General features: G+C 42.5%; 3 protein-coding genes across 3 annotated transcripts in view; 2 read left to right on the top strand and 1 right to left on the bottom strand.

Annotated features, from left to right (window-relative positions):
• The first annotated feature begins 6,073 nt into the window (after positions 1–6,073).
• Positions 6,074–36,753, top strand: lsp1a (lymphocyte specific protein 1 a). The gene is made up of 13 exons (XM_079223579.1): positions 6,074–6,294; positions 15,987–16,133; positions 19,508–19,898; positions 22,520–22,662; positions 22,890–23,088; positions 24,062–24,196; positions 25,274–25,317; positions 25,888–25,969; positions 26,915–27,052; positions 29,218–29,313; positions 29,662–29,748; positions 30,008–30,116; positions 35,998–36,753. Exons 1-13 carry the CDS (start codon positions 6,236–6,238, stop codon positions 36,012–36,014), a joined length of 1,647 nt encoding a protein of 548 aa, XP_079079705.1. The 5' UTR covers positions 6,074–6,235; the 3' UTR covers positions 36,015–36,753.
• prr33 (proline rich 33) lies at positions 32,269–39,072 on the bottom strand (the record flags this gene model as incomplete). The annotated part of the gene is made up of 2 exons (XM_079223575.1): positions 38,962–39,072; positions 32,269–35,447 (listed from the first exon to the last, which is right to left on the bottom strand). The coding sequence occupies exons 1-2, from the start codon at positions 39,032–39,034 to the stop codon at positions 32,269–32,271; spliced, it is 3,252 nt and encodes a 1,083-aa protein (XP_079079701.1). The 5' UTR covers positions 39,035–39,072.
• A 7,680-nt stretch (positions 39,073–46,752) lies between these two features.
• LOC306741313 (troponin T, fast skeletal muscle isoforms-like) overlaps positions 46,753–52,500 on the top strand; it is a gene marked incomplete at its 5' end in the record, with an annotated part of 15,320 nt that continues 9,572 nt past the window's right edge. Inside the window, 5 exons of the mRNA XM_079223591.1 lie at positions 46,753–46,918; positions 48,791–48,808; positions 49,624–49,642; positions 49,768–49,813; positions 49,894–50,010. Coding sequence (XP_079079717.1) covers positions 46,753–46,918; positions 48,791–48,808; positions 49,624–49,642; positions 49,768–49,813; positions 49,894–50,010 — 366 coding nt within the window. The remainder of the gene's footprint in view (positions 46,919–48,790; positions 48,809–49,623; positions 49,643–49,767; positions 49,814–49,893; positions 50,011–52,500) is intronic.

The following is a 52,500-nucleotide window of genomic DNA, read 5'->3' as shown; positions in this document are numbered from 1 at the left end:
CGTCTTCTGGGAAAAGTTTCCATTTGTATCAAAGAAGTGAAGCGATAATCACAGCAGGACTTTTGGTTTCAAAATTCAGTCCAATTTTGACAAACAAAACTATTACAACTCTACAGTAACCTGGAGGAAACAGGTTCCCTTGCCTCTGCAGTTTCATTGGATGGGGACGTCACCTTTGGATATCCACGTCCAGGCTGTATAAACACAAAGTCACAGTTTAATGGTCATAAACCAAAGTGTTGGACGACTTGAAATATGACCTGCTGGTCGTCAGCTGGGTTCATCCTCTGGGAACAAGGACCGGTCCAAACTTCATGTCCATGCGATCAAGTTGTGAAGCTGCAAAACCACGGAGAGTTTGAGTGATTCCGTTAATACGTTAGTCAAGTCTGTTTTCACAACTTCTGATCTCAAGGCATCCAGAAGCATCTGATCAGGGAAAAGATCAGCGGCCGTCTGTAAATGATCCAGAAGAAGGATGGAGAAGCTGCTGAGGTCTTCAGAGAAACACGGACAGCTGTGAAGCGTCTTAGCGATGACGCTTCGACGACATTTTAATTGAATCTGTCTTTGTGTGTTTTATTGTAATGTTGTACTGGAACCAGTGGGACCAGTGGGACCAGTGGGACCAGTGGAACCAGTGGGACCAGTGGGACCAGTGGAACCAGTGGGACCAGTGGGACCAGTGGCACCAGTGGCACCAGTGGCCTCCTGCAGTGTGGCTGAACCCCAGTGGAGGTGTGTAGTGTTTTATCTGCTTCCTGCTTCACCTCACGCTGCAGGAATGCATCGTGCTGCTTTAACTCCTTCAGCCCCATAAAGCTCAGCTCACCCAATGGTTTGCATACCAATACTTAATACTGAATATATTGCCTCGACCACAAGGGCTATTTGAATTATTTCATAAGGTATAATATACAGAAAATACCAGTGAGACCAGTTAAGAGGTTCATATAACATTATATGTGTTACTGGTTTATTGGTTGATGATAGAACACAGAAAAGAAAGAAACTTCAGATTTTTTTTTTTATTTCCTCTAAATGATGCATATGATCACTTATATCACTATATGTTAACAGTATCTCTGCAAAGTTTGACTTTGATTAAGTGAAGTTAAATCTTTTTAGTAATTAATTTAGTGCAGATTTCGTGAACCGTAGGTTTAGGTCCGCTGTGAGGCAAAATGCCCTAACTTTCTTCCTGGACATTGAACGCCTCTGGTTCCACAACAGAGGGGCTCTGCTCAAGCAGATGCTCCAAAACATACCGAGAGAGTATTGTTTATCCATAAGTAAGTACAATTCATACCAAGCAAGTATTGTTTATCCATAAGTAAGTCATGTTTCAGTGTTTTGGCTGCAATGTGGTTGATATCTTGCTGAGGTTTTGTCTCAATTGGTGGATTCTGTAGGTCGTAATCTTTCCAGAAAGGTGCACCAATCATGTGTCAAGCTAGGGATATGGAAATTATATTTTCATAACTTAGGGAGCTACTTCGAGTCGCATTTATGGTTTTTGTTCATATTTAAGGTTGAATTGTGTTATAAACATATCAAATGGACTTATATGTTCTTGTAAGGCTGTGGGTTTTTTTTTTTTTGCTATGCCACATCAGAGGCTCTGGTATGGATTCATGGAGAACGAGGACTTGGAGAGTGAGGAAGACCTCCTGATGAAGAACCTGCCCACATCCCCCCGAACGGAGCTCATGAACACCTGGAGGAGCGCGAAGGAACAACGACAGAGGACGACGTGCAAACCCATAACACGTGCACTGAAACTGCAGATATATAACAATAATACATATTATATTGCTGTGAGTGCTTTTACTTTTGGTGATGATTGATGCTTTTGTACTTTTACTTGAGTAATATTGTGACTGGAGTTCTTCTACTTGTAAGAGAGTATTCCTACTCTCTAGTATTACTACTTTAAGTGAAGTAAAGGACGGGAGTACTTGTTCCACTCCTGATTCTCTCCAGTAGTTCACGAGTTTCCGACTACAAACAAATACAAAACATACTGAACATGCAGATGTAGAAACCCAACCGTTGTGTCCTGAACGGTTTCCTCACGGGTCCGGTGTCAGCGGATCTTTGCTGCCATGGCAACCACTCTTTATTTACCGCCTCAGGCAGGAAACAACAAAGTGATCGTGTTGTTGAAGAAAAAGCCCCGGAGGAAATAAGTGACTTAATGTCGATGTGTTTACAGAACACAGATCTCTCTTTTCTGCACAATGAGACTCTGTTGTTCCTTCAACATGAATATGATGAAGTCTATGCTTCATGTGTTAACGCTGCATTCTCTCTCTTGACCACCAGAGGGCGACTCCTCTGGTTGTATAGAAGTCTATGCTTCATGTGTTAACGCTGCATTCTCTCTCTTGACCACCAGAGGGCGACTCCTCTGGTTGTATAGAAGTCTATGCTTCATGTGTTGACGCTGCATTCTCTCTCCTGACCACCAGAGGGCGACTCCTATGGTTGTATAGAAGTCTATGCTTCATGTGTTAACGCTGCATTCTCTCTCTTGACCACCAGAGGGCGACTCCTCTGGTTGTATAGAAGTCTATGCTTCATGTGTTGACGCTGCATTCTCTCTCCTGACCACCAGAGGGCGACTCCTCTGGTTGTATAGAAGTCTATGCTTCATGTGTTGACGCTGCATTCTCTCTCCTGACCACCAGGGGTGCTGCATGTTTGACTAAAGGTCTGAATGCTTCTTCTTAATCTCTTCCTGGTCTTCGGCCTCCAGCAGCTTGTGACTGACTCCCCCGTGGGGGAGGTGGGGGTTGTGGGGCGCTCGGCGTCACAAGAGCAGACCTGAGAGGTGATGAAGCCGCCCGGCATCCAACCCTCTGGGCTGCAGGTCAACCCTCCGGAGCAGCAATGAGCTGCAGCTTTAATCCGCTTTGAGCCAACAAGCAAAACACACTTTGTCTTTCTTTCTTTCTGAAACTGAAGAAACTGAATCTCGAGAATTGAACCTCAAGAAAAAGGTTGTTTTTTTACATAATGTATAGTAGTTTATGTCAATGTATTTATTTATCATTAACCGACATATAAACATCACCAAGAAAATACATGTGAAAATTGAACACACAATAGAATATATATATATACTATATATATGTACTTCGTTACTTTCCAACAACACGTCGTACAAACGTTTCTTTGAAGCACGATGAGAGATTTTTATTGTGATCACAGGAATAAAAAGAGCGTCTCTCCTCTCAGATTTCTGTGCTCACATTTGGCCGAGTAGTAAAATCAAAGCGTTTCTGCTCAACCTCTCGGCTCTGCTGCGCTCTGATTGGACGCCTGAGCGCCGCTGATAACAGAAACACAAACGCTCCGTTTGCTTTGAGCTGAAAGAGAACGAGAGATGTTTGTTCTGGAGGAGATAACGCAGAACAAAGGTTCTGCAGAGGAACAAAGCTTCTGCAGAACAGCAGCAATAGTTATGGTGTCAACAGATCCATAAGGATGATTCATCATTCATTCTGTATAATGTTCATCTTTAGCTGCTCGGCCAAGAGCTCAACAGAAAGAACTTACTGGTGTTTTTCCATGAAATTAGGACCTCATTATTATAATATACAGCTTTATTCTAATAAATGCTCTTAATTTAATTTAATTTCTCGTCAAATTACAATTTTATTCTCATAAAATTACCACTGTGTTCTCAGTTACGACTTTATTCTGATATTGTTGCGTTATTCTAATAACATTACGACTCTATTCTCATGAATCTACTGAAGATAAATGCGTGGACAAGTTCCTCTAAGTCCTCTAACCCTTGATATATTCTTCAGGTGATAGTATTCTGGTTTTGTATTGTCTTGATATGGCTGTTCAGGTTGAGGTCTGAATCCATAACTACTAGACTTCTGGCTTGGTTTGAGGTTGCTTCTGTTTTATCTTTATTTAATTAAAGAACATTCTGGCACATCCAGTTATTGATTTATTCAGTGCATTTAGCCAGCCTTTGTATGGGACTATAGTCCCCTGGTGATATAGTTATGTAGAGTTGTGTGTCATCTGCATAATTATGATAACACACGTTGTTGTTTTTCATAATCTGAGCCAGTGGAAGCATGTAGATGTTGAACAGAAGAGGCCCCAGTATGGAACCTTGGGGAACACCACATGTCATCCGAGTCAGCTCTGATGTGTAATTAGCTACCGACACAAAGTATTGTCCTTCAAGTAAGATTCAAACTAGTGAAGTGCTCCAGAGAGTCCTACCCATAATGCAGTCTGTCTAGTAGTTTGTCATGATCCACCGTGTCGAATGCAGCACTGAGATCAGTAACACTGAGACTGAAGTTCTGCCACTGTCTGTTTTAAGTGATGTCGTAGAAAACCTTAACAAGAGCAGTTTGTTGAAAAAACACTTATATATTGTGTGCAGTGTGTGGGGATAGGGGGGAGTCACAGCCATGAATCCCCTTCCCAGAATGACCTTTTGTCTGACGTGCCACTGAGCAAGACTTACCGACACTCCAGGGGTGAATGAGTGGGTTTGTTATGCCAGTGCTTCAGGCTGCAGGCTGCAGGCTCCAGGCTTCAGGCTCCAGGCTCCAGGCTCCAGGCTCCAGGCTTCAGGCTCCAGGCTTCAGGCTCCAGGCTCCAGGCTCCAGGCTGCAGGCTCCAGGCTGTAGGCTGCAGGCTGTAGGCTGCAGGCTTCAGGCTGTAGGCTGCAGGCTGCAGGCTTCAGGCTGTAGGCTGCAGGCTTCAGGCTCCAGGCTCCAGGCTTCAGGCTGCAGGCTCCAGGCTGCAGGCTCCAGGCTGTAGGCTGCAGGCTTCAGGCTGTAGGCTGCAGGCTGCAGGCTTCAGGCTGTAGGCTGCAGGCTGCAGGCTTCAGGCTCCAGGCTGCAGGCTTCAGGCTGTAGGCTGCAGGCTTCAGGCTCCAGGCTTCAGGCTTCTGGCTCCAGGCTCCAGGCTTCAGGCTGCAGGCTTCAGGCTCCAGGCTGCAGGCTTCAGGCTCCAGGCTCCAGGCTTCAGGCTTCAGGCTTCTGGCTCCAGGCTCCAGGCTTCAGGCTGCAGGCTTCAGGCTCCAGGCTGCAGGCTTCAGGCTCCAGGCTCCAGGCTTCAGGCTTCAGGCTCCAGGCTTCAGGCTTCTGGCTCCAGGCTCCAGGCTCCAGGCTGCAGGCTTCAGGCTCCAGGCTGCAGGCTTCAGGCTCCAGGCTCCAGGCTTCAGGCTGCAGGCTTCAGGCTTCAGGCTCCAGGCTCCAGGCTGCAGACTGCAGGCTTCATTTGGTTTGTTGGGTTTTAGAGAACAAAACTCTCTCGTTGCAATAAAAGAAGAAATAAAACTTCAAACTGAACAGTATTATATTTGTTGACTGAGATGAAAGCAACGTTCTTTTCTAAACGACTCGTATGACATCACACAAACAAACTGCTTCTAGTCCACAACATGAAATACTGAGTTAGGTTTAAGAAAAGATTAAGTATATTATTTAGTTCGGCTAGGGGGGTTTATTACGGAAGTGTCATTATTAAAGATCACATTAAAAACCACAAAATTAACAATTACCAAAAGAAAACATTTTGACAAAAGTTTTTTTCTTCTAAACAAAATGAATATAAATAACAATCAGCCGTCTTCTGATAATCTGCTCTGGCAAAGAGCGGGAGATTGAAATGTTGACCATAGGAGACGTTATTGTTCAGTGTTTTGTTTGGAGGGGGTGTGAAGGGGCGGGGGGGGGGGGGGGGGGGGTCATCTTCTTTATTCCTCCTCAGGGAAGAAGACCACATGACCCGCAGAACAGAGGGGCAGCGAAGAAAGAAGCAGAGAGATGTCGGGCCTCTGAGCTCCTCAATGAAAGCCACATGTAGGACAGAGGGTGTGTGTGTGTGTGTGTGTGTGTGTGTTTGAGGAGGGGGGGTCGGTGTAATGACTAAAAACCCGGCCTCCAAAAGAGGAGGGATCTCTCTGAGCACCGCTGACATTCCCAACCAGCATGTGTGTGTGTGTGTGTGTGTGTGTGTGTGTGTGTGTGTGTGTGTGTGTATGTGTGTGTGTGAAACCAGCAGAAGAGTCTTAACAGTGAAACACACACACTCACTCGTCAGTGTGAGCTCTGGGCTTCGGTGAGGCTGCAGGACAGAAAGCTGCTCCGTGTCGACTAGACGGAACAGAAGAAGAAGAAGAAGAAGAAGAAGAAGAAGAAGAAGAAGAAGAAGAAGAAGAAGAAGAAGAAGAAGAAGAAGAGCGGCCAACATGTCCAACGCTCTGCTGAGGAGGAACTCCAGCAAACAGGGTTTACAGAACCTGATGAGGTTCGTGATCGATCTGTTTCTGCTGTTCACACAAAGAGAAGTTAATGTTTAAACTCTTCACTTTATTATTCATTAATATTCAGCCGAGAGGAGAAACAAATCCTCTCCGGTCATCTGGACGAGAAACCAAGGAAGTATTTCATGGTTTCAGGATAAAGAGTGTTTTCATGTGTTTGTGAGGGGTCTTAATGGGAACAGTGGGATTACTGGGACTGTTTTGGGTCACCAGGGTTTTGGGGGTGTGGTGGGGGATTTAAATCCACTTATTATCTCACGTGAAATAATTATAACAAAAGAGCTACATTAATAATCCATTTCCAGCTCGTAATCTTGATTGCTTCTCTAAATGTATTAGCGGTTAAAATAAATGACGGCGAGCTGGACGCCTCAGGGCGGCTCCACTGGGAGGGGAAGTGGAGGCGGGACCCGGGTCACAGGTGGGAGGTCACCTGAGACCCGGGTCACAGGTGGGAGGTCACCTGAGTCAGGCTTTTGTTTTCCCATCCTGTGTCGGGTTCCAGTGGTCTGTGATGAGATAAGAGCAAAGGTAAGAGGCTCACGGGGGTTTCTCTGAGGATTCCCCGTGTCCACGGTGGGAGAGCAGTCTGCGCTGTGATTGGTCGACGTCATCGAAGTCGTCCAACAACAAGAACACGTTGGTCTTTATGCAACAGATCCTCATATTAGGGTTCCTGATGTCTCCTCACTAAGGACCAGCAACACGCGTCAATTCTGCTCTTTACATGAATGATGTCTTTTCAAATAAATCCACCGGTGGCGTTACTGGAGGAAACGTTAGGCGACGAATAAATCCAATCGGTCTTCTGGAACGAAGCTGTTTGGATCCGTCCGTTCGGGATTTCGTAGACAACAAACAAAACAATTTCGGATGAGACCAGCCTGTTTTTATCTTTTACGTTGTAACGTTACATCGATGCGTTGTTACGTTAAATTAGTATGTTGTTACATTGTTACGTTACATTGTTTACGTTACGTTGTAACATGTTTACGTTATTATGTTGTTACGTTATTATGTTGTTACGTTACATTGTTTTGTTACATTGTTACGTTACATATTCAAGTTGTTACGTTGTTACGTTACATTGTTCCGTTGTTTACGTTCCGTTGTTTACGTTACATTGTTTACGTTGTTACGTTTTTTAACGTTACATTGTTACGTTGTTTACCTTATTACATTGTTACGTTACATTTTCACGTTGTTACGTTGTTTACGTTTTGCTGAGTTTATATATTTATTTTAAGCCCAACCGCGATGTTCTTCCTCAACATAACTAAGTGGTTTTGTTGCCTAAACGTAACTGTGGCAGATTATCGATGAGTATAAAAGTATCATAAAGGTTGGTTTCCAACGGAAACGGAAGATTTGTCTTTTTGTGGCGGGAGCCAGTGATCTGTTGGTCCACCTCTCTGGTTTTAAGTGAAATATCTCAATGTTCCCCAGAGGATGAACCCCAATGACTTTAACAACCCTCTACTTCCTTTATTACTCGCAGTAAGTCCACATTTCCACTTGTTAAAACCTTCAGGTCTTACAGGATTCCTCTCAAACTGGTGGTGAGTCTCCATCAGCTGTTTCAGACCAGTTTCATCAGTGAGGACTTCTTAGTTCTGGCTCCATTGTTTTTTGGATCACGAACGTTTGGTTAGTTGAAGGTTTTTCTCCTTGAGGTGAACTAGACTCAGAGAGACTTCAGAGCTCAGGGTTTCTGGAGTCTTGTAATCAGTGAGTCACAGTTTCCGGAGCAGAGACCAGCTGGAGGAGGCGGCGTCTCGCTGTGAGTCATAAACCAGCAGATGGCGTCGGTCTGGACGTCGGCGGTGACATCACTCCTAAAACATGACGCTCAGCGTCCATCATCGTCCGCGTCAGACGGCGTGATTCATTCTCATCGGTGTCCTTTTGAAGAAGTTCACTTTGATCCTGTTGCTGTTCAGATGCATAGGAACTTTAATTACAGCCGATTGGTTTGGAAAAATAACATTTTATAGTTTGGACTTGACAGATTTCTGCTTAATTATATACATTATCTGGTGAGATCATCTGGTGGAAAGGTTGGCCTATTGATAAAAAAGAATCTGTGTGTTCAGTATGTATTTTTTTATTAATAATACTAATAATAATAATAATAATATAGCGCTTTAAAAGGTCCTCAAGGCACTTTACATGGTAAAGACAAACAATAGAAGCAACACACTATAAACAAGAGAGATGACATCATCACAGTAAGAAACACAATAAAAACATACTGAACTAGCATCACGGGTTAAACACAGATTTAAATAAATGAGTTTTTTGGTATAGTCATATTAAGAATATCTCTTTTGTGTCACTTTATCCTTTCTGCACCACTTCAGATAAACTTTCTTTTCAGATCCAGAAGAATCTTTTGTTTGACTTCTCTGTGTTCCTGCATTTTAACGACTGCTTCCCTTCTTCCTGCAGCAGCTTTCCTCGCGTTGCACCGCCTGCCTTTTGTTTTGAACATATTTTGAGGTCGTGGCCAAGTCACATGACCGGTTGTGTTGTTGGTTTATGCTCAACATTGGAAACAGAAACAGCATTGTTGTTGTGTTCAGTGGTTGAAGGATAACAAGAACATTTACTAACATACTGGAGCAGGAATATTACATATATGTTACCAGAAACATCAGATATAATGAAACACTTTCCTGATCAATCAATACTTTTACTTTCACTACATTTACTGACACAACCTACGTACCTTTACTGATGTTTTTAAGTCACGTATTAGTACTTTAACTGCAGTAAAGGAGTACTTCCAGCACCCTGATACTGCAGTATCTCCAGTGAGTATCGTCTTCTCTACATGTTGTTGTCAGATGGCGGCGGTCAAGGCTGTTTTTAATCAGCTCTGTGTGGGTGATGTCATCCAGGAGGCATAACTTCTGCGACCTCTGACCTCTGACTCCCCCACACATGGCCGGGTGTTCTCGGTGTTTACGATACGGGGAGATAAGAGGCTGAGGAATGTTTTTGGGGTGGCTGGGAGGGGTGCTAGTTAGCTGAGTGATGGGAGGCACTGGACTACCTCGTCTGCATTAGGACAGAGGGAAAGTAAACAGTGGGGCTTCCTGTTTCCAGGAGTCCTATCTGTGAGAGCCTGATGTCAACAGAACGTGTCGGTTCCCCGGAGAACGTTGAAGCAGAAAAAAACATTCTAAAACGTTACGTTGCTACATTAAAAACCTGCAAAGAGAGAGCGTTAGCATCTCTATGCTACGCTAGCTACTGAAGGTATATTGAACACATTTGAATAATTGTAACAAAGAACAAAGACTAACCTTCAACCTCCTCAAAGTCTTCTCACTAAAAGTTGCTAATCTTTCGTGGGTTGGTAACTTTTCTGCGCTCGGCAGGAACATGAATTGTTTCCCAGCTTCGAGCTTTTTCACCTTCGCTCTCTGCTTTTTGCTGCTTTTCATTTTTTGACATCTTAAAAGGAAATAAAGCTCCGGGTCAAATCGGATACGCAGTTTGTTTTCTTTTGGACTTCAAAGAGAAAGATGCCCTCGCTGCATTGGAGTTTTTGAGGGGTTTGAAGTTTCGATCTCAAGGCAGCGAGCTGCAGCCCCTTTGGCTCCGCATGGGGGTCTAGACCCCAGACCTGCAGCCATAGCAGACTGGAGTCTCCGGGGGTTTGATGGACTTTGGTCATTACAGCTGGAGTCTGACCCGCTGTAATGTAGCAGATATACAGACTTATATCCCTTAAACCAAGATGAGTTTCCTCTTGATGTCTGACGAACATCTGAAAGCTTGGAGAAGAGGGAAGACCTCTTCACTTGGCTGAGACTCTGCTTCAGAGTTCAGAGTTCTGGTTCAGGCCGACAGCCGCTCACCAACTGCTCTGACACAAATCTGTCATGCCTGGAATCAAATCAATCAAATTACTACCAATAAACTGACCAGCATATCTTCTGGAAAGATTATTTTATTCTGAACAAAAGCAGCTTTTTCTAGATGTGTTTTTGAGTCAGTATTTCTAGATTGTGACATTTGGCACAATTTCCCCTTCGCTAAGCCCCGCCCCTTGAACAGAGTGGCCAATCACAGCGTAGAAAAAAGGGTATTTCCTGGAATTACTGATTAGCACTAAACAACTACAGCTTCAGGTATTAAGTCCTACGTAAAAGAAATGGACAAATAGTACAAATGAACCTGATGAGGAGAAAAAGAAAAAACACTAAGAGACCAAAGTTATTACAATTTATGCCAAAAAGAAACATGAATGTCTGAACCAAATTTCCATCAATATGTTGAGATGTTTTGTTTAAACACAAAATCCCTTCAAGCTCCTGGTGACGCTGGAGGAGTAAGTCAGAGGATACACAACATCAGAGGGGTTCGTCTTCTGGGAACCACGAATGTCTGTTTGACATTTATTGGCAATCAGTCAAATAGTTGAGACATTTCTCTTACAAAAACAAAACAGTCAACCTCCGGGTGACGTTGGAGGAATAAGTCAGAAGATAAACAAAATCAGGGGGTTCGTCATCTGGGAACCACGAATGTCAGCATGTCAAGTTAATGCAATAAATCAAATAGTCATACTAAAGCTACACCCGCAGGCTCAACAACGAGTCATGCATCTGTGGACGTGAAGCAACAGAAGCTGGGAGGCGTTTTATTAATGAAGGACGAGCAGCAGCTTGACTTATTTGTTGTGTCTTTGTTGTGAGAGTGTTGTTACGTTGTTACATTGTTACGTTGTGACATTGTTACATTGTGACGTTACATTATTCCATTGTTGCATTGTTTTGTTGTTACAATGTTACGTTGTTCACATTGTGGCGTTGTTACATTGTGGCGTTGTTACATTGTGGCGTTGTTACATTGTGGCGTTGTTACATTGTGGCATTGTTGCGTTACATTATTCCATTGTTACGTTGTTTACGTTGTTGCATTGTTACATTGATGGTAAAGTAACAGAAGCTGGGAGGCGTATTTATGAACGAAGAGCAGCAGTTTGACTAATTTGTCGTGTCTTTGTTGTGAGAGTGTTATTACCTTGTTTACGTTGTTATGTCGTTACATTATGACATTGTTGCGTTGTTACATTGTTACATTATTACGTTGTTCACATTGAAACATTGTTGCATTGTGACGTTGTTACATTGTAGCGTTACATTATTACGTTGTTCACATTGTCACATCGTTACGTTGTTACATCTGACGTTGTTACGTTGTGGCGTTACATTATTACATTGTTACGTTGTTCACATTGACACATTGTTACATTGCTGGTGAAGCAACAGAAGCTGCGCGGCGTATTAATGAACGACGAGCAGCAGTTTGACTTATTCGTCGTCTCTTTGTCGTGATTCAGCTCGCCGACGTGCCTCGACACGACGGTGACTTCACCTCACAAGCGTCTTCCCACCGTCCTCGTCTGTCCGCCGGCTGAAAGCGAGCCGTGTTATTATTGTGTCATTCAACCGAGTCATCCCTCCGCTGACAGCATGTGTGCTCACAAAAGAGCGGCTAATACTTTTAACCTTTTCTGCGCCGGACAGCCAATCCCTCCTTCAGTCTCGCTCCGCCGAGACGTCGCCGTACAATAAAGCCTGAAGCCCGAACAAGTGCAGACAGACGGAGGCCCACAGTGTGAGGTGGAGGTGGTGTGTTGGTGCGTTGGTGTGTTGGTGTGCTGGCAGGTGGCGCAGCTCTTTCATCTGCTTTGTGTGTCGGGTTTCTGATGTCGGTCACAGAACTGAATTATTGAAAAATCTGCTGGCAACCAGCCACGTCTTCAAAACACTGGAAGACTGTTTGTTACTTAAAGACACAGGGACGCCTTTTGGGATTCCGCTCAGGATTCTCTTAAAGACAGATGAGAAGAGAGCTAGCCTAGCTTAGCATAAAGACTGGATACAGGGGGGAACTGCTAGCATAGTTTAGCATAAAGACTGGAAGCAGGGGGAACTGCTAGCATAGCTTAGCATAAAGACTGTAAGCTAGCCATGACTGCTAGCCTAGCTCAGCACAAAGACTGGAAGCAGGGGGGACGGCTAGCATAGCTTCGCATAACGACTGTAATCAGGGGTTGACTACTAGCATAGCTTAGCATAAAGACTGAACGCAAGGTGTGACTGCTAGCATATCTTAGCACAAAGACTGGAAGCAGGGGGGACTGCTAGCCTAGCTTAGCAAAAATACTTGAAGCAGGTAGGAACTGCTAGCCTATCTTAGCACAAAGGCTGGAAGCAGGGGGAAATTGCTAGTCTAGCATAAATAAAAATACACCTTTCAACTCTTTTTTACGGTAGTATATATTATACACATGTAATATATAAAAGTAATTTCTAGAGTAATCAATCGACAGTGAACTGATTGGAACTATTTAGTTGTGAATAATAGTTTCCTTTTTTTTAAGCAGAAATTATAAATATTCTCTGGTTTCAGCGTCTTTAATATCAGTACTTTTCTTTTCTTTAATAGTAAAATATATTTGTGTTTAGAACTCTTAGTTTCCACCAAATCTATAAAAACTTTCTTTATCATAGTTGTATCACATCTTGCCGCTTCCAAACATCTTTTCTCAGGCGATACTTCAAAAAAAGACGTCAAAAATAGAATGCCTATTTCCTCCAAATCCCATTGAAACAAGCACAACAATGTGGCTTTGTTTCATCCGATGTAACCGTGAACCTGCGGGGCTGGAGGGCACTTCAGCCGCTCACTGGACGCGTTGGTGGCGTTGGTGGCGGGGGCGTGTTCAGGCCGGCCTCCGGTCTCAGGTTACGAACAGACGACCACATGAAACCAGCTCTCTGAGGAGCGAGAGTTCTCAGCCCATCGTCGTCGTGTCGGGTTTTTATACGACGACGAGATGTTGGGGAAGCTGCCGGTTCTCCTGATGCTTTAAAGATCAGAAGGTTGAGGGGTCGATTATTTAGTCTGAGTCAGGTGTTTGAGTCACGAACTACACTGAGGTCTACAGTGGACCAGGACTACACTGAGGTCTCTAGAGGACCAGGACTACACTGAGGTCTATAGAGGACCAGGACTACACTGAGGTCTATAGAGGACCAGGACTACACTGAGGTCTATAGAGGACCAGGACTACACTGAGGTCTATAAAGGACCAGGACTACACTGAGGTCTATAGAGGACCAGGACTACACTGAGGTCTACAGTGGACCAGGACTACACTGAGGTCTATAGAGGACCAGGACTACACTGAGGTCTAGAGGACCAGGACTACACTGAGGTCTAGAGAGGACCAGGACTACACTGAGGTCTATAGAGGACCAGGACTAGACTGAGGTCTATAGAGGACCAGGACTACACTGAGGTCTAGAGGACCAGGACTACACTGAGGTCTATAGAGGACCAGGACTACACTGAGGTCTACAGAGGACCAGGACTACACTGAGGTCTAGAGGACCAGGACTACACTGAGGTCTAGAGGACCAGGACTACACTGAGGTCTATAGAGGACCAGGACTAGACTGAGGTCTATAGAGGACCAGGACTACACTGAGGTCTATAGAGGACCAGGACTAGACTGAGGTCTATAGAGGACCAGGACTACACTGAGGTCTACAGAGGACCAGGACTAGACTGAGGTCTACAGAGGACCAGGACTAACCTAAGACTGGTTCAGGACCAGATAAAGGTTCCTCACGGTCTCTTTAAGTCAAAGATCAGAGTACTTCTTCTGCCATTAAACACATCTGAAATGTATGTTACCTGAGAAGAAGCTCTTATTTTGAAAAGTCAGCTGCACATCCTCCATCAGAGTTCCTGACCCTCATCCAGCTGCACTCCGGCCTCTCCACCTCCGTCTCGTCAGTCACTTCCTCTCTGCTCGTCAGGAAGGACGGAGACAGCCGGAGGAGGAAGAGGAGGAGGAGGAAGAGGAGGAGGAGGAGGAAGAGGAGGAAGTGATGATGACAGAGAGTTGGAGCTTATCAGCAGCAGACCTCTGGTCCAACGCCTAGCCGCACCGGTTTCACTTCTGTAACCCGAAGAGACATTTGAAATGTGAATCTGGCGATGAGGAAGGTACCCAGAGGGTCAGAGATCACATCCCCCCCCCCCCCCCCCCCCCCCCCCACACACACACACACGTTAAAGAGAGTGGAGGAACAGATGGATCTGTTGGTGACCCAGTAACCGGACACCTGAGCCTCCAGATGGATCTATGGAGCTGATGGTGCTGAAGCAGCATCATCATGAACAGTAAACGTCACTTCCACCGTTATTTGAACCCAAACTAAGATCTTTTCCTCAACTGAACTAAGGAGTTTAGTTGCCTAAACCTTTAAAAGTTGTTTCCTCTGAAGTTTATTTTAAAAAGAATGCACACATCTAACGAGTAGAAATTGATACTTTTTGCTGGAATTTTGTCGGTAAAAGCGCACATTATTATTGTTATTTTTGTAACATATTACATGATATACGTTTTTAAACCCAAACGTCGACGGAACTTTATTTTGAAAATACTGCATTGTAACGAGATGATATGTCCACGTGTTGCTGGACTTTTGTAGGAAAACGCAGAAAAAATAAGGATCAGATGTTTGTGGAAAAACAAGACGTTTCACGTTCTGATGGATTATAAAACTATTTGTGTTTCTGCTTCTGCTTCATGTGATTCAGCCGCTGTCAGGACATTTAAACACATAATTAATACGCTGTGATTTGTTTATATTACAGGAAATCAATTTGTTTATAATTCACGTCACAAAAAAACTTACCCAAACCGTAATCTTTTACTATATCTAACTCAGCCGTTTCCTGTGGAGTTTATTTTGAAAAGCCTGAAGTATTAATTAAAAGCAGAATGTGGAGTTTCTCTTTCTGTGTGCAAAGCAGATGAAAGTCACATAATGAAGTTCAGACATTTATGTTTGTTGGTAAATTCACTTCCTCTGCAAAAACATTGTGGTTGAAACTATTTTCATTACTTTGTCTCAAAAAATGTTTCTAACAAAAGTCACAGATCAATAAATCCTCGTCGTCCTGAACTCACAACGGAGAGTTTAATGATGAGTCATCGTGTGAAGACGGATCCTCAGTGTTTAATGAACAGATGGCCTTCTGCGCTCCACTTGATTCCTTTCAAGCTTTTATACTTTTATAGTTTTCCACGAGCCGCAACGGAAAAGTACTGAAATGAACTGATGGGATTTTGGGGGATTGTGTCATTGAGGATGAGCGTTTAAGGAAGAACTGGATGGAAACATCCTTTAGTGTGAAGATTCATGTATTCTCTATGCGATGGTTTTTTATTTGCCATTTGTGCAGAGACCAACAGTCCAGGCACATTGGACTTCTCAGAGTCAACAGTTTACGAAATAAAAACACACTATAATAAGAAAGAAAAAAATATAAAACATAAAAACACTATAAGGTGGTAATATGACACTTTCAGATAGAGTGCTCAACAAAGGAGAGGGGAATGTCAAATAACAGTTATAAAAAGTCCTGGGTGGTCCTGGATTGTGAACATAGGGAAAAGTGAGAGTTATATGGGAATATTGCACATTTTGAGAGGTGGAAGAAAGTTATGAATGAGTTAGAATATTGCAGCTTTATCAGAAGGTATAGTGAAGTATAGTAAAGTAACAAACATTCTCTTCAGTAAAATGTCAAATCTGCAATCACAATACTTTTTTAAACACCCGTCCTCCTTGGTCCGCAGGCTGACGGCTCAGAGGAGCGTGGAGGACGCCGAGGAGCTGGAGAGGGAACATCGCCGCAGAACCCGGGAGGCGTCAAGGTGGTCCAACGGCGGCTCGCTGACCGGAGAGTCGTCACCGGAGGACGGGACGCTGGCAGAGGACGGCATGTACGTACAGAGCAGAAACCTGTAGAGAGCTCCTCTGGTTGTATAGAAGTCTGTGCTTCATGTGTTGAAGCTGCATTCTCTCTCCTGACCACCAGGGGGTGACTCCTCTGATTGTATAGAAGTCTATGCTTCATGTGTTGAAGCTGCATTCTCTCTCCTGACCACCAGGGGGCGACTCCTCTGGTTGTATAGAAGTCTGTGCTTCATGTGTTGAAGCTGCATTCTCTCTCCTGACCACCAGGGGGTGACTCCTCTGGTTGTATAGAAGTATATGCTTCATGTGTTAAAGCTGCATTCTCTCTCCTGACCACCAGGGGGTGACTCCTCTGGTTGTATAGAAGTATATGCTTCATGTGTTGAAGCTGCATTCTCTCTCCTGACCACCAGGGGGTGACTCCTCTGGTTGTATAGAAGTATATGCTTCATGTGTTAAAGCTGCATTCTCTCTCCTGACCACCAGGGGGTGACTCCTCTGGTTGTATAGAAGTATATGCTTCATGTGTTGAAGCTGCATTCTCTCTCCTGACCACCAGGGGGTGACTCCTCTGGTTGTATAGAAGACGTCAGATTGTATGTACACATGAGCTTGTGGTCTCAGGGGACGCTTTAGGGCGGGGCTACAAGGTGATTGACAGGTCTCTACCAGAGACAAATACGGCGTCTCTTCATCACTCCTCCTCAGTCCATATATGGTCACTTCCTGTTTATTGGTTGCTGATAAAAACAACAACATTGCAACGGTCGTATTCCAAGATGGTTGGACAGTTTACACAGCCTACACATAATGAGTAAGAATAAACTTTATTCATCACTTCTGAAGACAAAGTGCTTCACGAGGTTGGACCAGGAGGATCTCAAAACATTCCAACGTTAAACGTAACTCCACGTCGACGTGATCGTGTGAACTCAGGAAGTCATTAAGCGCACGACATCATTCACTCACGTCCAGCGGCTTCCTGTGGGAGCGGGCGCTCCTCGCTGCCCGGCTGCACAGGTTCCCCCCAAAGAGACGGTGTTTCCACAGAGAGAACCACCTCCGCCCCCCGCTGACGAGAAGACGGACGCGCAGCTGCTTCCTCATGACTCAACTCAGAGGAATGTTTACTGCGGAGCGTCTCCTGCCGTGTCAAAGCTTGCAGCCGACTTTCAGTTTAATGACAGTTTTGTCCTCCATCATCACATCACAGGGATCAGCTGCTTTCGGGCCGCGGCTGCAGCCTGTAATTAAAAGCTTTTCCGTATGAGACGCTGCGCCAAAATCCTCTTTTAATGTTTTAATGGATGGTTTCTGAATCCAAGGAGGTCAGAGGTCAAGTTCTGGCAGAGTTTGAACCAGGGGAAGTCTATGCTTCATGTGTTAAAGCTGCATTCTCTCTCCTGACCACCAGGGGGTTTATCCTCCAGTTGTATAGAAGAAGTCAGATTGTATGGTACACGGTGTCTCTATGTCCCTCCTCCTCGGTCCAAACACACACACACACACACACACACACACACACACACACACACACACACACACACACACACACACACACACACACACACACACATAAACACACACACACACCAACACACGCACACACACACACACACACACACACACACACACATAAACACACACACACACCAACACACGCACACACACACACACACACACACACACACACACACACACACACACACACACACACACACACACACACACACACACACACTGTTTCCTGACGGATGTCCCAGACCTCAGGAATCCGTCCAGGTGTCACAGACGGAGGCCTCGCTGCTCGTTAAGGCTGATGAGCTGCCGAGAAACTCCCATGATGCAGCGGGGCGGCCGCGTCTTAATCATCTGGGGAATGCCGAGTGAATTCCTTTCTGCTAGCTCTCGGAAACACAAAACACACTTTCATTACTTCCCCCAGCTGGAGACGTTGTGCTAATTGTTGAGAATGTGTCCAATAACAAGTTCACTCCATCAACACTACAGTTGTTTCTGATCGCTTAGGCACTATCTTTGAAACTATCGGCTATTTTTGCAAAACTCTACACACTAACCACAAAACCTTACACCAAACCAGCAAAACATTATATATCTCTTGCAAAAGCAAACAATTCTTGAAAAACTCTTCAAACTCTTTGAAAAACATTGTTTTTGTGTCAATACAGTCAACACAAACCATCATTTGAATAAGCACACGAAGCAGCAACTACGCACTGATAGTATGAATGAAGAACACCTGTGGCTTTTGCTTTTTCTGTGTAGTAAACACACACACACATACACACACACAGGTATCCAAATGCAAACAAATAAGAAAAGTTTAATTTTTGAAGAAAACAATAACATTTGTGTTAGAAAAAAAAGAGCAGTTATTGTGTTCCTGACTCCCCTTTCTCTTCCTCTTCCTCTTCCTCTTCCTCTTCCCCTTCCTCTTCCTCTTCCTCTTCCCCTTCCTCTTCCCCTTCCTCTTCCTCTTCCCCTTCCTCTTCCTCTTCCCCTTCCCCTTCCTCTTCCTCTTCCTCTTCCTCTTCCTCTTCCCCTTCCTCTTCCTCTTCATCTTCCTCTTCCTCTTCCCCGTCCTACTTCTTCACGTCCTCGTCCTCCTCTAATTCTCACTCCTCTTCCTCTCTGTCCAATATTGGCCTCCATTGTTGTCCAAACCAAATGTTTACCTGTGGCCTATTTATAGAGCTATATTTATATATTATATATTATATATATTTTTATATTTACCTATTCATAGAGCTCAAGCTTTGATTTGTAAGTGAACTCATGATCTAAAAGTGTTTTCACACGTGTCAATGTGGAAAAGCAATTGGCAAAATAGTGTAGCAATGTAGAGACCAATGTTTACAGTGTTGCTAGAAGTGTGTTAATGAATTGCAAACTGAGTGTAAAGCAGAGAAGGTGCATTCAGTTTGGCTCACTTGGTAGACACATTGGCTAAAAGTGTTCCTGGTTTCAGAAATCGTGCTTCAAGAATCACTGTTAGTGTTGAAGCATTCAGAAAAAACTGTAAAGTAAAGGTCAACCGTGTGGAAAGAGGTCTGGGTTGTATAGCAGAGCTGCACTCATCCTTTGAGACCAGATCCAGACCAAGAAGACTTGACACTAGAGATTGAGACATAAACATAAATGTTTACAATGTTTACTGAGGGAATACATCAAGAGAAGTAGAGTCATTTACAGGACTGCCTCAGAAAATTAGAATATTGTGATAAAGTTCTTTATTTTCTGTAATGCAATTAAAAAAACAAAAATGTCATGCATTCTGGATTCATTACAAATTAACTGAAATATTGCAAGCCTTTTATTGTTTTAATATTGCCGATTATGGCTTACAGCTTAAGAAAACTCAGAAATCCTATCTCCTCAGGTACGACGGCGACCTGAAGCCGAGCAGCTCTCTGGCTCTGGAGGAGGACGAGGGCTTCAGCGACTGGACTCAGCGTCGAGAGCGGCGGCGGCAGCAGCGCCTGCAGGAGCTCAGCCAGGGAGGCGAGGAGGACGAGGACGAAGAGGAGGACACGATAAAAAAAGCCGTCCCCGTGAAGACCGTCCAGGCCTCGGTCTCGTCCTCCGGCCGACTCCAGAGACAGGAGCGCCTCAAAGAAGACAAGGCCGGGGTGGAGATGGAGAGGAGGAAGGAGCGCGAGGAGAAGGCCACTCGAGCTGAGCGGGCGAGGAGGGAGGAAGAGGAGGAGAAGAGGATAAAAGAGGAGGCGATGAACGGGAGGAAGGAGAAGATTCAAAGGCTGAATACGGAGGTAAGAGATTGTCTCCGAACAAATGTGAGTTTTTAAAAGTTGTAGGTAATTCTAGACACGTCTGAAGCCTCTCATCATTCAAAAGAAGACACGGCCAAGTTATTAAATATAAGTCCAAGTCATTTGAGTCAATTTTCATTTCAGAGTAAGTCTTTGTCAGACAAGTCTTTAGTCCTTTGAGACCAGTCAAAGACGAGTCAGAGTCACGTCTGAAAGCATTCATGATACGTCTCAAATCAAGTCCCAAGACCCTCAAGGGGAGTCAGTCAAGTCTGAAGTAATTCAAAACATGTCCAAGTCAAGTGTCAAAGTATTAGAGATGAGTCAGAGTCAAGTTTTAGTCCTTTTAGAGCACATATGTCAAACTCAAGGCCCGCGGGCCGAATCCGGCCCACTGCGTCATTTTATGTGGCCCGCGACGGCTTCACGGACCCCTTTTCAGTGAATCGCGGACCTTTGCATGGGCTTTTATTTTGAAGGGGATTTTGTATGTGCTTTTATTTTGAAAGAGCACCATCTATTCACACTCCTCAATGCTGCGTTCACAACACGCTTTACTTGCATGAGTTTACACGTTGGCCTATTTGTGATAGTTAAGCTTCATTACCGACTTTTTTATTCCATGTTTGTGCATGAAAACACTGAGTCTGTTAAAAAAGGCTGAAGTTATAATAATATTATGTGTGTTGTGTTACCTCATGTCCTTAAGATGCACTTTTTAGTTTTTAATTGAGTGTAAAAGGGAATATTTCAAACATTTTTTTTGTGTTGGCATACTGTGATATTGTGGACTTTCTCAGGTTCAAACTGCACCATATCATTACATCAATTTGAGAAGTTGAAAATGTTCCTCGCATTGGATCTCAGCTTGTCATGAAGGGGTCAAGGTGGGTCCTGCAGCCAGACCAGTAGAACCACTGCCCCAGACCAGTTGAACCACTGCCCCAGACCAGTTCAACCACTGCCCCGGACCAGTTGAACCACTGCCCCAGACCAGTTGAACCACTGCCCCAGACCAGTTGAACCACTGCCCCGGACCAGTTGAACCACTGCCCCAGACCACATGCATGTCTTTATTTGTTCACAATTATTTGTTGGACCAGTTATGTCCTTCTCAACTGTGACAAAAAAGCTTTGAAGAAAGTTAATATAATAACGTGCGTTTGATCTTTGTCTTTGTTATTTTCTTCTGTTTTAAGTTTGATCTTTAGCAATGTGGGTTTCTTAACCATAAATTAAATGGACTTCTGTCATAGTAACAGAGAAATTTGCTTCCATATATATTTATATAAATGCATGTACAATATTTTTACACTTGAATAAACAATAATCGAACACAAAGACAGTTAACATTATGTTCGGGAGGAGTTAAATGTATATGGTGTTACAGTTACAACCGGCCCTTTGAGGACGACCATGATGCTGATGTGGCCCGGGGTGAAAATGAGTTTGACTCCCCTGTTTTAGAGAGTCAGAGTCAAGCCTCGAGGCACTTTCAAATCAACTCCAAGGCATTCAGGACAAGCCTGAGTGAAGTTTGATAGAATATCTGAGACAAATAAAGTCTAATGTAACTCAAGACAAGTCATCGTCAAGTCTCAAGTCATTGAACTTAAGACTCGATCATATTTCAAGTTATTATAGACAAGTCAAAGTGAAAGTCTTTTTTTGTTTTCTTGTCTTTTACAATCAAATTATCAACATTCAGGTTGTTAACGTCTGTGTCACTTTAACAAAATTCAAATGTCACAGATGTGCCCTAATGCAAATGTTGGAGTCCTCACCTGAATGTTCTCTGTTCTAAACCCTCTCTAACTTTGTTCTGCTTCACTTTATCAAAGTCAACCTTTGCAGAGAGAATGTTCACATATTGTGTTATGATTTGGGTTAGAGAATGTTCACATATTGAGCTCTGATTTGGGTTAGAGAATGTTCACATATTGTGTTATGATTTGGGTTAGAGAATGTTCACATATTGAGTTATGATTTGGGTTAGAGAATGTTCACATATTGAGTTATGATTTGGGTTAGAGAATGTTCACATATTGAGTTATGATTTGGGTTAGAGAATGTTCACATATTGAGTTATGATTTGGGTTAGAGAATGTTCACATATTGAGCTATGATTTGGGTTAGAGAATGTTCACATATTGAGTTATGATTTGGGTTAGAGAATGTTCACATAGTGAGCTATGATTTGGGTTAGAGAATGTTCACATATTGAGTTATGATTTGGGTTAGAGAATGTTCACATATTGAGTTATGATTTGGGTTAGAGAATGTTCACATAGTGAGCTATGATTTGGGTTAGAGTTGGACCTTACAGCTGCATCATTTCAAATAAATAATCATCCTGTAAGTGATTTTTTTATAGGCGGACCTGAAACCTTTTCATGTTTTTGGTGTGTCATCTTCATTTACTCTTAACCAGTAACATATAGACTGATATTTACACATCTGAACAACATCTCACATGTGTACCTTTTATTATAACACCAACATTATTCAAGTAGCCCTAGTGGTTGCAGAGATACACCCTTTTTAGATTGGGGATGACATTTTTTATGAAAGGGTGTTAAGTACACCACATGTTTGAAAAGAACATCTGTTGAACTCTTCAGGTGGAGAAAAGAAAAGAGGTTAAGATCTCCTACACGTCCAAAGTGTTTCTTCACCAAGAGCCGAAACCAAGCAACGCCAACAGAGACGCGACCAAAGAGGAAGTGACGTCGCACAAGAACAACAAGACAAAACGGTCCACCAGGTGTGTAGTGGGTTCTATGGATATGGATTACCACTTATTTGTGAATGTTCACAGAAAATCAGAGTATCTAGAAAGACAGAACCTCTTTGACTATCAGGGGTGTCCAGATACTTTTGGCCATATTGTTTCCGATGGATTCAAAGTTCAGTTCACCGGCTAACAGACTCAGCTCCGGTCAATAATAACAGCAGATTTTATTATCTAAAAACCCTCCCCGGCCTTTGCAGCAGATCTGTGGAGCCGGAGCAGGCGGAGGCCGTCCAGGAGACGCAGCAGCGCCTGGAGAAGATCCGGCTGAGCCTCCAGCAGAAGGAGAGCCAGGAGCTGGAGGAGCTGAAGAGGAAGAGAGAGGAGAGGCGTCAAGCCCGGGTGGGAGAGGAGCGCCGGAGGGAGGAAGAGGAGCAGCACCGGCTGGCCAAAGAGGAGGTGAGCGGGCCTCCGCAAGGGCTTCAATATCGGATTTTTAGATGGAACTACATTTCCATGAACAACAGTTTAACAAACTACATTTCCCACAAGCACTTGACTACTATGGCACAGATTATTTGGAGGGAAATTTAAAAGGATGAAAGCATCCGATGGAGTCATATTGTCTTTATATAAATGTCATAGGTTGCTAATCTAGTTTATGAGCCACAGAGGCTCTTTAAAGATAAACTCTTTTATTCAAACAAATCTTTGACCAACACAACAACATAACGCAACAACGTAACGCAACAACGTAACGCAACAACGTAATGCAACAACGTAATGCAACAACGTAATGCAACAACGTAATGCAACAACGTAATGCAACAACGTAATGCAACAACGTAACGCAACAACGTAATGCAACAACGTAATGCAACAACGTAACGCAACAACGTAGCGCAACAATGTAGCGCAACAACGTAACGCAACAACGTAACGCAACAACGTAACGCAACAACGTAACGCAACAACGTAACGCAACAACGTAACGCAAAACGTAGCGCAACAACATAACGCAACAACGTAACGCAAAACGTAACGCAAAACGTAACACAACAACGTAACGCAACAACGTAACGCAACAACGTAACGCAACAACGTAACGCAACAACGTAACGCAAAACGTAACACAACAACGTAACGCAACAACGTAACGCAACAACGTAACACAACAACGTAACACAACAACGTAGCGCAACAACGTAACGCAAAAACGTAACGCAAAAACGTAGCACAACAACGTAGCGCAACAACGTAGCGCAAAAACGTAGCGCAACAACGTAGCGCAACAACGTAGCGCAACAACGTAGCGCAACAACGTAGCGCAACAACGTAGCGCAACAACGTAACTCTGTAACAACGTAGCGACAGCTAATCGGACTCAGTTGATGTAGAGCTTTATCAATGTTTGTGCTGTGACTCCCAGCAGGAGAGGAGGCGCATGAAGGAGGACATGGAGAGGAGGAGGATGGAGGCAGCAGAGAGGATGAAGAGCCTGAGTACGTCCAGCGTGGACGGAGACGAGGTCTTCAGTCCCTTCAGTCCCAAAACTCCCACTCACAAGGTAAAGACCACTTTTATTTTACGACAGATATAAATATGGAAAGTGAACTTCTTCTTCAGATCGATGTCATGAATGTCGAATGAGCGCTTGCTTTGAGCTCCAGAAGCTCGTGGAAAGAGGCGGCCAGACAGGAAGTGACATCATGTCTTTGGCTCTCTGATGACGTCAGACGGTCAGAGGTTAAGCCATGACGTCTGGTGGACGTGTGCAGAATGACGTCTCTTTTGTAAACAACATAACTGTGTTATCTTCACAGCTGACGGGTTCAGGCTCAGCTCGTAAGTTGCATGTGTGTGTGTGTGTGTGTGTGTGTGTGTGTGTGTGTGTGTGTGTGTGTGTGTGTGTGTGTGTTTGTGAAGCATGTTGTGAACTCACTGATCTTGTGTTGTTATATGTTCTAATCTTGCACAAAGCCCCGTTTTCCCAAAATCCGAATGGTTAATATATTCGTACTAAATTCAGAATATCTCCTCAACCAGAAGGCCTATTGGAATACTTTAACAAGGTTTAATATACAGAAAAGCCTTGGGAACATATACACTAAGTCCACATATGTGTTACTGGTATATCGGTTTATGACAGAAAAGGAAAAAAAAAAATATATATATTTAGCAAAATAATTATAATTAAAAGTTGTATTTTCTCATCATAACTATATTTGCTATATTTTAATTGAATATATAACATAGCTCTATATGTTAAGAATATCTGTGCGAAGTTTGGCTGATTGAGTGATTATGGACGATATTGTATCTTCATAGTCCTGAAAGGTTGTTATGCACATTCAGGATTTAAAGTAAACACCACGGTTCTCTGCATTTGCATATTTAATAAATGTGTAAATCTGTGACATTTGATGTAAATGTTCACGTGCACGACGCTGCATGTGTGTGCCACACCTTTTGCTTTTTGGTTTCCCACATTGAAGTGAACATTGAAGTGAACGTTTCCAGACAGAACCATCAACTTCTTCTTCTTCTTCTTCTTCTTCTTCTTCTTCTTCTTCTTCTTCTTCTTCTTCTTCTTCTTCTTCTTCTTCTTCTTCTTCTTCTTCTTCTTCTTCTTCTTCTTCATCAGATCTCAGAGAGGACGGAGTCGCTGAACCGCTCGCTGAAGAAGAGGTGAATATCTTCATCAACACCTTCAATGCTATCCTCCTCCTTGCTCTCTTATTCATGGATCTGCTGAACTTTAATTTGTTTAATTTGTTTATTATTTGTAATTTTCATATTTTTTCTAAATATAGAATTTTTGTGATTTTTTTATTTCATTATTTTTAATTTGTATTGTTTTTTGTTTGTTTAATTTTTAATACATTTCAAAAAATGTTTTAACTATTACTTATCTGTAACATTGAACCATTTTTTTTTAAAGATTTTTATTTTTTTTATTTTATTGAAAACGTACTCTCAGTCTCCATCTAAATACATGAGACCAGCGTCTCTGTTTCATCCCAAAAAGTTGATTTTATCCACAGCCACTGATCTGATCCTGAATCAGTTCTAACTGTGAGTGTTGTCATGATACGGTGGCTGATCTGATCCTGAATCAGTTCTAACTGTGAGTGTTGTCATGATACGGTGGCTGATCTGATCCTGAATCAGTTCTAACTGTGAGTGTTGTCATGATACGGTGGCTGATCTGATCCTGAACCAGTTGCTTTAACGGTTGGTACTTCCTGTTGTCTTCAGTAACAGCTTTAAGAAGACGAAGACGCTCGTCCTGCTGCCGAAGATCGACGACAAGCTAGAGCAGTACGCACACGCTGTGGAGGTCAGACACACACACACACACACACACACACACACACACACACACACACACACACACACACACACACATGGACTGCAATACAACCAGAGGAGTCGCCCCCTGCTGGTCAGGACAGAGTCATGTTCACACTTTGAATAAACGAGATGTAACTCATTGACGGTGAGCTTTAGAGACTTCCTGTCTTCATGCTAAGCTAACAGGCTAACGGGCTGCAGGTTTTAATCTTATATTTAATGGACATGAGAGAGAAGAACACATCGGACGTATTTCCTCTCAACCCTCAGAATAGTGTCTGCACACTCAGAGTGATCTTCTGGACTCTCATTGTTTGAAAAGCAGCTAGAGGTTAAAGAGCGCCTCCACCTGGTCGATGACATCACAGCTCTGTTGTCTCAGGATGATTTATGCGGCGGGAACTCCCAGCGCTCACAGCTCTCTTTATGTTTGACCTTTTAAACGCCAAGACACTTTTATTTTAGGAGAGCTTTAAAAAACTCAGGTTTGTGCAATAAAATACACAAATTACAGGTTTTGAGAAGGAAGAATATTCTCACCGTAAACTAGTGTTGAGAAGCTCTTTATATCTCATTCTTACATTACTCACATTTGGCACTTTAACTACGGAAGTCCAAGGGTGGCATCTTTTTAATTTATGTGCAGAATATAAATTGGTGAAGTTCAGTTTTCATTTTCTTATTTGAAAGTGCATAATTGGTCCCAAAATTTAAATTAAATAACGATATAATATTTATTTATTTATTTATTTCTTTATTTTTATTTATTTTTATTTCATATTTATTTCATTTTATTAATTTGAATTAATAATCTAACCGTCTGTATTAGCTTAAAACTTGAAATCAAGGTTTTCATGTTACAACTTCACGTTACAGTGACACACGGTTGTTTACGCTTGTTGTTGTTGTTGTTGTTGTTGTTGTTGTGCAGAACTCCCAGGAGCTGCGGGCAGTGAAGGCATCACTGACCGACCTGCCCGGCTCACCTGAGGTCGTCACCTCCAAGAAGAACCTGTTTGAGGCCGGGGACGCCTGGAGCCAGGGTCCCAGCAGGGGGGCCAGCTGCAAGGTAAGCCCCGCCCCTAAGTATAAGCCCCACCCCCATGTGTTGATATTTAGGAGAAAACAGAAATCAACTTTATTTGGATCTAATTAAAGAATGTGTTTTTCCGTTAACTTGACTTTTGAGCAGAGGTGTCAAAAGTATTCACATTCATTACTCAAGTAGAAGTATAGATACTAGGGTTTAAAAATACTTCTGTAAAAGTTGAAGTATCAACTCAAGCTTTTTACTTAAGTAAAAGTGTAAAAGTACTGGTTTAAAAACTACTTAAAAGTATAAAAGTAAAAGTAATGTAAGGGGAATGTTTTTTTTCCATTAAGGACAAACTCTTAAGCCGCGTCTCAGGGGCCTATAGTGCACTACCCCACCTCCCCCAAAACAATCCTTTTTATAAAGGCCATAATGACTATAATGTTTTAAAATGTTATGTTGAATGTGGGATGCACTAGGCTACCCGTTTCAGCTGCATATATGCCCATTTAAAATTATCACATTTTATTACAATGCAAATACATTAAAGTACCATATGTGTACTACTGAGCATTAACATGCGTTTCATGGAGCGGAAGACATGATAACTAGTTGCCTATAAGTATTGTAATAGTGCAAAATAGGCGGCGACTTCGACACAAACACTTAAAGCTGTGGTTCTCAAACTTTTTCTGTAAATAACATAATTGTGTGACTCATCTGTGCTTTTATAAATAACAGAATAAAGAAAGTTGCAATCACTTTCAAGTAAATCAGATTGCCCCATCAGACAATGTTTTGTGTAAGTTCTATCTGCAAAAAAATAACTCATATTTAGTTACTACTAAATAGCTCATTGTGGAAAACAATAAGCTTTTAATTTTTGTTGCCAAACAAAACAGAATGAGTGCAGATATGTGAGCCATCAGGTTGTATCAGTATTAGTGGAGTAGTGAGCTGCTTTCCTCGACACATATGTTATAAACGGGGTTGTAGATTTGATACGGCTCTCAATTCATGCTCAATATTGAGCTTAGATCTGTTTTTTTATTTTGAGAAACGCAACAGCAGGAAAAGACGAGCTCACGGAGCTCACGGCGTCGCGTCAAATCGCGCATGCGCAAGCTAACCTGTTAACGGCGTACCGCAACCATTTACCCGAAAGTACAGGCATCTGTCCATGTATTTATTAATGACTTAGTTTTTTATCCGTGTACTTTGTACTTTTATAATATGTGAAGCCAGCAGCTCATTGTTGGTAGAAGACACGAGCACTTTGGCTCTTTCACCTGGAGCAGGAGAGCTGCTCTGGGTTCAGAGAGCCGCTCCGGGTTCAGAGAGCTGCTCTGGGTTCAGAGAGCTGCTCCGGTTCAGAGAGCCGCTCTGGGTTCAGAGAGCTGCTCCGGGTTCAGAGAGCTGCTCCGGGTTCAGAGAGCTGCTCTGGGTTCAGAGAGCTGCTCCTCACAGGAGAGCTGCTGTTGCATCTTCACCCTGGGAGCGTTTAAAACACAGATATAGCGGTCTACTTTTCACGCGACATATTGTTCGACGCTCTCTGTCCGCTGGTGTGTGTGTGTGTGTGTGTGTGTGTGTGTGTGTGTGTGTGTGTGCTCAGCGCTCACCTGTGTGCGCGCCCACGTATCTGTGCGCCACGGGGCGGAGAGGTTTTTTGTGTGTGTGTTTTTGAACGATGACAAGCCGGAGTGAAAACAAACCAAAATGAAATAGTAGCTATTTTTAAAATGTAGGGAGTAGAAAGTACAGATATTTGCGTGAAAATGTAAGGAGTAGAAGTAAAAAGTCGTCTGAAAAATAAATACTCCAGTAAAGTATAGATACCCAACATTTCTACTTAAGTAAGGTAACGAAGTATTTGTACTTCGTTACTTGACACCTCTGCTTTTGAGACACGTTTACTGATGTGTATGATTCATTAGACGCTCACAGACAGTAGGCTATAGGTGACGGTTCTAGTGAAACGTTATAATCACTTAGTCAATTTAAGAAGCTTACACATTTATCAAATCTTAACAATCTTTTTTTTAAAAATGTAAATCCACACGTCTCTTCTCACGAGGGTTTCGGTGCTTTAACAATTTAAATGAGTTGGAACTGTGGATGAGGAGAGAGAACACTTTGAGTTTAGAAAAAACACAATTCTCATCGTCGGGTTTATGTATTCTAACTCTTTTCTGAACCAGGACGCCGAGGGGCTGAAGGTGGGCGTGGCCAACCGGATCACCCAATGGGTGAAGGGTCCGTCTGACGGCAGCAGACCGCCGCCCTGCAGACCGACCGTGAGTCACCAACACCACGGGACAGGAGACACACCAGAATAAATGAGTTAAAATATAGATAATAATCATGATGCACAGGAGACATTTCACTGCGTAATGAGTTCTGTGAAGCGATGTGTTCAGGTGCAGATTAAAAGTCTGTTATGTGAGGTTTCCCTCTTGTGGAGAAACAAGATATAACCATTTCAAAACAAAAGTCTCCCTCTGCTTTAACTTTGAAGGATTTCTCTTTTATTTGAGAAATAGTTAATTTAATAAATAAAGTAGACCAAAAACAGACTGAAGTTTAAATAATTAATATTTATGTATATTTATGTATATTTATGTATATATTTATTCACGTGTCAGGAGGTGAGACCTGGCGACGTGATGCAGAAGAAGAACATGTGGGAGGAGAAAGGAGAGCCGGGAGGTCGGAGAGACCACAGAGCCAAGGTACACACACACACACACACACACACACACACACACACACACACACACACACACACACACACACACACACAATAATCAGAATATCGTTTTTAATTCCAAACTTTTGAAAAGAGTTTATTTATATTTTCACCATTTTTCTTTTAATTTTGTGAAGCTCTTTTATTATTGATTATAGCTAGATAGATAGATAGATGGATGGATGGATGGATGATGTTACAGGATGATAAATGAACATAATAATGTATATTTTCTACTTCAGGTTTCAGCAGACGGTAAAAAGTACAAATTTGTGGTCACTGGTCACGGAAAATATGAGAAGATCTCGAAGGACGGAGAGAACGGAGGAGAGTTCGCTGACGGGGATTCTGGTGAGATTCATAAATATATATATCTTTATATACATGTCAACAGACATAATACAATATGTTTTCTCCATGTTTTTATTAATACATGTGTATAACTGAGGTTATGAATGTGTTGTGAAATTGGGTGAACACATGAACTCGTAGGTATCACCATGAAACTTCACCACTTCATCACTGACACTAAGAGGATTTAATGTGTTACAAGTCTTATGAAATGTTATGTTTAAAAAAAAAAGTTCTATTTCCTCTAGAATGAAAGAAGACGAGTTATGGAAGAAAAACAGACATTCATTTATAAATGTAATTGATTGATTGGTTGTGTGATATATTTGACATACATTAAATTACAGATTTCATTTCCTTAATGTTTAGTCAGCAGCTGATCTTCAAAGTGAGGGGAAGTTTGAACTGAAGGAGAAACTGAAGTGAATTCTCAGTTCTTCACTTTACTTTGTTCGACAGATGAATGTAAATATCATAGACAAGTAGAGACCAGTTTTTAATGTTCTACTGGACCTGGAGATGATTTTCCTTCTCGTGTTTTAGTCCAACAGTTTGAGCTAGAAAACAATGAGGGAAAAAGAAAACACAGAAAATAAATAAATAATCTGAATTTCTTCATTGATCTCAGAGAAAATGAAATTAAACTCCAAAGCGTGAAATAAAAGATGTTTCCTCTTCAGGGTCAAACATCAGAACCAGATGAAATCAAGACGAAGGAAACTCTGCTTCTGTTTTTTATTTGTAGATGAACTCCATCACACACTTCAGGACTCAGTAGAAACATTAAAGGAACAGAAAACATAAAAAAAACTAGAAGAATAAACTGTGTATGTTTTTTCCCTCACTGCTTCACAGCCATCTAAAATAATCCTTGACCTTTGACCCCTCAGCTCCTCTGAGCTCCATCCCGTCTCCGTCTCTTTCAAACTTACGTCCGCTTTACGTCTTCCAGGCGCCGTGAAATCAATCCAATTTTCATTATATTTCTAAAGTTTTAGTCCCCGTATTTTATATGTTTATGGATGTGTGTATTATTTTATTTGGGCGCATATAGCACTACTTTCTGCTAATACTCCCACAATGCAATGTACTGCTTTTTATGGACGTCAACATGCAAAATGACAAACATCTCAATGTATTGCTCGTTATTAAGAAGCTACTAGGAGTTGATTAGATTCAGTCCCATTGTTTATCTCTAAAAGGAGTGAGAGTGTGTGAGTTTCATCTGTTCCTGTAGAAACCACTCTCACGCTGTTTGTGTCCACTGACTCTGATTGGTGCATCGTGTTGCTTCTTTAATGGCACTTTATGTCCGAGGCACATTGTAGGAACGGGAAGAAGGTCAAATTCAGACGCTGCCAATATGTTGCTTCATTGTGACTTTCATTGTGAAAGTTAATTACAAAACAAAAAAAATCCACAGGCAAAAAATTATATTGCAAAAAAATCTGGTTATTCTCTACGTACGAGGTTTTTAAATAGCACCATTATGAACAAAACCGGATATTTGAATGATGAAGAAATGTTCTTCTATCACCCACAAAAACACAGACATGTTAAAGAAATATAAAGTATTCTGTAGCCTCGTAGCTTCTTTACAATAACCAAATATTTTCAATCCTTTAATTTGTGAACATGTGATGAAAGAAACGAGAAGCTCTGATTTTTACTGAAAACATAAACGCTTTAATCTTAAATGTGACGTCTGAAAGACTTTAAGACAAATGTAGCCGACTCTCTCTTTCTTTTCTCTTGCAGCTAATCCACAAACACCAACAAGTAACGTCCAGACAAGCAGACACACAAATGCAACACAAAGCGTTTGTCAAGTATAAAGTTCAAAGCCTTCTTCTACCAACACAAACATCATTCGTTACCACGGAGACTAAGATTCCTGCAACTGTACATTGAACATATATCTCAACTTGTGTTTCCTTTACATTTTCGTCTTGGCACTTATATAATATATATAAATATATATATATATATATATATATATATAATATAAAATATATATATATTATATATAAAATATATATAAAACATATATATATTATATAAAATACATGTATTTTTAATAAAATATATATATATTATATAAAAAATACATATTTATATATATATATATATATTTTAATATATATATATGAGCTTAAGTAGCGGCGAACCCCCTCGCTGTTCTATTAAAGTCTTTTGGTTCCTCCTCTTTACCTTTTCGCCCAATCAGACCCATTTCAAAAACGGTGGCAATCTTCGTCACCGGCCTCGACGCCGCCTCTTTGAGCCTTTTAGCGTCAAACTTTGGACTAAAAAGCAAGAGCGGCAGCCGGTGGGCGAACGAAGGGATCTCTTTGGACTCGTCCTTTTGCGACTCGTCCTTTTGCAACTGGTCCTTCGCCTCCTCGCTTTTGTTCATCTCGATCTGGTGCATGATGTTCTCTTTGGTGGAAAACATTTGGAAGAGGACGGCGTTCCACATCTTCGCCGCCACGGGAGCGACTTTGGTTTGGTTCTCGTCCGGAGCCTCGGGCCCGTCACCGGCCTTCTCGTCACTGGCCTTCTGCACCTCGCTCTGGTCCGGCCCAGGGGCCTCCTTCTGGGAGCCTATCTCTGGAAATTTGGGCTCCTCCTGCTCCACAACCATGTGCTTCTTGAGTCGGGACCAACCGCTCACTTTGGATTTCACGCCCTTTGTCTTTTGTATGACCTTGAGAAGGGGCTCGGCCGGGAGGGATCCATCGTCATCCTTTTTCTCAGGAGCAGATTTAACTGCCGAAGTTGATCCTGCTTTCTTATCCTTGTCTTCACTTCCTGTTGACTCAACTGCAGACGTTGTGACAATAAGAGCGGGCGCTGCAGAGCTTTGCTTGGCGCCTTCGGCTTTATCTTCAGCGGCGGCAGCAGTTTTTGTCTCAGTTCCAGATTTCGTGACTTTATCTTTGCCCAAAAGTTTTCTTACTGCCTTTAGAGGATCCTGGTCGTCACTTTTGGTCGCAGAATGTTTGGCTTCCGAAGGTTTCGTCTTTGGTTTAGCGACTTCTTGAACGTGTGTTCCTGCTTTCTGTCTCTCCAGAGGTTTCCCCTCTGCCGTTGGAGGCGTAGCCTTTGGTGTTTCTCGAATCAGCGTTTTTTCTTGCTTTGCTGCAACCCGACAGGAGGCCGTACTCGTCTCTTGTGTTGACGTTGTTCCTGAGGTGTCAGAAGCTTGTGAAACAATGATAGTAGGGATTGAAGGGGTGATGGCATCCTTTTTATCCTCCACACAGGGTTTATCTACATCTTTGGGGGTTTCTTTGGGTTTAGCCACCTCGGACGTCTCCACAGATGGTTCTTGGCTCGTTGTCTTACATTCTGCTGATTCCTCTTTTGTAGCTTGAACCTCGTCCTTGGAACCGGAGATACCAAATGCTGGAGAGTAAGTTCTTATTCCGCCGTGAGCAGCATATTCAGCCGGTGTCAGTCCACGGTAGCCAGACTTTGACTTTTGAGCCACTTGGGTTGGGGTTTTAGGTCTCTGAAAGGCTACAGGGGATACACCAATAGGTGACGTCCCATATGTTGGTGTCTTTGGTCTTTTAAAGCCAGGTGACGTGGTCATAAGTCGGGATGCTTCGTATGTTGGAGTCTTGGGCCTCGGATTGTTGTAAGAAGTCACTACCGGTGTTTTCAGCTCAGAGGTTGGAGTTTTAGGTCCTTGAGAGCCAGCTGGAGCAGTTCCTCTTGTCCTCTCTGATTTGGACTTTGTGATGCTTTGTTGGATTGTTTTTACAGCAGGAGGGATTTCAGAATGAATGTCCCCATTGAGTATTGTTTCAGTAGGCTTAGGTTCAACAGTCTTGATGCTTTGGGAAGCAAACAAACCGTCCACAGCAGAAACCGTTTTGGGCGTTCTTGACCTCTCTGGTTCTACTGTGATTGGCGTCACCGCAAACAAGAGAGGGTTGGGTTTTGAGACTTCAAAGACAGGCGTTGTAGCTCGAGACAAGTGGTATGCCGGGGTTCTAGGCCGTCCTGCTGAAGCTCTCAATGTATGGGACTCAAAAGTTGGTGTTTTAACTCTAAATTCAGCTGTTGGGGTTGCTCTTTTGATTTCAACTGTTGGGGTTGCTCTTTTGATTTCAACTGTTGGGGTTGCTCTTTTGATTTCAACTGTTGGGGTTGCTCTTTGGATTTCAACTGTTGGGGTTGCTCTTTGGATTTCAGCTGTTGGAGTTGCTCTTTTGATTTCAGCTGTTGGAGTTGCTCTTTTGATTTCAGCTGTTGGGGTTGCTCTTTGGATTTCAACTGTTGGGGTTGACCTTTGGATTTCAACCATTGGGGTTATGATTGTGTTCATCCCTGAAGTTGGTGTTTTCCTCTGGTGATCCATGCCCATTAAAGGAAGCTGAGCCGTCGGTGTGGTACCTCTTCTGACCCCAGGTGCTGAAGTCAAATCTAGTTGTATTTCTGCTGGTGTTTTACTTTGAGGTACTGTACTGCCAATAGCGGTTAATCCAGCTGTGTCGTACACCGGCGTGGTCCTGCATGACTCGTAGAACGATGTGCTCGCTGTGTACATCCTAATTTGAGGAACTTCAAACATCGGTTTGGGCGATCTCGAATGTTCCCTTGCTCTGAACGTCGGACGTGGACTTTTAGATTTGCCGTGAGGGGTCAACACAACGAGAGGACGAATCACAGCTTGACCCCTTGTTGCTGAATAAGAAGTCAGACCCAGACTTTTTGTCTTTGGGGTTTCTCCAGCATGAGTTTCAGCAAACGTGCTAAAAGCTTGCTTTTTCACCTCAGCAGCTGGTGCTGTTTCTTCAAGCACAAAAGAGGCTGGCAGAGATATTTTGGGCACCACCAGCTCTGCGACTGGCCCCGTAGCCGGTGCATTTACAGGAAGGTGGGTCGATTCAGAATATGAGGAAACCGTGGTAACATGCTGCGAGTACGAGTACGACGGGATCGCCACCGTCTGAGGCGAGAACCTCGCCCGCTGCGGGTAAGGGGACGCCACGTGCTGATACAGCGGCCTGACGGTGAACCGCGGCGGCTGCTTGACGCCGTAAAGGCCGAACGGCGCCTCTGGAGTCTTGGGCGGGGTGGAGTGGTCGCTGCGCTCCAGGTCGGGGCTCGCTTCGTTCACGGGGGAAAGGCTGCAGCGGAAAAGCGTGGCGGGCTGCGACGCCTGAGCCGAGGCCTTTTTCTTGGCGGTTCTCTTGAGGAGCTTCTGAAGCCGAACATTGTCCTTTCCAGGCTTTGGCAGCAGGGGTGGGGCGTAGTGCTGGGAGAGCAGGCCCGGCTGGGCGACAGCACCGAATGCGACCGCCATGAGCACTTCAGCACCTTGTGGAGAGAAACAACAACAACAACTGTCAGAAAAGAGTTTCATAGCAGGTCACGGCCGAAGCATTCGTAGAAGGAATGTAACAGGCTGAGTTCTCGGAGCTCTCTGGACCTGGACTAATATATATTTATATGATTTGAAATGTATATTGTTTGCATATCACGTTAGCAAAAGTTTCAAGTTTCAAGAGGTTTTAAAACGTCTTAGTGAACTTCTCCTCTGGTGCAAAACTAAACCTGTCTTGCAGCTTTTTAGTGGTTTGATAGTTGCTTTTCTATCTTCAGAATTTTTTTAAGACAAAATTGGTTTATTGTTGATTCTGAATCATATTAATGACGAAAATTGACATGTAAACTTCCTATAACTGTGAATCTTCAGCAGTGACTTCATCCTGAGCAGTGACTCTATCCCTGACCGATACCCCCATTGGGAAACATCCCATAATGTGTTAAAAGGAAATGCAACAGTACTCTTTCAAAAGGCCGCATATCTACATAACAAAATGAATAATATCTGCATATTTAACTATTTTCCTCCTGTCTTTTGCAGATAATGATGATTATTGAGGAGGTGTCGTCTCTTCAGGTCCGTCAGAAGACAGCAAGACTCAATATTTCATTTATATCCAATAAATCCTTCTTTCTGACTCTCGGTTGGACGACTACAAACCAACAGCTCCACTGCAAAATATTTGATCATCAAATGTCTATATTGGTTCAATTTCCTCTTTGTATTTTCTGATATTCAGTTTTATTATGATGTATATATCTGACTGAGCTTTAGTGTCTGTATTCTTCGGTGTTTAGCTGAACCTTAATATCTGATATAGGCTGATCCTTGTATGATGGTGTAGAGAATCTAAAAGTATTTTGAATAGAACAAATTCACATGTTCATGTAGTCGATGGATCACAGTTCAGTTATATTGTTGTTGTTATTATTATTATTATTATTATTATTATTATTATTATTATGATTATATTGTCTGTTCTGCACTTAAACTTTTGGCTAAAGAACAATCTGGACGGTTGATTTCAGGGGAGACTTTGTGTCACAGCAGAGTAAATACTGATGGTAATTATAACACTGAAAGTATGACAACTGACTCGCCCTGACTATTGATTACATTGATTTGGTCTCTGTTACATTTCAACAACATTTATCAGCTCATATATACAATCAAACCATTTCCTGTGTATGTTTTCATCAGCTTTGTCTCTGCAGACTTTCTCACTTTTAATATCAATGTACTGAGATTTCTGATTGTATGTATTTTTAATCCTGTTTCTTAAATAAATTAAAACAATTTTCTAATGTATCTGTGCCTTTCATTGTGTTTGTATATTTATTTAACCATCAACTGCAGCCGAAACACAACATTACATCCTTTTACATCTGACATGTTCAATGATGTTGTCACTTTGAGACAAAATGGCTCAACGTCTGGCTGAATTTTGATTAAAAGCATTGGTGGAGATTCATGGTCCCTGGAGGATGACTTATAATCATTTTTGGTGATTCACTGAACTTTCCTGTTGCGCCACTATCGGGCCAAAATGCCCTTCATTTACACAAGAAATACCGTAATGTAATTTCCCGATTACACTCAGGCTCCACAGAGGATGAACCCTTGATGTGCAACGACTCTGTGATCGACAAACAGGTTTAAAAGTGAGCCGGTGAACCAGCAGGAGACTGGAGCTGAACTCCTCCTGGCTGATGTTTCCGCCTCAGCTGATCCGGTGAAGCTTTGCACTCGGCCTAATTTTAGTCTGAAAGGCAGAGAGGAGTCGCGGCCAATCGCCTGCTTTGCTTTTTTAAGCCTCCCGGCTTTTTACAGGCTGCCTCACTTTCCCCGAAAACATCAATAAATCAGAGCTTTTGCGTAAAACATCAGGTGAAGCCAGAGCATCAGAAACGTGAGAGGAGCATTGTGAAAGACGAGGGTGAAAGAACTCATATTGCATGTCAGCGCCTTGTTGCAGGTCTATATCTCTGCTATGTTTTTAGTCGACAGCTGTGTGTATATTTAGGGTCTTCAGGTTTTTGTCCCAACGTGTGCAGCAACACCAGAGTTACGATCCATGCTCAAAATATATAAAATATCGTTGAGTGACAATGTCCAACAAATGGTAAGAAAATGGAAATTTGTAACGTTAATAATATGTAGTACAGAAGAAACATTTTGGTGATTTATGTATTCTCAGAGCTCCTTTAGTGGAGCTAAAAACGTAAAGTTTGTGCTCCAAGAAAAGTCGTTAAAATCAAAACAGTTCATCCTTTGAGGAGCTGGAATATGGTTAGAAAGTTTTATATTTTTATGAGGGGTTTTTTGTGTTGAAGTGGAAAACTTAGATGAAAGAGAGAAGGTCAACAAAATCATTAAGATTCATCCTCTGAGACCATGAACCTCCAAATATAGATCCTATGCGGTGCTGGAAAAATGTGGAAGTTGCCATACAATCTGCAAGTTTTTATTTGCATGTTTTATGGAAAGTGGGAAATGTGTCCTGATGTTCCAGAAAGAGGGTCAACAACAAACAACAACAAAGAGAGGTCAACAACATATTTGGGGTCCATCCTGTGGGGACCATGAACATTCAAATCCAAATGTATTTCTTGGTTAATTTAATAGAAATCTGGCTCGTATTCCATCCCTCGCCTCCTCCTAAACCTTATATGTGTCGTGGTATTTGTTTTTAAAGAGGTAACATGTACTGTTGTTAAATTTACTTTGTTGGCTTCTCTGTGAGTTTACGGGTTTATAAGCGTTCAGCTTCGTCAGGCTCCTCTCCCACATGAATCCACTCATTTAGATGTGTGTATATATATCTGCTGAGGGGTGAAAGTGAATGCAGAGCATGTGACCTCATGACATCACAACCTCGACGACACCGGATAGGGCGCCAGAAACATTGAAAATACCCAATCACACGAGAGGATGAGGATTTAGCGTTAAAAGGATGGAGAAACTGAGAAATCTGGTGGAACATTTCTGTTTTTCTTTATATTTCCAACCCCCACACCCTCCTGTCCTTTTTGTAAAGAAATAACATTAGCGCAATCAAAATTCAGATACGTTTGTGATCATAACTGACCGTGCAGTCTGCACAAAAACAACTGCTTAACATCCTCCGTTTATTATGTGTGTCACCTCAGTGAAATCCCCCCCTCCCTGATCCTCCTGCCATCTGACACATGAGAGCCCACTCCTCCTTTTAAGGCTCTGGTGGGTTCGGTATGTGGAGCGCCTTTAGGATGCAGGTTCAAAAGAGGAAAGGGTAATAATAGCCACGTAAGAAAAAACCAAGCGGGTGCACAATGGCCTCCTTAAGTGAATGAATCCCCCCGAAAGAAGACGGGTTACGAGGCGTCGCCACACACACACACACATACATACACACACACACACACACACACACACACACACACACACACACACACACACACACACACACACACACACACACACACACAGCAAACTGTTTTTAGATGCAAGGAGAATTAAACCTACCGGGTAAAAACACTTGTTGCCGATGTTCAAAGCACTCCAGGCAGGTTCCCCTTGACGGAGCAGGAGAGAACATTCAGGTTCAATGTAGAATATCAAACTTTATTCCTCATAATTACACAGCAGGAAGATGACAACTCAAAGATAAAGGAACAGTGTGTCAGTCATGCCTCATTCCTGATAAATGACAGTGTGTTGTGAAGCCACAGGGATGAGAGAGAGTGTGAAGCTAACAATTAGCTAAGAAAGAAAACACCCCAACATATATTAGATCTCTGGCTGCAGAGGTCGGTGGGAGGAGGGGGGCGTCGGGGGGAGGGATGGGGGGAGGAGGGGTTCTGCATTGACAGCAGCTGACCCCCCCCACCACCACCCGACGCTGCTAATCGCTTCCCTGTGCTCTACCTGCAGAATAAAAAGGTGTAATAACGGCGTGCTTACCTGTGCGACTGCTGCTCGGGGGGCGGCCGGCCCGGCTGCTGCCTGCGTGTCCCAGCCCGGAGTGTCAGAGCGGCAGGTTCATGTTGAGTCGGCCCAACCCCCACCCACCTTCCTACAAAATGGAAGGAACGGACGCCATGACGGTCCAAAAATAAACCCTGAGCCCTGTGAGCTGCTCAGAGTGACAGCAGGGTTGAGGCGAGACGCAGGGCGGACAGGCCACAAAACCTTAGGTTTCACCACCGCAGGGCTCTAAAAGTAGGGGTCCCAGGGACACCTGGGGGGCCGGGGAGGATGTACTGGGGATCCGGCAGGGCACCCAGTACATCCTAACTGTTATTTTTGTTGTCTAAACCTAGCTATTAGTTTTGTTGTCTAAACCTAGCTGTTAGTTTTGTTGTTTAAACCTAGCTATTAGTTTTGTTGTTTAAACCTAGCTGTTAGTTTTGTTTTTTAAACCTAGCTATTCGTTTTGTTGTCTAAACCTAGCTATTCGTTTTGTTGTCTAAACCTAGCTATTCGTTTGTTGTCTAAACCTAGCTGTTAGTTTTGTTGTTTAAACCTAGCTATTCGTTTGTTGTTTAAACCTAGCTGTTAGTTTTGTTGTTTAAACCTAGCTATTCGTTTGTTGTTTAAACCTAGCTGTTAGTTTTGTTGTTTAAACCTAGCTGTTAGTTTTGTTGTTTAAACCTAGCTATTCGTTTTGTTGTCTAAACCTAGCTGTTAGTTCTGTTGTTTAAACCTAGCTATTCGTTTTGTTGTCTAAACCTAGCTATTCGTTTGTTGGCTAAACCTAGCTGTTAGTTTTGTTGTTTAAACCTAGCTATTCGTTTGTTGTCTAAACCTAGCTGTTAGTTTTGTTGTCTAAACCTAGCTGTTAGTTTTGTTGTCTAAACCTAGCTGTTAGTTCTGTTGTTTAAACCTAGCTATTAGTTTTGTTGTACAAACCTATCTATTAGTTTTGTTGTCTAAACCTAGCTGTTAGTTTTGTTGTTTAAACCTAGCTGTTAGTTTTGTTGTTTAAACCTAGCTATTCGTTTGTTGTCTAAACCTAGCTGTTAGTTTTGTTGTCTAAACCTAGCTGCTAGTTTTGTTGTTTAAACCTAGCTATTAGTTTTGTTGTCTAAACCTAACTTGCCTTTTCAATGTGAAGTTATCCCCCCCACCCCCCAAAAAAAAAAAAACAGGCAGTTTGTGTCCCGGTATACGAAACGATTGATTTCATTTGGAGACTATTTCACAAACTGGTTGGTGTTGGATGCTGATTCGTGAGGTGCGTTCCACAGATACATATGGGCTGTAGGTGTGAGTTGCTCGGTAGGGATTTAGGGGATTTAGGGGCTCATCATTGATGGTGGTTCTTCAAGGACTACCAAGAATATATGAGTGGTTCCTTGCCATTCTTGGGAAGGTCTATATGATTATAAATTAAGCTTACAAGACAATCATTTGTACACATAATTTATTATCACAAGATTACAACTTTAAAAAAAGTTTAAAAAGAAAATTTGATTTCAGTGGATTTCTTCCCCCAAATTTTATTAGGCATATTTATTTAAAAATAAAATTGCATTTTCAATTCACAGTATTTCATTTCTCACAAAAAAACAACTCTGTAATCAAACCACCCTCTTGATTTCGTGAAATTGTTGAAATTTCTACCATCCCTTCTTTTATGACTTTCAAAGGGGACTATGTGGGTTCTTTATGGGTTCTTTAGTCAGTTCTAGGTTCCACTAAAACTTGTTATCCACTAGAACCCATCCCTATTTGAAGTCACTCAATGACACCCAGAGATCCAAGGTCCAGAAATCCTTGAAGGGCGGTACCAGGAGGCATTCACATGGCTGTCATGTTGTTAATCCAGGACTCTCAGAGCGTTCCAGGGCCTCCTGAGGGACTGTTCACACGTTGAGTCTAAAAACCAAAGGCAGCCCGCTGTCATCCTTCATCCTTTTATCCTTTCATCCGAGGGGCTTGGGAGGCTGCGCTCCAGTCGTGCCTGCCGGTACTAAGCAACCGCAACCTGCAAGCTGCGGCGGCCAAGGCAATGACGATGGAGTTGCGGCAATTTATCAGTAATCCTCATTGACTAAGAAGCTAAAGTCAAAACAAAGGTACATGGATTTTACAGCACTGTATATCCCTCACAGTAGCTTTACTGCTCCTCTTGTCAGTTTGGCTGACCTTTTTTGTGTCGGCATGTGTCTCGGTCCTTAAGGGGGTTAATGTGACCCTTGAAAGTGGACCCTCGGGTGCTCGGTTGGCGGCTCGATTCCCGGCCCATGTTGCATGAGCGAGACTCTGAACCCTAAGTTGTTTAATGTACAGTCAAGTTTGAATGTATAAACCTGAATGTTTATGACGACTATTACAAAGATTAAGTCGTAGAGGCATTGGACCAATGTACAGAGGGAGTACCTGCATTCTTTGACAAATAGTAATTTTGTTCTGTAGGTCCTCGTAGGCGGTTATGAGGTCCTTGAGATGCTCAGGTGGTCTCTTTAAGGATCCTTCATTGGGCTGCAAGGAGTCTTTCCTAATGTTCCATTGAATGTCTCCTGTGCATATGGGGTTTCACAAGTATTACTAGTCCTTCAAAGGGGAGTCCTTTGGATGATTTATGGGGTTCTTGTGGGGTTCAAGAGAGCTTTCATGAGCCTGTGTGTGATCAGGTGTCCTCAAGAGGTGTTTAGGGGTCTTTTGAGGTTTCTATTGGCAGCTCTGGACCAGGTCGCTCCTTAATGGGGCTCACACTGTGTTTGAGGAGGTGTAAATGATGAGTGTTTACAGTGCATCCCTGCCTCAGTGCTTTGTCTCTGGACTGCAGACAGGTCGACTGTAAAGCAGCAACAACTCAATCCAACCGCAGCTCTTTGTCTATTTGTGTTTGAACACATTTGACACGCCCACATGTCGCTTTTCTGTCATTGCAGCGCCCTCTGTAGGAAAATCAGAGGATCATTCTGGATCACCGACACTAAAATCACAGATCCTACTTGTAAATCAAGTCGAGGAGTTTGTTGAATGGTTCGTGCTGCGGCTCATTTAGACTTGTTTAGAACTGAAAGACATTAGCAACAGATCAAACTGATCCTGGATCGGACAGGTCGGTTTCTGGAAGAAGATTCTCTGTCAGAGTTCAATCCAATTGAATCCAATCTTAAATGGGGCATTTCTTAAGGACAAAAATGAACTACAATGCATTTAGCAAATATGTTAAATAACTAAAAGACACAGATACATACATACATTATTAGAGATACTGTGTGGAAAGTTAAGCTGTCAAACACATTCAGCACAAATTTACACCAAATATTCTCAGATAAATGTTTGATTTCATCTCACTGGAGCGTATTTTTGCTCTCATTTGTCCTAAACTGAGGCTGATAGCAGGAGGGTGAACGTAACAATAACAATAACGTTGTTTCTGCTTGTTTTTAAGAACAAGTCTAAAGTATATCCAGGGATTTCTTGGGTGTGGCTGTTGGCTACTACTTCCGCACTTCTAATTGATTCTTGCAAACCAGGGAGTCAAAGACAACAAGCATCGGATGGATCAACATGACGCATTTACAGCTTGGAGAGGCACATTCTCCAGGTTCCTGTCCTCCTCAGACTGCATAATGTTTGTGTGTCCCAAACTTCAGGATCACCACCTGCCTCGCTTCCCTGACGTCATCCTCTCGGTCACACTTGTAAATTTGCTTGCCTTAAAATGCAGCTGCCCCAGAATAGCAACCCAGAGGGGCGTCTTGGCTGCCCCCCTTCTCCAAACTTGAGCCTCCCACCTTAGCATTCAACCCTTCCATCTCCTTATTGAGTGCCAGTGGTGGGAGGAGGGGGGTGGGGGCACGAGAAGTCGCGGCCCTCGACCCCCGGCCTCGCCTCCGGGACGTCCGTCCAGCCAATGGGGAGGCCGAGCGGATCGCGTGTCACTATAACAGAAGGACATAATCCGCGCGGTAAGTTTGCAGATCCTTACAGCTAGTCTCAGCCAGCGGGGAGCTCACTTCTTTCTGCTTTTCTGAGGTAAGAGAGTGAGAGAGTGAGAGGATGAGAGAGAGAGAGTGTGTGAGTGAGTGGCAGAAGAGGATGCTCAAGTGCAATGTCCCCCCCAAAAGAAGTGTCCACATGTGTTTAAATCACTGCCACGCCGCAGGTCAGGCGGTGCGACCGGAGCCGGACGCTTCTCGTTCGAGGGAAACCGACTTCGTTGTTTGATTGCAGGCGTGCGCCTGAGAAGCTGTTGTGTTTCGACACCTTGAGCATCTCTGCGTCTTTTAATGAAGTGTATAATCTTGTTAAAAAAAAAACGTTAAAATATGACACAATTCATGGTTTTTTAAAAAGCTGCGACATCCTTGCTGGACGTCCGGCGCCGTCCTCCGAGGACTTCTGTTGTTGTTGTTTCCGTGCCGGTTTTGGTCCGAGTCCAGACGCCCAGCGGAGGTTCATACCTGAAGGATTTACAGACGGCTTAAAGCCTTTGAAGCAGCTTTCCGCTTCAGGAGACAGAAGACGATCCTAATGAGTTATGCAACATGAATGGTGTTGTTATTTCTGACATTTGAAGTCGGGGGGTGGGGGGTTCACTTTGTTTTGCTTTGCTGGCTGATACCTTTAATAGTGTTGGCGATGTCCATTGATGAAGCTGTAAATCGTGTGTGTACATTTAAGCCGCACTCAGCCGTGAGGATGAACGCTTTAACATCTTAAACGGGAGCCACGAAAGAAAAGAAAAACACAAATTTGGAATTTACGAGGATCCAGAGAGCAAATACGAGGAAGCCGTCGCCGTTTGACCTTTGACCTTCAGGCTGGCTCTCGGGGTTTATTTTAATTCCTGAGCAAAAAAGGGGCCTCGGTCAGCAGGGAGCCTGAAGGAACCATGTGAGGGCGAGACAGCCAGATAAGGAGAGGACGGTGGACTTATGGGTAGAGGTCCAGGCGAAGGAACCCAATCTGACGTGGTCCCCCCCGACCCCCCTCTTCCTGAAACCGGATAAGGGGAACCGGGCAGCTGTCAGTTGGAAATAGTTGTGATGTCGGGACGCATTCATGGGCGTCCGCATGCTAATTTGACTAAGAAGCAACTAATCTGACATCTAATCGCCCGATTGGTTAATTCAGGGTTCATACACATTCTGACCAATGGATTTCATGACTTTTCCATGACTTTAACCAAAATGTCCATGACCAAACATTTAGTGAAGTCTGGGTGTAAACAGTAAAAAGTGAGTAAATGTAGTATTTAAACTAACAATGAGAATACAAAGCATACAGTAAACCTTAAATGACACAAATGAATGAGACAATAGTTTGATTAAAAGAATAAACATTTATATAGATGCCTGTTTGTATGCCTGCTTATATTTTGAGTCTTTCTTTTAAAAGCATATTCATTATTTCAAAACCAGCGTAAATAATCGACATGAACACATGAATATAACACATTTACATGACTTTTACTAAACTTTTAGGGATTTTATTTTTTTCAAGGACTTTTCCAGGCCTGGAAATAACCATTTTATTAACCATGACCGTAGGAACTCTGTTAGATTATGAAGACGTTCGGGTCGCGTGAGTTCATCGATGCTCAGATCCAGTCTGGACTTTCACAGCTGGCAGTGATTATAGACGGAGGTTTACCAGAGGAGTGGTTCTAAAGATAAAAAAGTCTTTATCGCCGTCGCTGCAGAGGGATGGGGAACCTTTACCCCCCCAAACCCACTTTAAACTCCTCCATCAGCAGTCGAGAGCAGAGCGATGGCATGAAGCTAAGTCTGGCTCCTTCTCACTTATCGCCAGAGAAGCAGATTCAGGACCAAGGCTCCAATTTCATCCCAAAGTTTTAACCCTAATTATAAACGGATTCTTGGGGATTTGACAGATTTGGGAGGGGTTTTCAAACTACAACATCCTCCAAAATGACGAGGAACAAAAACATTAAAGATATTTGTTTTTAATGTGTTTTGGTGGGGGGGTAGATATGTGCATGGCAGCGGGGTGGGGTCAGATATTTAAGACATCTGCAACTTAATCCCCGTGCAGCTATAAATACGGCCGGGCTGCTCGGTCGCTCCTCGCTGACAGACTTTAAGTCTCCTTCTCTTCTCTTTTGCCTCCAGGTTGCAAAGTCCACTGTCACCATGTCTGACACTGAGGAAGTGTAAGTCTTCACATGCACGCTCACAAACGAGACGCTTCCACGCCGTCTCTTCGCGGCTGAAAGCTACAAAACGGGAGAATATTATTTCGTCAAAAATACACTGTGCACATTGTCGTGCATGAATTCTGACCCGCTAATATTTTTGTTTGTCTTCTCTCTTGCAGCGATCAGGGTAAGTAGCATCATTTTCCCCATTCCCCCCACCCCATGTAAGAGTCATATACAGTCCGGAGTTCCATGCTAAATGAATGTTTCCTAACTGACTTTCCACTCCCTGTAGAGAAGTATTTGCACTGGATAAATCTGTATGTTTACAGGTTTGGCTTGACTCCCTCCAGATTCAAGTTGTGCAATAATGCTCTCTTGTATTTTAATAAAGCAAATCTGCTCACACGTGATCGTCCGCGCTGTTGCATGGTTGCAGGTTGCACCAATGCTGGCCATCAGGACAGTGTCAACAAACGATTGTCTAAAATAATACAAATAAAAGGATTAAGGTGCACTGACCTGCTTGGACAACGAGTCCTGCAGCTCTGCATGTCCGGTCCTCCTGAGCGGACCAGCGCCTCAGGTTGAGCCGCTCTGCTCGGCCCAGGAGGACCGCGTTGTGTTTGCTTAGCATGGATCCCCAGTGTACCCAACATTTTTGAATCCATATATTCTGTCAAAAAAAACTAAAATGGGTACAAACCGGGATCCTTTGATAACATTCTTCTGCTCCTTTCTTGTTTTTTTTTCGGACGGGATCGTGCAGAATACGATGGTAAGACGTAACATCTAATGTCACTGATACTTTACACAGGAACCTTTCTGTGGCATGCTGGTTAACACTAACTGAGAGAAGTTAAAGAGACGCAGGAGAGTCGATTGCTTCGTTGTAGATTTTCTCTCTTTTTTTGCCTTCGACCACGCCGAGTTGTCTTCAGGAACCAATCACATTTCATCCATCAATGACTGACCTTTTCCCTCCTGTAACCGCCTGCTTTCTTACATGCTTTAGCGCCATCTGGTGGCAGTTTCCTCCCCAAAACTGCCACGCTATGAAGCTCCTCATACCTCACATCTTCCCACCCTCTCTCTTTCATCTACTCACCCCCATCCACCCCATGTTCACCCCCTGTTCTCTACTTGCTTCCATTAACCCTCTCACCGCCCTTCCTCTCCCCTGGTGACTCGCTGCATGTTGTGTAGTACAAGAAGAAGTAGTAGAGGAAGTAGAGGTGGCCCCTGAGGCGGCCCCTGAGGCAGAGCCAGAGCCAGAACCAGAGCCAGAGCCAGAACCAGAACCAGAACCAGTGGTAGAACCAGAGCCAGAGCCAGAACCAGAGCCTGAGACTGAGTATGAAGGTATGTGGTATGGAAGCCAGACAGACCCCACTAATCCTGACTCCGCACACATGCTCATCATGTCTGCTCATGCTAACGCCACCGTCGCTTCACCACTTCACGAGTCAGAAGACAACCCGTTCAGTGCTCTAAGGGGCGCAGTGTTTATATCCATAGAAACATGCGTTGAGGTGATCGTAGTTAAAGCATTTTACAGTGAGTGGATGACTAATATTTAAAAGTCCATATTTTTGCACTAAAGCTCATGTTTTAGGCTGATATAAAGAGCCAAAGTCCTGTTCCACTACACGCTAGCGTATGATTAGCTTTTGTCCAATTAGCTTATGTTCCCTTATCTTATGTTCCATTAGCGTTTGTCCCGTTAGCTTGTTCCATTATCTTGTGTTCCCTTAGCTTATGTTCCATTATCTTATGTTCTCTTAGCTTTTGTCCCGTTAGCGTATGTTCCCTTAGCTTTTGTCCCGTTAGCTTATGTTCCCTTATCTTATCTTCCATTAGCTTTTGTCCCATTATCTTATGTCCCCTTAGCTTTTGTCCCGTTAGCTTATGTTCCCTTAGCTTTTGTCCCGTTAGCTTTTGTCCAATTATCTTTTGTCCAATTAGCCTATGTTCTCTTAGCTTATGTTCCCTTAGCTTATGTTACAATGAATATGTCGGCATATATCCCTTGTGTTTGTGCCAACATGTTAGCATACAGTACAATACAATAAGGATAGCACAGATGTATTAATGTTAGTCAGTAAAAATCCTTTTAGAGATCCAAAGGTTTTTCATTCTTAGAATTATAGATTCACTGCTTATGGAAAATGACAACCTCTTTTGTATAAACTTATTCTCTCAAGCTAACGTAACTTACTTTATATGTGAAGTTAAAAGAATACAATATAACTCCAAAAAGAAACATCCTGAAAATATATCAAAACAGAGTGCTAGAAAATGAGCAAGTTAGCCGAGCATACTTAATGCTAAATTGTTGGCGTTCATAGTGGACAAAGATATCGACTGCCAACACAAATATTTGAGGGCTTAAATTCTTAAAAAGGACAAACATTGGTCTCTTTTATCAGTCTAACCCTGATTCTTCTGCTGTTCCACATGTACTCTAAGTAATTTGGATTACATGGTTGCTTTCTAAGTATTTTGAACTTTAATGAAGTTTAACATGAAAAAAATAGAGTAAATATGTCTTGAGCTGCTTCTTTTAAGATGGTGTCTCAGATTTGCCCGTCACACCATCTTATATAAAGTTCACATGCTGGTGGAAAGTCGGTGTTGCAAACACACGTTTTGTTGAAAGCTTCATGGTTTGATATCAAACTCAAAGCTTGACTCCTATAAACTGTAATTTTCTTCCACGTTGATGATGTGCAAACGTCTACTCTGACTTTCCAGCTTTACCTTGACATTGTTTTAAATTGCATGTTGATTCAGGGGCAATTGTTAAAGGAATTCTACTTTGTTAAGCTGTTTAAAAATGAAACTGTGGCTTCAACAATATTTTTGTTTGTTTTGTAAATTCTCAAATATTGGCTTTTTATTGACCTCAAACTGCAACGACGCCGTTATTTGAAACAGTCTTATATTCCAGGCTTTTACTAAAAGAATGTGCATTATACGTATATTTTTGACCATGGTATTACGTGACTGTTGTTGTACAGATGGAATTAGTGCCATGAAAATGTACATAATGCAAATTATAAGTAACTTTCTTTATTTGTCCGTGCTGGCCTCTTAAAATCGGCTAATATTTGAGAATTTACAGTTATTACATTGTGTAGTTTCTCTGTGTTAAACTGATGTGCTGCTCTCAAAGCTTTTGCTAACGCTTTCTGTCTATTCTGCTTTTTCGTTTTGGATGCTTGCTGCATGCAGAGACCTTGGAAGAGGAAGGTACGTTGATTTGGAGAAAAAAAACTAAACAAACTTCTGACGAATCTGTAATCTGTCATTCTGGTTTTGGGAGGTCTGACATCTGCACCTCAGGGGGGAACACCTGCTGTTTACAAAATGTCTGTCCAAAGAAAATTTAATCTGTCTTGTCAAAAAAACTAAATCCCGGAGGCACCGAGAGTTTTTCAGAACAAAAACATAACCACATTTAAAAAAAAAAAAAGCCTTATGGAACAAGTGTTGAGATTAAAGCTGCTAGCGGAGAAAAAGGGTGAAAGAACATGAGATGCTAACGCGTGCTATACGTCACACTCTGCTACGCCACTCGTCCTCTGCATGGCATGGAGCCGCCAGCACCTGAGAACCAATCAGGGGTGGAGTACTCTGTTTTGCTTGTGTTAATGGTTTTCGGGTCAAGCCAAAAAAATAAGAACACGACACATATCGTACGGTACATACATGTCACAATTTACTTAGACAAATAAGAAGAAACAGATTGTTTTTGTGATAATTCCTCACTGTGTTACTGTAACTTTACTCACAGCAAGATGGTTATTTGATGTCCACGAAACGTCCTTATGTTTTCTGTTCCTCTGTGTCATGTGTTTGTTCTGACAGTGTTCACCTGTTTTTCTAACCCTAATGTATAAGCACCGAGACTGCAATCTAAATTGTTGTAATCTTAACCTAATGTCACGTAGAGCCCAAACCCAACATGCAGTGCTCCATGTAATGCCTGAGAGAAATGAATCAATCTGCTTGGTTTCTAACCCCATGACATGTACTTGTCCCTTTCTTCATTTCCTAACCTGCAGAGGAGAAGCCAAAGTTCAAGTAAGTTTCCTTCTTGTACACTTCCAATTATTTCTGCAGACATTTTCCACCCGAGACGTTTGGCTGAAAAAAACAAAAACAATATTAAAATCAGTGCACTTAAGGTGAAACTCTCCCTCCTGCAGGCCGAGTGCTCCAAAGATACCCGATGGTGAGAAAGTGGACTTTGATGTAAGTGGAGCTGAAGCGTGAGGATGCAGCTGAGTGTGTCTGTTGGGCTGAAGCTGAAGGCTTGTTTTCTGTGATCTCAGGACATCCAGAAGAAGCGTCAGAACAAGGATCTGTCGGAGCTGCAGGGCCTGATCGATGCCCACTTTGAGTGCAGGAAGAAGGAGGAGGAGGAGCTGATCGCCTTAAAGGACAGGATTGTGAGTCTTCCAGCGGAACGTATTTCAGCCCAGCATCATGGCAGCGGGGGAATACTCACACCAAGTTTGGGTTTTTGTTGTTGGATTAGTACGAAGATAAAGATAAGATAAAGCCAATGGAAAGTCAAGTAGGAGCTCCTTAGATGCATTAATGTCAGAGCCAGTGATGCACTTTATAATATCCAAAAAGACGACTAATGTTGGGCGGGAGGAGAGAGAGGTGGACGAGGCCAACTGTTGGTGTTGTTGTCTAAACCTAACTGTTGGTTTAGTTGTCTAAACCTAACTGTTGGTTTAGTTGTCTAAACCTAACTGTTGGTTTAGTTGTCTAAACCTAACTAGTGGTTTAGTTGTCTAAACCTAACTGTTGGTTTAGTTGTCTAAACCTAACTAGTGGTTTAGTTGTCTAAACCTAACTGTTGGTTTATTTGTCTAAACCTAACTGTTGGTTTAGTTGTCTAAACCTAACTGTTGGTGTTGTTGCCTAAACCTAACTGGTGGTTTAGTTGTCTAAACCTAACTGGTGGTTTAGTTGTCTAAACCTAACTGGTGGTTTAGTTGTCTAAACCTAACTGGTGGTTTAGTTGTCTAAACCTAACTGTTGGTTTTGTTGCCTAAACCTAGCTGGTGGTTTAGTTGTCTAAACCTAACTGTTGGTTTTGTTGCCTAAACCTAACTGGTGGTTTAGTTGTCTAAGCCTAACTGTTGGTTTAGTTGTCTAAACCTAACTGTTGGTTTTGTTGCCTAAACCTAACTGGTGGTTTAGTTGTCTAAACCTAACTGTTGGTTTAGTTGTCTAAACCTAACTGTTGGTTTAGTTGTCTAAACCTAACTGTTGGTTTAGTTGTCTAAACCTAACTGTTGGTTTAGTTGTCTAAACCTAACTGTTGGTTTTGTTGCCTAAACCTAGCTGGTGGTTTAGTTGTCTAAACCTAACTGGTGGTTTAGTTGTCTAATCCTAACTTTTAGTTTTGTTGTCTAAACCTAACTGTTGGTTTTGTTGTCTAAACCTAACTGTTGGTTTTGTTGTCTAAACCTAACTGTTGGTTTTGTTGTCTAAACCTAACTGTTGGTTTAGTTGTCTAAACCTAACTTTTAGTTTTGTTGTCTAAACCTAACTGTTGGTTTTGTTGCCTAAACCTAACTGGTGGTTTAGTTGTCTAAACCTAACTTTTAGTTTTGTTGTCTAAACCTAACTGTTGGTTTTGTTGTCTAAACCTAACTGGTGGTTTAGTTGTCTAAACCTAACTTTTAGTTTTGTTGTCTAAACCTAACTGTTGGTTTTGTTGTCTAAACCTAGCTGTTGGTTTAGTTGTCTAAACCTAACTTTTAGTTTTGTTGTCTAAACCTAACTGTTGGTTTTGTTGCCTAAACCTAACTGGTGGTTTAGTTGTCTAAACCTAACTTTTAGTTTTGTTGTCTAAACCTAACTGTTGGTTTTGTTGTCTAAACCTAACTGGTGGTTTAGTTGTCTAAACCTAACTTTTAGTTTTGTTGTCTAAACCTAACTGTTGGTTTTGTTGTCTAAACCTAACTGGTGGTTTAGTTGTCTAAACCTAACTTTTAGTTTTGTTGTCTAAACCTAGCTGTTGGTTTTGTTGTCTAAACCTAACTTTTAGTTTTGTTGTCTAAACCTAACTGTTGGTTTTGTTGTCTAAACCTAACTGTTGGTTTTGTTGTCTAAACCTAACTGGTGGTTTAGTTGTCTAAACCTAACTTTTAGTTTTGTTGTCTAAACCTAGCTGTTGGTTTAGTTGTCTAAACCTAACTTTTAGTTTTGTTGTCTAAACCTAACTGTTGGTTTTGTTGTCTAAACCTAACTGTTGGTTTAGTTGTCTAAACCTAACTTTTAGTTTTGTTGTCTAAACCTAGCTGTTGGTTTTGTTGTCTAAACCTAACTGGTGGTTTAGTTGTCTAAACCTAACTTTTAGTTTTGTTGTCTAAACCTAGCTGTTGGTTTTGGTGTCTAAACCTAACTGTTGGTTTAGTTGTCTAAACCTAACTGTTGGTTTAGTTGTCTAAACCTAACTGTTGGTTTAGTTGTCTAAACCTAACTGTTGGTTTAGTTGTCTAAACCTAACTGGTGGTTTAGTTGTCTAAACCTAACTGTTAGTGTTGTTGTCTAAACCTAACTGTTGGTTTTGTTGTCTAAACCTAACTGTTGGTTTAGTTGTCTAAACCTAACTGTTGGTTTAGTTGTCTAAACCTAACTTTTAGTTTTGTTGTCTAAACCTAGCTGTTGGTTTTGGTGTCTAAACCTAACTGTTGGTTTAGTTGTCTAAACCTAACTGTTGGTTTAGTTGTCTAAACCTAACTGTTGGTTTAGTTGTCTAAACCTAACTTTTAGTTTTGTTGTCTAAACCTAGCTGTTGGTTTTGGTGTCTAAACCTAACTGTTGGTTTAGTTGTCTAAACCTAACTGTTGGTTTAGTTGTCTAAACCTAGCTATTGGTTTTGGTGTCTAAACCTAACTGTTGGTTTAGTTGTCTAA

Source organism: Taurulus bubalis (assembly GCF_910589615.1).
Source record: "Taurulus bubalis genome assembly, chromosome: 9".
Taxonomy (NCBI): domain Eukaryota; kingdom Metazoa; phylum Chordata; class Actinopteri; order Perciformes; family Cottidae; genus Taurulus; species Taurulus bubalis.
This window is presented reverse-complemented; position numbering and strand designations above follow the sequence as displayed.

Coding starts and splice junctions, on each gene's coding strand:
- lsp1a (XM_079223579.1), top strand. CDS start 6,236: ATGTCCAACGCTCTGCTGAGGAGGAACTCCAGCAAACAGGGTTTACAG. Junction 16,134..19,507: donor ACGCTGGCAGAGGACGGCAT/GTACGTACAGAG, acceptor CTATCTCCTCAG/GTACGACGGCGACCTGAAGC. Junction 29,749..30,007: donor GGAGAGACCACAGAGCCAAG/GTACACACACAC, acceptor TTTCTACTTCAG/GTTTCAGCAGACGGTAAAAA.